This window comes from Amblyomma americanum, chromosome 1 (assembly GCF_052857255.1).
Source record: "Amblyomma americanum isolate KBUSLIRL-KWMA chromosome 1, ASM5285725v1, whole genome shotgun sequence".
Lineage (NCBI taxonomy): Eukaryota > Metazoa > Arthropoda > Arachnida > Ixodida > Ixodidae > Amblyomma > Amblyomma americanum.
Genome location: NC_135497.1, coordinates 207,822,154 through 207,894,242, shown reverse-complemented (window position 1 = coordinate 207,894,242; position 72,089 = coordinate 207,822,154). Strand labels below are relative to the sequence as shown.

At 46.6% G+C, this 72,089-nt stretch overlaps 2 pseudogenes; both read left to right on the top strand.

Moving 5' to 3' along the window:
- Positions 1–23,753: 23,753 nt before the first annotated feature.
- On the top strand, positions 23,754–23,909 carry LOC144116811 (U2 spliceosomal RNA; annotated as a pseudogene).
- A 16,354-nt stretch (positions 23,910–40,263) lies between these two features.
- LOC144115581 (uncharacterized) lies at positions 40,264–56,428 on the top strand (annotated as a pseudogene).
- The last annotated feature ends 15,661 nt before the right edge of the window (positions 56,429–72,089 follow it).

Here is a 72,089-nt window from a genome sequence, read left to right as displayed (position 1 = left end):
ATCCCAAGCAGCACGCCAATGCAACACCGCATCCGGATAGATCCAACAGTGAGCACGAACGCCGACTGCTAACAGTAGAGTGCTAGTAGTAGACGCTGGTAGCATAGTTTCCGGGTCGTGTGTATTTATAGTCTTTTTTGTGTTAGTTTGTTAATTAGTTGTGTGTGCTAGTGTGCGTGCCACGTAGGGAGCATTAAATGTGCGTCTGTGTGGGTACACCTGTTGCCTAGTCAATTCTTTCGGTCCGAGTGTTCTCCGGGGAAATCCGTGACACATATCGAGTATGCGAAACGGTCTATTGCAGGGTTACTAATTAATTTTGACTACCTGAGCTCTTCTGCACTGGTATAACCCAGTAACATTGCCATTTTTATGTGCTGCTTTCCCCGAAATGCAGCAGCCATGGCCGGAACTTGATCCTTCATCATTGGGCTCAGCAGCCATATGGCACTGATAAAGATATTGAGATGAATACTGTGGATGTAGTCATGGAAAAACTGTACGATGTAAAGAAAAAAGGTTGAACAATAATGTCATCTATGGAACAATGAGTTGATAATTGATAGACATCAATGTCTTTTGTATCCATTTGTAATCCTTTGTGACGAAAGCTCTTACTATGAGTAACCTGGCTCTCTGCCACCTATTTTAATGTACCCAGAGTACGGCTTTTGTTTCTGAAGTGAGCTGCAGTATAACGCAAGACACAGTCTGTTGTTAGATAAGGGCGTTGAAACACTCATTTATGAATAAATTTTTTGCAAAACAGTAAGGTTGCACCTCATACCTTCATGTCTTTATTTCATTACCCTTTTTTTACAGTTCATAGAGTTCTTGAGTATTTACTGGTTATGCTTTGTTAAACTGTTGTTTCCTTCACTATTCTTGTTTGTGCATTTATTTTTGGGTGTAAGTTTCTTTATGCACTGCTATATCCATATTTGTTGTGTTCTTTTCTTCTGCTGTAATCTTATTTTTGAGGTGCATTGTAGTTGTTCAATCTTGATTATATAAAAAGCATCTGCTGCTCTCCTTACACAGTGTTCTATTTGTAGTTTTTAATGGAGTGTCCCATTGCTGTTACAGACTGTGGAATCCTTATCAGTACATCTTAAGGAATGTGTGTATGACTGGTACACCATAATTGCAATAAACAAAGATGTACCTTGCGCTAACGTCACTCAAGCGCAGAAAGGCAAAACACAGTGCAAAGGCTTTAATAACTACACGGCATGATTACTGCAGTGTCACTGGACACATGTGAAAATGTCACAGTGCAAGTGATCACATTCGTTGAGGATGTAATGCTGTAGAGAAACACCAGTATGTTGAATATTCAAGTTCTTTTTTTCATACTGAGCAATGCCTGTTCTGATGCTTTTTTAAAGAAATAATGCTAAAAGGCACACATTTTGTTCTGTTTAACTTAACGTTTTGCAAACTTTCCATAAATGTCCGACAGTTTTGACACATAGGTAGTGCTGACATCAGGCAATGCAGTCGTGCTTCATTAACATGTACACCTTAGTTCCCAAGCCAAGCGATCCATAAAGGAAGCCATCTGTGAAAATAGAGCCTATTGGGGTTCATGTAATCTCGTCGCATTAATTGTGGACAGCCATGAGAACAAAATGTGAACTTTTGTAGCCATATTTTCATTTTGTACGTTGCCATTAAGAGAGAGAAACAACTTGAATGGAACACTAGCCAATGAACGCCAAGAGAAGTCCATCGCCCCTAGCCGTCGGCCGAAATCCCTTGGGACACAGCAGCAGCAAAGACTTGACCAATGATGTCCTGCTGGAAGTTAGGGTCTGGGCTACAGAGCAAAGCCTCCCAAGGGTTCTAGAGTGCGCGAGCTATCGTACTTAGCCAGACATGTCCATACTATGTTGACCAAAGTTGCTGCATACCTAGTTTGTAATGCCTCTGCTCAGTCTTTACATCTGCCTTCATGAAAGGCAGGGTGCATGTTTCTGGGCAGCGGAGCGATTTTAACCTTGTCCTTGATTTGTCACGGTATGTCTCTTGAGTGCACATGCTGCTGCTTAAGCTCGTAGCCCAATCTGTTTAAAATTTTCCTCTCCGTTTTAGATCCGAGTAGCCTTTCATGCTGCACTGTAACGGCAGCCTCAGTCAGCTCCACGAGAGTGTTCGAGACCTCTAGCTTCACGTCTGTCAGTAGACATGTTCGGGGGGAGTCCGAGTGCCACCTTGATGCTTTTCCTGATAACTTCTAGCTTGTTCCGTTCCACTGCGTTGAGATTGAAGTAGGCTGCCACATACACTATCTAACTGAATACGAAGGCTTGTGCAAGTCTCAAGAGATTCGCCTCCTTCATCCCAGCGTGTCTGTTTGCTATTCATCTGATAAGATGACGTGTTTGATTTGCGCTGGCTTCTAACCTACCAAGCGTTTCGTGTTTCTTCCTGTTTGCCTGAATTCTAAGCCCGAGGACGCGGATACTGACGACCGCGCGGATCTCTCCGCCGTTGAAATACAAGCGGATGTCTGCCTCACGCTTTTGGTGAAGACGTCATTTTCCGAGGGGCATGAGGAACAATGCTTCCGATTTTTCGGCTGAACATTTAACTTCTTTGGGTTTCAGGTACTCTTCAATGATGTCAATTGCACTTTGTAGAGAGCTTTCAATTTGCCCGTCGCCTCTCTTGTTTGTCCATAATGTTAAGTCATCCGCGTAAATGGTGTGGTTTAGATTTCCAATTTCCGCCAACAGGTCGGGGAGTCTCATCACAATGTTGAAGAGGGTTGGTGATAACACCGAACCCTGTGGCGCCCCCTGTCAGCCACTCTAATGTCCTCGATGGACTCTTCCCCTAGCTTGAGAGCGGCTTTCCTGTTTGTAAGAAAGTCCTTGATGTAGTTGTACACTCTCCTCCCGACATTAAGTGAGTTCAGATTCTCCAAGATCGACACGTGCCTCACGTTGCCGAATGCCTTTGCCACATCCAACACCACGACCACTCGAGTTTCGGGTTTGCTTGTCTATAATTTGGTCCTTGAGCTGCAGCATCACGTCACATGCTGAGAGCTTTGGTTTGAAAACGATCAACGTGTTCGGGTACAGCCCATTGTCCTCTGTATACTTATTTAGCCGTGTCTGAATGACGTGCTCCTTAAGCTTACCTATGCAGGAGGTGAGCGATATCGGTCCGAGGTTCTCGAAGCCCAGTTTCTTCTCTGACTTGGGAATTAAATAAGGTTTCTGAGTTTCCACTCCTGCGGTATCGTCCCCTTTTCCCAGCAGTCCTGCATGTATGTTGAGAGGTTGGCGATAGACCTGTCGTCTAAATTACGCAACATTCTGTTCCTCACTCTATCAGGCCCTGCTGCTGACTTATACCCTTGTCACACGGGCACCGCAAAGGCCTTTGAGAGTCAGGTCCTTACATCCAAAGGCATAAGGAGTGCAGCTACTCGGCACAAATGTTGCGCCTTTGCTGCTAAGAGCCTTGGAGGCGAAGGCGCGGCCTTCGAGAACCTGTGATCGCAGTGCCATCCAATGTGAAAAAGTAAAATAAATTAAAAAAGAACATAGATGCAGCCAAAAATGTTGGAAAACATCTTCAAGAAATACGAAAGGTGTGTGTGGCTTTGCTTTTCGTACGGGTGTTTATATTTTATGCCCAGATTTCAAGACAGTGAAAGTGTTGCAGCAACACCGAGTGCCCCTGGTGGCCAAGGCAAAACACAAAACCTGCTGCTGCTGATGAGAGTAGCTGTTGCAGTTCTTTTAAGGAATCAATAAGAATAAAAAAATTGTCTGAGCTCAACGAATGAACAGAATACCCCACTTTAATTTTTAAACATTCACTTAAACCGTCTTGAGCACAGCAGCGGGTGCTAAGTCTGAACGGCTGTTACACCTATGGGCTGCACCGTGTAGCTGCGTCACTGCTCCTTTAAGCTTTCGCTCCTTTGGTGAAAAAAGGTTCCTTTGCTGGAAAGGCCTTCGAGGAATGCCGTGTGACAGGGGTATTAGCCCAATATCTGTTTCTGTGCATAGGGAAGGCAGTGAAGCGGTCATTAGTCAAAAGCTGGGAAGTTTCAAGTGTGTTATTGTGGTTGCCATTACTTTTAAAATATTTACATACAGTTCGAAGTGCTCCTGAAGTAGGCTTTGATGTAACAAAGCAGCACAGAGTACAATAACTCATTGAACATGGCAAATGATGGGGCCTTTCAGCCAGGCACCATGACACTGGAAAGCACTAAACCGCAGAACAGCCATCATGCTAGCTTTTTTACTCCTTTGCGGTGGTGTTCAGCAATTAAACACAAGAATGGAAGTACTTGGTAGGGGAAGTCGATATTGTGTTCTCAGTGCTATTAATTTTAATGTGGCAAGATTCCCAAGAGGCTGTGCGCATTTTCACCCTGTCCACCGTCTGGGCAATGAGTTTCCATTAACAAGGTTAAAATGAATGCAAAAAGTTGGGTTTTTAAAAAATTGCTCATAACTTGAGCCGTGCATGTTAAAGAATATTGTATTGATTGGGCACAACTGTACACCAGTGTAGACATAATGTAATATGGCCTGCAGCAAATTTCTGTTGTCTGTGTATGCCACAACGATTTGCTTCAGGCCAGCTTGATTGAAGGTGTTCAAAAAGCATGCCAGTTTTCATCCTCTAACATGCTTTATCAGAATGAGTTTTGAACATTATTTCAAGATTCAGTGACATACGACTTTATCCTGGATGCTCAAAAAACAGATGTTGTACTCAAAATGCAGTTTCAATACAACACATTTAGAAATTCCCCTGCATACTCGCTAGCTATCAAGGAATAAACACAGCATACCTCCTCTTCTTCCTGCGTGTGGAGTGTTGAAAAACTTGGCTGTGAGGAGCAGTGGCTAGCCAAGAACATCAGGCTTTTGTAGTGAGCCCACTTTGGCTGGTATATCTCGTCCGGGCTTGCGCCGGAGCGAGCCTTGATTTTGCGCCTCTCACGCATAAATTGCTTTCGCAAGTTCGCGAACCGCGCACGCACTTGGGCAACTGAAAAGTAACGTCGGAAAAGGGAGCATGGGTACAGCGTGGCAGTCAAATAAAGTTGGTGGCTGCTGTTTGACTTCTCGTGTGGACGACGCCCAGCCACATAGTTAATGCAATCGACGGTCGGGAAGTCACGACGCCACACCAATAAGATAAGCAGTGCTAAAAAAAAAGAGCAGACACCACAGTATCAGATATAGTATCCGATACTCCGCGCAACGTGGTATGTTTTCGTACGTACCGGTGAATTGGCCTCCCAGTGCCTCGCATACCTCCGCGTATGCTGCTTCTTTAAAGTCGCGGCGGTGGTAATGGGGATCTTTAACGTCCCATACCAGGCGACGAGCCGCCGCGGTGGCTGAGTGGTTATGGCGCTCGGCTGCCGGCCCGAAAGATGCGGGTTCGATCCCGGCCGCGGCGGTCGAATTTCGATGGAGGCGAAGTTCTAGAGGCCCGTGTGCTGTGCGATGTCAGTGCACGTAAAAGAACCCCAGGTGGTTGAAATTTCCGGAGACCTTCACTACGGCGTCCCTCATAGCCTGAGTCGCTATGGGACGTTAAACCCCCATAAACCATAACCATACCAGGCGACGCTCTTCGATTAGGGAGATCAGCTCCGTCTCCATTTCCAAAGAAAATGTTGCTGAAGTCATTCTGGTGCGAGGTGTCGATTGAAACGACCAGCGCACGCTTAAAAACCTGACCAAAGGAGGGTTAAAGCGATGTTAGAACGACGTCAATTCGGCAGTCATAATAATTTGAACGTTTTGTGAGCGCCGAAATGTATCCGAAATTTATTCTCCGCAGGCTGGATATGGAAGCAGGGCCTTGTTTCGGCAATGTTTTTGCTCGGCGACCGATCTCGCGACGACACGGTCGGCAGACTGGTTTTGTCGGCGTCGTGGGCGTCAAAGCTTGTCACACTACGAAGACATCCGGTCGTCGGCCGCGTTGGTCTCATTGTTGGCCTAGTGTGACAGCTCGGTCTGCCACAGGCAAGGTCTGCCGACCGGGCTGGCCGATCTTTGGTGTCTCTGTCGGGTCGGCGTCGGCGGCGTGTCGGGCTAGTACGTGTGACAGGGCCTTTAGCGCAACTTGGAAGCCCAACGAAGCAAATATGCCTCAGTCTCAATTAATGCAATTACGAACTTCATTAACATATCTTTATACATGGAGAAATATAATTGTACTTACATCTTTCACCAGCGCCACACACGGCACATCTAGAACTCAACTAAAAATAGTAACCAAGCTTCGCTTCGAAGCCACAAGCACTACACAACGGTGCCAGTGCGAATGATCATCCAGACCTTAAAACGCACGCTGCAGAATACGATACACCTTATATACGGAAAGTTTCTAGCAAATACTGAGGCAAGAGGGAGGCCAACACGCGACGGATCGTGCAAGTATTCTGCCGCGGCATAATCACCTACACGCTGCCTTACCTCCACCTCCTGGCCACGGAACGGAACCAGGTTGATCACATGACACGCAGCGCATACAAAACTGCTCTGCCTAAACCCATTACTACATCCATAGCCAAATTCCTCAAACTACGCGTACACAATACTTTAGACGAGCGAACTGATGCCTACTTAATCGGCCAATACTGCAGGTTCTCCCAAACGCCTGCTGAGACGCCACAAAACCTAAAGAATCGCACTACCTCCAAATTCGCAGTGCCGCCTGACATCTATCAATCGCTGTTCAACCCCCCACTTCCTAAACTTACACGCTCAGAGCATGATCATGCTCGCAGGTAGGAGAGAGCAAAAACCGTCCACAAACATTGCCGCTCCCCAGCAGCATTGGCGTACGTAAATTGCGCGGAATACAACAATCAGGAAGCATATGCAACAGCAGTCGCAAAACGAAAACGGGCAACCCTGCACGAGTCTCATCGTACACCATGTCCAGCGCCCAGTCGAGGCGGAGGAGGCGGGAATAGTCTCAGCCATTGCGCAAACCAAAGCCGATTGTATCATATCAGATGCCAAATCAGCCTTGCGAAATTTTGCAGCAAGGCAGATTCATGTACTTGCCCACCGTATTATGCACAATTCCCCTCCCCCAACCCATCAAATCACCCTCCTCCGGGATCCCGCGCACATCAACCATATCGGGGAACACAACCCTCCATGACTACGCCGGAGCACTCGTCAACTAAGTCGAGCGAGGCTCCCCCCCCCCCCCCCCCGTCCCGTTCGGAGTTACAAAGAATTACAAAGAATATATGTTCACCTACCACGAAATCGCTCTTCACTATACCGGTAATCACGCCTAGTCCACCCTCGCCATCATCATAATCTTAATCACACCGAGCAGGTTCCTTGACGTCAATTGCAAACCGAAACACTTCCTACGCACTACCTCAACTTATTAATTCACCTCAGCGAGGGACCACCAAATTGCCGCTTACGCGGCTACCCTAAAGTGGGCATTCATCATCATCATCGTCATCATCATCATCATCATCATCATCATCATCAGCTTTACTACACCCACTGCAGGGCAAAGGCCTCTCCCATGTCTCTCCAATTAACCCTATCTTTTGCCAGCTGCATCCACCCTTTGCCTGCAAACTTCTTAATCTCATCCGCCCACCTAACGTTCTGCCGCCCCCTTCTCCGCTTACTTTCTCTTGGAATCCACTCCGTTACCCTTAAGGACCAGCGGTTATCTTGCCTTCGCATTACATGCCCTGCCCAAGCCCATTTCTTTCTCTTGATTTCAACTAGGATGTCATTAACCCGTGTTTGTTCCCTCACCCACTCTCCCCGCTTCCGATCTCTTAACGTTACACCTATCATTTTTCTTTCCATGGCTCGCTGCGTTGTCCTTAACTTAAGCTGAACTCTTTTCGTTAGCCTCCACGTTTCTGCCCCGTAGGTGAGTACCGGTAAGATTATGCTGTTGTACACTTTCCTCTTGAGGGAAATTGGTAAACTGCCACTCATGATCTGCGAGAGTTTGCCATATGCGCTCCACCCCATTCTTATCCTTCTAGTTATCTCCCTCTCATGATCCGGATCAGCTGTCACTACCTGCCCTAAGTAGACGTATTCAGTCACAATTTCTAGGCTCTCGCTGCCAATTGTGAACTGTTGTTCCCTTGCTAGGCTGTTGAACATTACCTTGGTTTTCTGCACGTTAATTTTTAGACCCATCGATCTGCTCTGCCTGTCTAACTCATTGATCATGATTTGCAGTTCACCTCCTGAGTGACTCAGCAAGGCAATGTCATCAGCAAATCGCAGATTATTTAGGTATTCTCCATTTATTCTTATTCCCAAATGTTCCCAATTCAGGCCTCGAAATACCTCCTGTAAACGTGCGGTGAACAGCATTGGCGAGATCGTGTCTCCTTGCCTGACGCCCTTCCATATTGGAATTTTATTGCTGACTTCATGGAGGACTATAGTAGCTGTGCAGTTGCTATATATATCTTCCAGTATTTTGACATAAGGCTCTTCTACCCCCTGATTACGCAATGCCTGTATGACTGCTGAGGTTTCCACTGAGTCGAATACTTTCTCGTAATCAATGAAAGTTATATATAGAGGTTGGTTATAATCTGCGCATTTCTCTATCCCCTGATTGATAGTGTGAATATGATCTATTGTGGAATATCCTTTACGAAAGCCTGCCTGATCATTTGGTTGATTAAAGTCTAACGTTGCCCTGACTCTATTAGCGATTACCTTAGTAAATACTTTGTAGGCAACGGATAGTAAGCTGATCGGCCTGTAATTTTTCAAGTCCTTGGCGTCTCCCTTCTTATGAATTAGGATAATGTTTGCATTCTTCCAAGCTTCTGGTACAGTCGAGGTCATAAGGCATTGCGTATGCAGGGTGGCTAGTTTTTCTAGCACGATGTCCCCTCCATCCTTCAACAGATCTGCTGTTACCTGATCCTCCCCAGCTGCTTTTCCCCTTTTCATTGCTTCTAAGGCTTTCTTTACTTGATCTTTCGTTACTGGCGGGATGACGCATTGCTGTGCACTGCTGTCTTTCTCATTAACGCTCTGATTACATTGGCTACTGTACAGGTCTGTGTAGAACTCTTCGGCTACGTTAACTATCTTATCCATATTGCTAATGACATTGCCCTGCTTGTCTCTTAATGCATACATCTGGTTTTTACCTATGCCTAGTTTCCTCTGCACTGTTTTTAGGCTACCTTCAATCTTTATAGCATGCTCGATTCTCTCCATATTAAACTTCCTTATGTCGGCTACCTTGTGCTTATTTATTAGCTTTGATAGCTCCGTCAGTTCTATTCTATCGATAGGGTTAGATGCCCTCATGTTTTGGCGCTTCTTAATCAGATCTTTCGTCACCTGAGATAGCTTCCCGGTATCCTTTCGAACTGTCCAACCGCCTACTTCTACTGCGCACTCCATAATTATTGATGTCAGATTATCGTGCATTGAATGAACATCAAGATCATCTTCCTCAGTTAAAGCCGAATATCTGTTTTGCAGCGTTATCCTAAACTCCTGTGCTTTCCCTCTTACGGCTAACTCGTTAATGGTCTTCTTCTTCGCTAGCTTCTTCCGTTCCCTCTTCAAGTCTAAGCTAATTCTAGACCTTACCATTCTGTGGTCGCTACAACGCACCTTTCCGAGGACGGCCACATCCTGAATGATGTCAGGTTTAGGGCATAGTATGAAGTCGATTTCATTTTTAATCTCACCATTGGGGCTCTTCCAGGTCCACTTCCTGTTTTCTCGTTTGCGGAAGAAGGTATTCATGATCCGTAAATTATTTCTATCCGCGAATTCGACTAATAACTCTCCCCTGCTATTTCTAGAGCCTGTGCCATAATGCCCAAGTGGGCATTATTCACATCTATCTAACCTGCGCAAACAAACCCACGCCACCATATGCGGGACACGAACTTCCGGAGCGGCGTGAGGCCGCGCTCCTGAGCCGGATGCCGGATGCTCAACTCCGGCTGGTGCGCTAGGCCACCAAGGTCGCCGAAGCCTAAGGGCTCACGGCGATCTATGCGACCGCGAGGGGCCACCTAACTTCCATGTATAGTACACCCTCATCTAAACCTTCCTTTGGGGTCAGTAAAAGTTCCTACCATCACCACCAATACCCACAACGTGCATAAACGAAAACTGTACTTAATAGCCTTCACACCCCAATATTTGTCAATTAACATGTTTCGAACGTTCTGGTCGAGCTACGCGGCCGATACGGTCAGGTTGGTCTCTTCAGTACTTCTGGACTTGTGTCGCACGGATATTAATGCGAAAGTATTGCATGACTCATTCGGCAACGAAACCTGGCGGCGTTGATCAGCAGCAGAGGTCCGAAAATCTCTAGTGACGTCACCATGGTCTCGCATACCGTCAGCCGTATAGACCTCCTTCACCCCGCGACGTCACGAAGATGCGGCGGCGCTGATGTCAGCAGCGACTTCCGCATGGTATAGCAAAACAGGTTCCGCCTGCCCGTGCCTACCGCAGCTGCTGCAGCTACCGGCGGCTGCATCATGCCTGCTGCGGAAGCAGCATGTATTGACCAGCTGCGTCACTGTTGGATCCGCGTATAGTAGCATAAAAGGAAATTTAAATTAGCGCCTCTAGGTTTCTCGTAGATAAATACCGCATTATGAACCTGGACAGGGAATGGGCCGCGGTAGCAAAGCGCGAAGTCTGGGAGTCGATCGGCACTGCCACTCAATGTACTTAATAGCATGCAAGTTACTGCATTCATTCATCTGGACATCAGAACAGTACGCTTATAACTTGCAAGGGAAAAAAAAGCACATATGTAGCAAGCAGCGCACGTATTACCTTGAGCCGCCTTGCACGGAGCACCGGCAGGTTCACTCGCCCCCAAGGAATGCGCTCTTTTGTTAACAGCACAGCATGTTTTAATGGCGCGTTTTATGGCATTTAATATTTACTTGAAACTGTTTCTTAATATGACCGACGTAATTATTTGATTCGAGTAGAAAGAAGTCTGGTAAGTTGTGTCAATCTTGCGCGGTCACGTTGGCGTGCTTATAACAGCGTACCTTAAGTGTGCTAAAAGCCGCATGCTTTTTCATTGCATCATGCATGTGTCATGTTTCATGAGGTTGTACATGATAGCGAAGCTTGTTTGGAAAGAAGCAGCCGCAGGCGTGCTACTAACAGACACGTGGCGAGTTTGAGAGGGGACGCGGCAATGAAAAGTGTTTTCGTTATTTATGCATGCGATATGTAACAAAATTGGTGCAGATATGAAATTGTTACGCTAGTTTCAGTAATGCCTTTTATTTTTAGCTATACCTGGTGCAGTTCTTGGGTAATTATAATTAACACCCTCGTCAAGTCACCCCAAGGTACTAAATAATTAAGTAGAAAGTGCGCATTTTCTTATGCCATCATGTTCACAAAGCCCTGCTCTGTATGGAGACGCGATAAGTTAGTTTTTTGGATGATCAGTACTTATGCATGCATAGTTACATGAAAATGTTTCTTACAAAAATAACTAACCTAATACTGTGCGTGTAGTAAAAAAATCTAGAGATTTATTAGACTCCTTAAATCTTAGGAATCGTTTGCGACGAATAGAATCATTCTATTTTCATGCGTTACGAAATTACGAAGGCGTGAGTGATGCCAGTCGCAGAAAATGTGAAAGGTCAGTAAACGAACCTTAAAGTTTATTCCCTCGTTTATATGGCCTCTTCGCTTTCGCTTTGGTCAAAGAAATGCGGCACTGAAATCAACGAAAACCTCAAAGAAATTACCTCATAATTTTCGACGGCCGCACATATAAATAGCGTAATTTATAAATTTCTACTGACTACTGTGCTATAATTTTTCGTCACGAAACAGAAGACCCCAGGGATAGGAAAGAAAATTTCAGAAATAAAACATTCTCACCAAATCTACCAGTTTAACAAGGGAAGAAGTCGGTCTGCCTGGTGCGTGATTCTGCGGCTAAAAACAGCGCTTAAGCGAGCAGAGGAGATCGGGGACACGACGCTGTCCCCACTTTTCGCACAGCGCGACACGTACATATGTCAGCAGACGCTGGGCGCACGTCTGCTCCGCCGAAACAACGCCAGCACTTCCCCTAAACTACTGTCCCGAAGTAAAATCATTCCGTCAAGTGCAGTGTGCCAAAAAGTTATTTTATTTAATGCCTAGCTTGGAAATCAACGGCAGAAAAGCTTTCTGTTTACTACTAACCATATATATAGTACACAGTGGCGAACTATTTTTCTGAATACGCCGCAAGTGGCCAGCGCGTGTACTTCGATAAATCACTGTGTTGAAAGCATCAACCATTGCTGGGGTTCGCAGAAACTGAAAACGTGCTTACAAGCCTTGAAAACCCGCGCTCAACACCTCTTTGCTACGCCACTCCCTGGCCTTTTGCCTACCGCGAGCCCGCTAGCGACTGCAGCGCCACCTCGTTTGTTTTCAAACATTCAGGAGGTCTATACCATAAGTAGTGACGTCATCAGCAAAGAAAAAGAAAATTTCTTCTGTGCGCACGGAGATTTGAACCAAGGACCTCATGAATGAGAGGCAAGCTCGCCACCAAGAGGCCGTAAAACCGCATTTCTTCTTCGGGAATAAAGATGAACCTAGTGTGCGTTTCCTTACAGCCATATTTGAATGAGTGAGTAGGTGTGTAATTAGGAATATTTGATGAATCTCGCAACAGAGCTCACGATGAGATAATGCTGTCGCATTAAAGCATGTAAGTATATTCTTAAGTGCCCTCCGTAATTTTGCTTGCCCCCCCCCCCCCACACACACACACGCACGCGCACGCACGCACGCACGGAGGCAGACACATACACACTTAGAGATACACAGACGGACACACCCACCTGCACCGCAGTGGTGGCCAAGTGGTTGAGCGTCCGCCTCGCATGTGGGAGGTGCGGGGTTCGATCCCCAGTGCCACTGGGTACCCACCGGTGATACAATAGGTACAAGCTTTCCCTTGGTCCGGTGCTCGGCTTATTAGGGTGAAATGCTTGGGAAATGGGTCTTTGACCCCACCTTGAGAAGTCGAAAATACCTCCATAATCATCACACCCACCTGCCTTCACTCAACATGAAATAATCCTAATCCCTACTCGGTTCGTCGCTTGCCGTGTGGAAGTGCGCGCAGATATTTCCAAACGGGTCGCACCATATGACGCATGGGACACGGATTCAGCGACGACAAGTGATTTCAGCGAACGACGCTTTCCGGTGTAAAAAAAAAAAAGAAAACACTCAATAGGAAAACGTCCAGGCACGAAACGACACAGGCCACTGAACAACCTAACACTACCAAGTTGCATCGTTCCCTAGCAGCGGCTAAATTTTTCCTAGACCACTGTGCTGACGCCACCAGGCCTTGTCTACCTACGTGGCAAATGGTGAAACGCGTCGTCATTCTCCGTCATTCGTCGACCTTGCGCCGGGCCGCCGGTGCGGCATTGGTAAGAGACGACGTTACGCATGTGGCTCCATGGGTGTGTTTGTGCCACGAATAGCGTGACGTCTTCTCGTATAGCCTACGTCACTGGCAGCAGTAACCTACAGAAGAGGACCAAATGAAATGAAAAGGCAATGTATCACTAGGAAATGGCTCTATGATTGTTGTTAGTATTATTGCGATGTCGATGATATAGAGTGTTGAAATCTGTGGTGCAATGTGCTTAAGGGTATTTCAAAAAATGGAGTAGATTGAAGTAATTAGTCCACTGCACTCACCTAGCTTAGCCTTACGGTTGCAAAGCACAGCTACACAGTTATTTCAGAACCTTTTCAGTTAAAAACATTCCTCCTTGTTTTGTCGCGCGTCTGGGTCCTTTTTTTCTTTTCGCAATGCGATAACCTAGCTCCATTAACAGGGGTCGGCACTTTGCGCCTCGTTATGAAATGGGAATACTCTCTCAGTATTACAAAAAAAGGAAAATCAAAGCAGCACAACAAATGGTACTAAACAGAGCACTGGGAACACCGCCTTAAAAACAACACCAAAATCGAGTAGTGGTGAAATCTGCTCATACTGTCATGTCCAGATGCTCTCCGCCCAATACACACAAAAATCTATTGAAAACTACATAATACTCAGTTCAGCATCGGAGCCAACACGCACATGCCATCCAGAATATGCACAGAGTTTACTGTATATACAGTTACTACTGCACGACTTAATGTGGCTCCAATTTTTCTAACGCTCCCAAAGGGTAATTAAATATATGTACTCCATGCTTCTGCAGAGCAACCGTTGTTCGTGCAGCAAGAAGTTTTCCGACCAAGAGCAGTCTTTTTATCATACCCGGAAATTCTGGACAAGCCCATTTTCTTATGGGAAATCGTTTATGAACGCAATTTTTTCATATGGCGTGAGATTTAACTCTAACGATCAATATATCCGCAGATAATTCCTCGGCAGGCCTCAATATTTTTTGCAATTGACGTTTTTACTATCGTCAAAAACTTTCCCTGTTGGTTGTCTATGGCACTCTTAACCACAGGATGCAAGCAATGGACAACCCTTAGACGACAGATGTTGCTACGTATCGGAAGGATGGACCATTACCTTCAATATTTTCATAACAGTACCTTACAATTTTCCAATATTCAAAACTGATGTCCAAGAATCCTGGGCTTGATGTGTTGTGCGTGGGAAAGCAACCAGTTATGTGACTGTGCCTCTGTTATTGGATCTTTTTTTCTTACCAGGAGAACTTTGAGTGCGCGAAACATATGCCCACTTAAGTCGGCGCATCCCTATCTAGTCAGCCCATCACCCCTTAAATGGCTTCCTTCGTGCTTGTTAAAGAATGTGAGGTATCAATAAGTGTCCTTCCATTGTTCCATTGCATCCTGTTCGGATGAAATGAAGACATGTAGCACGCTGCTCGGACGCTCTATGCTCGTGTTTTCTTGGAAAGAACGTTTACCTTAAGCCTTGAGTATTCTGTTCGCCTGGATGATGGCGGTTTCTGTATGTTTACAGCTAAAATTTGCACGGAACATTGGGCAGAATTAGCAAGGATTAAACTTTTTTTCTCATCTTCCTATATGTTAAAACGCAGACTCAGAAGAGTCTATACCGACCTTTTCTTTATCGGGAGAAATATTTCTATATTCCTTCATAACTGGTTACGGAAATTGGAATCATACATAGGCTACCCTCTCATTTATACGCTCTTCCCTTCCATGGGGTGATTCACTCCCTATGTTAATTATACTGTTTTTGTCTTTCCTGTTGCTGTGTGTGAGGGAGAACTACGCGAAAAGACGGGAATTCGTTTTGTTAGTTAAGTCAGCTGCTAGCCGCCGCTTAGAACCCGACTCAAAACGAGCCAGAACGTGCTGCACGCGGTGCCCTGCTGATTAAACACCATCGGTGGTGGTTTTCTCTTCTACTTTCTCGAGCTTTTGTGCTTATATAAATCTGGGGGAGTTTTAACGCAAAGTTACCTCTGGAATAATATCTAGGTTCGCTTCTCATTAAAGCGGACATGGGGAGTATACTACCCGACCGCGGATGCGTTTGACGGCTGTATAAAATTCGCCGCCTCGGAAGTAAAAAAAGAAAAATAAATTATTCAAAGCAAACTACGAGGACGGGCAGACTGCCGACGCGGTCGCCAGATTTGTGCAAGTGGCGGCTCATGACATGCTGAAGGTACCTGGCAGGCAGCTGGCATACGCAAACCTTTTCTGGATGGCACATCAAGCATCCAGCTCGCCACTCATCGGCGTGTTACTTACCGGGACAAAAGCACTTCCTTTCTTTCTCGGCTTTTGATGGCCTAAAGAATGATAGCGTTTGTACAGGACGGCACCATTCTTTGCCACAGCGGGAAACATCTCCCAGTCCTCGTTTGAAAACGCCGCCAAACTGAGGCGGCTGTGATTGTGTGCTGTGCTGCTGTACGCTGTGTGTGCTGCTTATGGCTCTGTCTGCTCAAGGATTCTTCGCTCAAGCCATCCAGCCGTGGGTGCATTGGCCGGGTGAAAGCGGCTGCATCCAGTACTGGGATGATGAATGTTCTTTGCAAATCTCCGCTTAAAGGGACTATGGAATAAATTAATTGAGATTACGTAAAGCAGACGAGAGATAGGCATGCGATCACTCGTTACCCCAGCGTAATAATTTTTGAGCTAGCATCAATAACAGCGAAGATATAGACGAATAAAAATTACGCTCCTCCTCTCCCCCCTCAACTCGTACACGAGGAGCACCAGAAAAAAAAAAGAAAACAGCTCTGGGACTGGGTCCCGCCCATGAATACGTCATCCGCTGACGTTTATTTTGCAACTTCCGGTTGTCGCTCCTAGCCGCCCAGCAGCAGCGTCGGCGGCGTGGCGGCATCTCTCCGGTCTCTTCGCCTTCCTGGATTGCGGCGCTCGTCGGGTTTTTTTGCTTGTCATCTGTGGTAATTAGCAGTAATAAACCCGGGCCTCGAGGTGTGAGTGCTCACTTTTGCGGCCGTGATGGGCATCGAGCCCAATGCGTGCGCACGAAGAGCCGTGCGAGTGGCTCCGGAACTCCCTACAGAAGGAGGCGGAAGAAGAAAACTGAAACCATATGCGCGAAGGCAATGCCCTGGCTCGCGCGTGCCCGAGAGGGTCGCGCGGCGGCACGAGCAGACGATTTTCACGGCTACCGGAAATGTGCCTGTGACGTCGTGGTTGCCGTGGCTCCAGCGAATGAGAGCGTTTGGTGGCCTGGCGACGTCATGGGTAGTGTGATGTCTTTGTTTCACGATTTTAATTCCAAAACCGGTCACTACGAGCACACCAATCGGCCCGCGAATTTTGAAAAACACGGTTTTTAAAAGTTCATAATAAATTGCCGGCTCAGTTCTGAAGACTCATACTTGGTGTGAATGCTTCTTAGCATCATTTCTAAGGATTGAAAGCATTTAAAAGTGACTTTTTATTCGTTGCATAGTCCCTTTAAAATACTGACAAACCCGAGTGCATCCTGCCTGTTGCCCTGCTCCAATATTCTTCGTGGCTTGATGTTCCCTCAGCACCGCAACTTCTGGCGAAGGATAATTTGGGGACACGTTAAAGTTGGCCTGCATCGACAGATTACCGCGTACTAATGACATAATCCGCACTTTCAGTAAAACCTGAGCTTTTAAAAGCTAGAAAAATGTGAAAAAAAATGTTGACATTGCCATCCCCGGCCGTTTTCGGAAGCAAACTACTACGGCGAGAAGGCAATTTTTTTTTTTCGCGCGAATCCATGAGGCTGGGCTACCCAGCGATTCACTTCCAAACGGTATTCACGGATTCCTCTTTCAGTCTTGACATGAGTTCGAACCGAGTGGCGGAAAAAAATAAGTGTCATACTTTTAAATCCTAATTTGTCAGAAATATATGCTCATTTTGTTGCCGAACAGGCGTCGACCTAGCCAGAAAGATCTATAGAATGTATTTTTACTGATACAAATTTCGATGGAATTATCCTCGGTGTCCTTTTAACACGAAAAATGCTTGTTCTCAGACCAGAGAGGGGGTAGGGGGGGGGGGGGCATCCTCACGAGGGCGAGCCCTCATGAGGGCGTCCTCATCCTCACCCCATGAGGATTTCACTCGGTGAGGTGAGGGTGAGGGCGGATGAAAGCTTGAAAATTCGTGAGGACGAGGGTGGGGGAGGGAAGACATATTGACGTGAGGGCGAGGGAGAGAAGACATGATGAGGTGAGGGCGAGGAGGGAAGATATTATGAGGTGAGGGTGCGGGAGGGCAAGCTGCACTGCCTGAGGTTGGGCGAGGGTGGTGACCTGAACAATACTCCGGACTAACGTTTTTTGTCTATGCAGCCTGTTATGAATTTCCATTTTAAAGCGATAGTTCTTGGGGTGAAGGTTGCCGGGGAAGATGTATTTTCTGCGGTCTGGAGGTACACGAGGCTAACATAAAAGGCGGGGAGCCGCACGCCTTCTTCGTCGCAGTGATGTATACTTCACCGCTGACAATGCTATGCCGAAAAAAGCGCTCTTGTGTGAAGTCTTAGATGAAACACCCTGGACAGTGATTTTAAAAGGGGCCAGGCCGTGCGGGTGGTCGCCGGTCCAACGAGTACCCTGGTACCGCAGTAAACATTTTCATTATCAGCCCCGAGTCTGTCAGATGACCGGAGTGTATAGTAAAACATGTGGAAATTGTACCTAGTAAGGCTGTTGAATTCGCATGTTCTAAGCCTTATTTTATAGAACGAAGCCATATTTCAGTTCGGTGAAGTTTCAAACAACTGGCTGCCGCGCAAAAAATGCTTCTACGATATTTCACTGTCAAATCAGGGCCTGTTGGCGGCGTTGGTGTGGACATTTTTCATTCACACCGTGAGTTGTTCAGTACAGTCGTATCTTCTATTTTCTATTTTCGCTGAAATTGCGATATAGGAAAGTGGTGCCGCAGTGTGGTGGGCTAAGCAAACCACTGTAATCTTACCATTGAAATAAAGCAGTAGCTTAACCATCTTGGTCTTAATCATCGCTCGCTCCGCCTTACATTGTACGATGTGCGAAACAAAAAAAAAGTTGTACTGCTCTCGAAGTAACAGAAACATCTCTTGGTTTATTTCTGTCCCTGGTAAGGCCTGTGACCACGTAATCGCACGCCTGATTTTATGAACCAAATTTCTTGCAGGCATGGTACGGAATTGACACTCAGCGTTCGGGTAAGGCGTAGACGTGCAAGCAAAAAAATCGCTGGCGGTTTACCTTGAAGTTAACCACAAATTATCATGCCCTAGCATCATTGTTCATGGTTTTGCATCGTTTACCTTGATTTTCTATGCGTTTTTTTTTACCGGAACTGGCTTTGGTTGATATATCATACGATGTAAGTTTGCGTGACACTGCATCATTTTAGATTTGTACTGCGGTAGTATTGGTCATTCTCTACATTCACAGATACCTGGGAATCCTGACTTCGCTCCTGGCGCAGATGTGCAGCGGTTAAGATACGCTCCACTGCTCTGCGATGGCAGGTGCTGCCATCGGTGGGGCTTGTGAGACCCATGTTGCTCGTGATGAAAATCTCGCGACTAATCATTATTAGAACTGCCACGGTGAGCAGTTTTCTCACAATCTGGTAGGCAGCTTGTGATGACGTCACAACGTCGTCTGGCCAAGGTGGCCCACGTGCTAGAAGCAGGCTTCGAACAGACAGACAACCGCTTTTCGACGGAGCGGAAGTGCTAGGGCACTAACATGGCAACCACAGGAATCGTTCACTCCAGACTTGGGGAGTTAGTGATTACCATTATTCATCCCAAACGCTGCATTCCAACGACCCGTTTGACTTTGAAGTGGCTTGAATAATGTTTTATTTTAAGCGACAGCATAAGAGCCTCACTGCAGCGAAAAGCCGTCATCGCACTGCGGAAACACTAAATAAATGAACTTTATAGAGGGGGTAGCGGGATCCGAACCCGCGGCGGAGCTAAAAAAGCAGTTCCGCTGGCCGCTGCTTCAGACTACTACGCCATCGCCACAGCTTTTTTTTAAAGCATGGTATTTATTATACTGAAAATATATTCTATTTGCATTAAATGAATAATTTACAAACCTTTAAGGAAACGTCAAAAAACACATCGCAAAAAGACAGAGCAACAGAGCACTAGACGCGAGGTAAGGCTGAGCACATCGCCAGGAAGGAGTGCTACACCGGTTAATACAACCTTTGACCGTAAAGTTCCGAGACTAAGTCTATTAAAAAATGCGTTTAACATTAAAATCATTTGTGCGGCCCTGCTACGAAATAGTCTCCCTTGCAGTCTATACACAGCTTCCAACGCTTCTTGAGGTCTTGGAAACAGTTGGAAAACACTTCTTTTGGCAGGGTTGTCAGCTCCTTTGTCGTGGCGTCTTGAGTGGCCTCCACGCTCCCCATCCAGCGACCTTTTAGGGCTCTATTCACACGAGGAAACAGGAAAAAATCGCATGGAGAGAAGTCAGGCGAGAATGACGGATGGGGAAGTACAGTAATGCTGTGCTTCGCGAGAAATTTTGTCACGCTGGGAGCAGTGTGCAGCCTTGCGTTATCGTGGAGAAGGCTCCATTGTCCAGATGCCCATAAGTCAGGGCGACGGCATCGCAGTGCATCGCGCATGTCTGGAACATGCGGATATGAAACCCCTAATACACCGTCTGCCCTTGTGGGACGAACTCGTGGTGTATGAGACCTTTGGCATCGAAAAAAAAAACTATAAACATCGTCTTTGTTTTGGTCTTCTGTCGCCGCACCTTTCTCGACGCCGGAGAGCTTGTGGACCGCCATTCGGCGCTCTGCCTATTTGCTTGAGGATCGTATTGAAAACTCCATGTTTCGTCTTCAGCAATGCTCAAATGCAGCATCCTTCTCTGCCTCGGAGAGCAAATCAGAGCTCACTGATGCCCGCATGTCCTTCTCGTCCTGTGTCAGGAAGTGCGGCACAAGTCTGGCATTCAGCTTTCGTTTCCCCAAGTTCTCACGCAAAATTTGGTGGCTTGTTGTCTTACTAATGCCGAGAGCATCTGAGAGCATGCGGACTGTAGTGGTGCTGTCTTGCTGTAGGATTTCTCGGATCCCAGCCACGTTATTTTCATTCCGTGAGTTTGAAGGGCGCCCTTGCCTTGTGTCGTCTTCCACCGACGTTCTCCCCGAAACGAACCTCTTGTGCCACTCGAAAACTCGCGCCCGTGATAATGTCTGGCCGTAAGCGTAACGAAGGAGCTCATACGTAAGTGTGGCTGTATTGCCAAGCTTCACGCAGAATTTTATTTTTACACGCTGTTCGAGGTGGACGTCCATCTCTCCACATTCACTCACAGTAGAATGCGCAGACTAGTGACAACGTACTTTTCTACATGTAGTGCCATCTAACGGCTGCCACATCAGATAACATAGATAGCTCAGGTTAGTCGGAAAAGATGGCGCTACACATACGTACCAACTTTTGTTTTGGGGAATCATTTCTAGAGAAGAAAATAAATCAGTCTCGAAACTTCACGGACAAATGTTGTAGTCGGTCGGTTCATACACTTCCCTCAGATGAACAATCAGTTGGGAGGCGGAGGAGGAGAAAATTTTATTCTACTCTGTGATTTTGGGGCGTCATCAGAGATTTTATTTCCTTGGTTGTATCCCCAGGAGTCTTCTCTGTCGAGCTCGTTCACTTTTAATCAATGGTCAGTTGCCCTTAGTCCAGGGTTCCGCTGGTCACTGCAGCCCGTTGAGCTCGCTGTGCCAGACCTTGTTTCTTCTTCACAGCAGTCGCTGGACAGCAGTCTCTCCCATCGCCGCGCACTAGGGTTTTGTATTTGGGAAGGAATCTTAATCAGTCAAGAGAAATCTTAACATCCTGCCTGTACGAACTGCCAACCTCTCGATCTGTTCTTGCAATGTCGTCGTCTTCGTAACGTACCCGCGTTCACGCGTGTTAAATTGGCAGTCACGCACCATATAGCTGTAGTATGAAAGCGAGGTCTTCATCACCTTCCATCTGTGCGCATGAACGCGTCATCAGACGAGTATGCAGCAAACGCACGGAATGGCGGGAGTTTAGAAGCAGTGAAATTCAGAATACCCAGGCTATCGGGAATAAAGTTCATTCATTCATTCATTCATTCATTCATTCATTCATTCATTCATTCCTGCAAACTTTCCTTTTTCTGAGCATATTCTGTACTTTGCACTTATTGTAATTGTCGTGGTAAACGCTACTGCATTTTTTTCTAAGTATTCTTGGCATACATTAGTTTCTTACGCATACACAACAACGAGCTGACTCATTTTAGTAGTGCATATAGATAACAATGTAATGTTATAAGTGCAGGGCACATGTATGAATGCAGTGCGTGCAGTAAGTAATGGCACAGTGATATTTTGGGTCTCAGCTCGTAACTGTCTCGGTTTTGTCTCATGTACACACCAACAGTATAATCATCTAGCCTCTCGTAAAATAGTGCCTTGAGGGCTTGTCATATGTTTATTACTCAGCAATATCGCCAGAAGTTGCCGGCTACAAAAAAATACCTAGAGTTTTAAAACGACTGTTGTGAGGTTGAGGGTTAGGGAGCGCCGACGATGTGAGGGTGAGGGCGAGGGAGGGCCAGCAAATTTTCAACGTGAGAGTGAGAGAGAGTGGATAACTTTTCAAAATAAGGGCGACGGTGAGGGAGGGCCATGCATTCAAAAGTGAGGGAGAGGAAGGAAAAGTAAAAATGACGGCAGTTGCCCACCTCCGTCTTAGACCGAAGCCTAAGACCGAAGAGGAGCCATCAGTAGGTGAGAAACGAAGACAGCAGTTCGGCAGCATACAACATGCAATACTATGTGTCGTATCATACACTAAAAAGATGTCAAGACTGGTTGTTGTACCGAAATATTCGTGTAGAGAAGGTTGAAACATAAGAAAATACCAGGACCCTTGTAATGACCCTCCCAGAGAATTAAAAAGACATAAAAATAGACAGAAAGCCTGCGATCTTATACGCCATTTAGAAGGTGTGTGGGCTTTGCTGGTCTCTACACGTCTATTTACTATTTTTTTCTACTTGTGACATTTCTTTTCTCCTCCTTTCAAAGAAAAAAAAACGGTGCAGGATGCCGCGTTCTTCATTCTTGTTTTGCATTTAACTGCGCAAATCAATAAAAAATTGTGAAAGTAATTGTCAAATAAAAGAATGTATGGTTCTAGCTGTAGCCTAAAGTAGAACATGCGATGAAATCGGTCACCTCCCTCATCGGGAAGTGTGTGCGTTTTCTACCGATGGCATATACTGCGCTGTCTGCCAGCCGCGTTATAGTTGGGCCGAGCAAATCCTGGCTCCAGTGGCTTCGAAAAATGAAAAAGGAGGGGATGATCGAGAGACAGTGGGAGGAGTGGCCCCAATAAAGCGGTGGTCTAGAAATCGTGAGGTTGGCTGTGACAGTTCCAGCTTAACCGCCACGCCTTTTACATCTCATAAGCCATATCACCTAAAGAATTAAAAAAAAGAACAAACCATTGCGTACGCTTCGAGCACTTTAGCTAAATAAACTTGTTGATAGACATGGTTTTTTTTAGTTTGTTTATATCAGCGCACCTATTTCTTCTTGCACTGCAAGCATTTCAGGGCACGTAGGCCAACAAAGGCGGCACTAATAAGAGTAAGAAAGAAACCAGCCTTTCATCTTAGCAGAAATTTTTGGCACAGAACTCGACGAAAACGCAACTTGGGGAGAAAAAATTACAGGACTGCACTGAAGTCCCCTTATGAGCGGAAATGCGAAAGCCTTTTCACGTCCACTTTGTCCCTCCATTTTTCATATTTTTATTGTTTTATTATGTTTGCTTTCGTATTATATTTTTAATTTCGTTTATTTATTTTTATTTTCTTTTTATGCTATATATGTTTCCTATTTTATATTCTTGTTTTTATTTATTCCATTTTTGCTTTTTATCCCATTAAATATATGTTGCTTATGAACTGTTGCTGAATCGACTTGTACATTTTTGTTTCATTTACCACACAACTTATGATTGACAGTTCGTGCGGTCAACTTCCGTCTACAACTTCCGTCCACGCCACTCAAGAAAGGTTTACGCCTTTAAAATTCCGCAGAGACACTTTAGACTGCTGACGTGTGTACCATATCTGCTTGCACGCGCATTTATCTTTGCTTCCGAGCACACATGTGCCGATGTTCCCTTTCCTGATAACACTACCCTCTCGCCCAACGTGGCTTTATATACGATGCAATAAACTACTACTCGCATTCAGAGCGATTGTCCGGACCCGTAGAGTATCTGTTACGGGTCCAAGTTGGACTTAATTTTTGGAAATGTGGCGGAGAGTTTGAAGGATGCTTCATTCCCGCCACCGGTTGGCCCGGTATTGCACTACCTCCGGGATCGGCCTTGTCTTTAGCGCGTCTTTACTATCCTGTCTGTCTATCCCATCTTTCAACTCCTTCTATCTGCACGTGGTAGCGATTGTGGCTCGGCTTGAGCCAGTGAGCAGGCCTGTGCACTTTCCTTTCTTCCTGGCAGCAACAGACAGACAGACTACTGGCATTCGTTCCGTCGTCACGAACTGGCGTCCACCACTCTGCCAGTCACCATGACTGATACATGGTGTCAGAAGTAGGATTAGCCTTGAAGCATCGCACCGCAGTGAGCACTACGGATAACCGGAGATGATGGAAGGAACTCAATTTAATCTTTTCAGGCAGCGATTTGAACTGTTCTTGAAAGCAACGGAATGCACTGAAAAACCACGAACAGAGGCCGCAAAGATAGCGTACTTCCTGAGAGTGGCAGGCCAGGACGCCATCGAAGTTTTCAACAACTTCGTGTTCTCCGCAGGGGAGAACAAGGAGGACTTCCGCGCCGTCGTCGCCAAGTTTGAAGCATACTGCGTCGAGCAACCGAATGAAGTGCATGAGAGGTACGTGTTCCGCACCCGAGTACATTCAGAAGCAGAGCCCTTCGAGAGTTTCTTACGGGATCTAAAAAAACCAAGCTCAGTGCTGTAACTTTCGCGGTCTCACAGAAGGCATGGTTCGAGACCAGATAGTGTTTGGCACGAACCCGACAAAGCTGAGTGAAAAGCTGCTGAGGGAGACGTTAACGCTCGAAAAAGCAATTACAACGTGCAAGGCAGCCGAGACTGCAGCTCGCCAGAACGTATTGTGGTAAAAAAAAAAAAAATGACGCCCAAGTTGAGGTTGTCACTTCAAGCCGAGAAACAGTACGCCCACCTCGGCAATGATACGTGTGTTCCCGGTGTGTAAGGTCACATGAACCTCGACGGTGCCCAGCGTTCGGCAAATTTTGTCGTATTTGCAATCAACCAAACCACTTCGCCGTATGTCGCAGATCAAGAACTCGAGTCGCCGACGTTCTAGACGTCTCGATCGGCGCCGTCGGCACAGACCGCGATTGGCTCGTCAAAAGAACGATCGGCAAAATAGCGGTGTCGACGAAGGTAGACACAGGATCTCAAGCGAACCTAATTTCTCTCTCAATGTACCGAAAGGTGAACGTTGGTCCCCTTAAATCCAGCATGGCAACTCTGCGCTCATACAACGGTGCCATCATTAAGCATTGCGGCTTCGTCTCGGTACCTGTCCTCATCGGCAACTGAAAGATCCGCACCGACTTCTTCGTGGTAATAAAGGATTACCAGGCTATCCTGGGGCTGGATGCGAGCGAACGCCTTGGGCTGCTACTTCATCGAGAGGTTGGCACCGTGGCAAGCGGGGACGTCTTCGAAGAATTTTCTCAGCTCTTTCTAGCAACTCGACGCATCAACCGCGAGTACGAAATAGATCTGCAAGAAGACGCTTTCCCAACTGTACAGCCGGCGCGAAGGGTTCCGTTGACACTGCAACAACCACTTCGGGACGAGATGACGCGTGTGGAGCGAGAGCACATCATTCAAAAAGTCAGCGAGCCAACGGATTGGGCAAGTCCCCTCATTATTGTTCGGAACAAAGATGGCGAACCACGGGTTTGCATGGACCCGAGAGGATAAATGCATATCTAAAGAGGGAGCATTATCAAATGCCCCGCCGAGAAGACATCGAGGATGAATTTACAGGCGCGAAGTTTTTCTCTCGTCTCGACGCCAACGCCGGCTTCTATCAGGTTCCGCTAGATCAGCCTTCATCAAAAGTATGCACGTTTGCAACACCCTTCGGTCGCTACCGCTTTCTTCATCTGCCGTTCGGCATTGCATCGGCTGGCGAAGTATTTCAGAAGGCGTTAAACGAGATCTTTGATGGCCTGCCAGGCGCACGCGTGTACGTACAGTCTAGCGCGATTTGAAGGTTATCGCGCGAGCGTCGACCAGCCTAGCCCTCCATGCACCTAGTGGCCGATTTTGGAACAGGAAAAATCATGATTTCGCACTGTTCTCTTCCTCGTTCGCTGTTCCATGCAACAAGCTTCACCCCCGCGACGAAATCGCCACCCTTTCTCTCTATTCTAAGCTTTCCATTGGTTGCGATGAAGTGTGGACTTGGTTACCTCGTATCTTCGCGGGCGATAACAAAATTGGTGGGAAAGATCTGGTAAAGCCAGTGCTTGGCGCTTCTTGATTTGAACGACTTTGAAGTTGCAAAAATATAAAAACGCAACATCGCCTCGTCATATTGTCTTTGTCCACCAATAACATTCCGCGAAACATTTTTTCATGAGGGTATATAACTGCTGCAATGATCGATGCGATCCCAGACCACTTGTCGCAAGGAAAATGCCACGACGACTTACGTTAGAGGAGCGCCACGACATTGTTTCATTGGGAAAGTTCATGTCCCAGCGAGAGATATCCCGGAAAGTGAACCGTCCTCAGAAGACAGTCAACCGCATTCTTCGGGTGTTTCACCGGGAAAAATCGCTTGGAAGATGCCCCGCATCAAAGAAGGCCCAGAAGAACAACTTCGGAGGAAGACGCGCTGATAATAGCTGCCGCCGTCTACGATACATTCACGACAGCCAAGAAAAACAAAGAACTTGGCCTTCGGCTAAGTCTTTCGTCTATCCGAAAGAGACTTAACGCTGCGGGTCTTAAAAGTCGCGTGGCTGCGAGAAAGCCGCTTTTGGCCAGCGAACATCGCAGGAAGCGTTTGGAATTTGCACATCGGCACGAAGCATGGAGCGTTGAGGACTGGCAACAGGTCATATTTAGTGACGAATTGACATTCTCTACCTGCTGGAACCAGCGACTTCGTGTTTGGAGTGTCGACGGCTGCCGGTGAGATTTACTTTTCTTGCATATCATTTCACAAGAACAGCGGTTTTGGGCCCACTCTTAAGTTTTATCAGCGAAGTCATCATCACCACCCATATTACGCCCACAGAAGGGTGAAGGCCTCTCCCGTGTTCGTCCAGTTAACTCTGTCCTGTGCCAGCTGCAGCCACCGTATCCCCGCAAACTTCTTGACATCATCCTTCAGGGACGTGAAGTTTATTCGAGCAAACATAGATTGAGTAGCCGCACAAGCATCACCAAGCGCGGTTATTTATTCTCGGCTCTCTTCAATCAACTTCTTTTGCGAGTGCTCCCTGAACGACTGTTTCTCTCTTCAACTAAAGTTAGCTGTGATTTTCTTTTGCAGAGCTCACTGCATCGTCTTTGATTTAAGTTGCAGCGCAGCAGTAGTGTGGTAACCACGTAGGAGAAAGACAGGCGTTACCATGGGAGGAGACCAACAGGTCTTTACAGGAGGAGTATGTGACCAGAGTTAGTTATGAGGGGGGGGAGAGTATACGGCTAGAGCAGAGGAATATGGCACGCTTCGTGTGTGGCGGCTGCTGTGAAATCCACCGCCCGAGGAGAGGCATTAAGACCGGCATACCGTAGCGGAGTTTCAGTCGAAGTGCGAGTAAGTGTGCAGAACTAAAATCGGTGGTCTCTAGCTAGAAAATATGCACGTCGCTCTGAAATTCTTTACCTCAGTGTATAACGAGCTGAAAATACCTGAGCAGCTAGCGCTCAGTCTAACATTATATTGTGGTAACTGCCCTGTGCGTAATTCTGGTTATTAAATTCGATGCATCAATTTTATTGCAGCTATGAAGGTGAAAACGTCCGCGATGTCGGAGCAAGCGGGGGTGTCTCGGTCAACGTCTGGGGTGAAATAACCTACGCCGGTCTGGGTCCCTTCTTCCGCATCCCAGGGAGGCTCACGGCCGAAGTCTACAACGAGATCATCGACACTGTCCTCCTTCCTTTCGCCGTGAACGGACCTTTCCCTGATGGATGTTTTTATTTCCAACACGACGGCTGCCCTGTTCACACACATCATCAGTGCAAGAAAATCTCACCAAGTCTGGAATTGCGCAGCTCCTCTGACCACCAAAAAGCGCCGATCTGAACATAATCGAAAATGTTTGGGGTTTAACGAAGGCACGGCTGGCTCGCTCCAACTTGACGAACATTGACGCAGACACTCTGTGGGCAGCCGTTGAGGGGGAGTGGAGTGTCCTCCGACAGGACCCAGAACTTTCAGAATCTTTGTTCGCTTCTATCCCGAAAAGGATAAAAGACGTGAAAGAATGGGCGCCGCGTTGAAGTATTAGGACCGAGGTCAAAGCGCTAAGTCTTTGATAATGCATAAGATGCATTAGTCTCTTTTGAAAGCCAATAAATAACGATTTAAATGAATTTGAGTGTAATCAACATTAATGGGTAAGCATCGATGACACAGCCATTTTCAGTGGTAGTTCATTGCTTAGCCGTCTCCCTATACGATGCCACTGATATCGAAAGTGAAGTGATTCTGTACACAACCATCACTGAAATTCGCAGCACCATTTAGAGGCCATAGTAGCCCGAACACATATCGGAACGGTTAGCGTTTATCGACATTTAAACGCCTTAGTGACTCTATCGTTCCTCGTCTGTCTCTTATTTGCGACCCGCAGCTCCGGCTTGGCTGCCGCACACATTCTAATTTCGACCGCGTTGTCTGATCTCGGCCTCAGGGGCCAGCTTGCACATGTGAATCCTTTCCTCGGTGATGATTTCGCTCTGCTTCGCACGTGTGTAACTACAGAGCTTTGAAGGAAACAGTATAATTAAGACTATTTTTCTTATTTATGCACAAAATCTATCCATATTTAGCGCAGTTATGCAAATTTTTATGCTGCGTCCTTTCAGCTTCCGGTCGCTCCTTGCGACAGTGATAATAAGATGGATCGGGCTGTAGTCAGAAACTCAAGAAAATCGTGATGCGCTCGACGACGTGATGCGCTCGTGAGTTCTCGACGACCGCACATAAAATATCTTCATTTTTAAAATGTTTAGGGCATGTCTGGCTAGAATACTTCGTCATAGTGCAATTGGCGACGCGAAAGCTATGAAAAATAATAGATACCGTGCATTTTTACCCAAACTGGCGCTTTTACTTGCCGCGTGCTTCCATGTTTATCTTCTTTGGAGCCTTCGAAAAGAAAAGAAAAAAGTGATAGCCCAGGAGGGAGTGACAGCTGCTGAAGGAACAGCAAAAAGAATGAGGGAAGCTGGCCTGATACCTCCCTCGCCTCGGCAGAGAATTCTGGGCCATGGCGCTGTTCATGTTCTCGGCCGACGCTCGCGCGATAACCTTCAAATCGCGCTCGACTGTACATATGTGGACGACGTGCTAATTTGTGGAACTGGTAAGGCAGAGCATGACCGGCGGCTTCGTAGCGCGCTGAAAGCAGCGCAGTCAGCAGGCTTGACGTCCAATGCGCAAACATCCCAGTTCGGTGTGCAAGAGATAGAATTTCTGGGCGATATCATCAGCGACAAAGTAATCAGCCCAAATCCGGCCTTGGTCACCAGTATAGTGCCAAGGCCCGCTAACAAGCTTGCAGTTCAGACGTTGCTGGGCGTGGTTAATTACTTCAGCAAATATTTGCCATCGTCAGATTCCGGAAAACGGCTGCGGTGCGATCTCTCATCAAGCAGGACGCCATATTTGACTGGACACATCATCATGAAGAATGGAGAGGCATATGCAGATCACTAAGCCAGAAACCACTACTTAGAGTTTTTGATCCATGCAAGCAAACAAAAGTGACGTCAGATGCCTCCCAGAGCGGTATTGGGTCCGCTCTCCTGCAGAGTTACGAGGACGGCTGTAGGCCAGTGGTTTACGCGTCTAGAGCTCTGACAGATACCGAGCAACGGTATTCTCCGATAGAAAGAGGCTCTTTCTCTTGTATTTGACTGTGAGAAGTTCTCCCACTTCATTTCATTTCATTTCATTTATTTACCCTCAGGGACGTTAGGCGTTACAGAGGGGAGTGGGAATAACATATACGTACAAAAACAAAAACAGCAGCTAAAAAATTTGAATATAGTTACAGCACACACTGATTTAAGATTAGTAACAGCACTAGCAAAAGGCAGCATTACACAAAACAAACCACAAAAGAAAGTTGCTGCTACAGGAGGCCGCGTCGTATCCATACCTCAAGGTTGTACTGCAGCATATTACGAAAGGAAAACCTGTCACAGGCCAGCTTAAACCCGTGCCTTCTGATCTTTCGGTAATTAACGGAATATTACTGAAAAGGACCAAGGTTGTGGTTCCCGCAAGCATGCGGCCAGAAATTCTAAAACGAGTGCATGGGGGTCATCTCGGTACAACCAAATGCAAATCAAGAGCAAGACAGCTGGTATACTGGCCACGCCTCGACTGCGATAATGAAACTGATCCAAAAATAGGCAGTTTGTAGACACCATGCATACAGCCAGCCGTCAGAACCACTACTGATGCGTCCAACCTCGACTCGTGCATGGTTCCATAATTGGAGTCGATATATTCCAGTACGCAGGGAGATACTAGACAGTAGACGGATTTAGCTGTGCGTACGCAAGCGCTTGCGCTGCGCTGTCCGCTCCGAAGTATAGACAAGCGTCAGGCTATACTGCCTAGAATATACTGGTTAGTGTGCCGAGCGCCAGCGCTGCGCAATGGGAGCAAGTGGCACCGTTTGCAATGAAAGCCCACCGATGGCGGCAGAGGGCGCTGCTTGTCGGGAGGGTGCTGCCGCAGCAGACGACGCGGTTTTCTCGCTTCGGAAGGCAGCGACCTGGTCTTGTGCGTGCGCGATTAACCTGCATGTGCACGAAATTTTGTTGACTGAGGTGCAGTGTATGTTGTCCTGTGTGGCTCCTTGCAGATGAAAGTCGACGCATCCGCTCCTCCGAGCAGTTCTGTGGTGATTTCGTCGGTTTTGTGCGTGCGTGTATCCGTTCTGCGTGCTTTCACCGTGTAGTCAAATCATGCACTGAGCTCTCGATTGTTTTTTTCCCGTGTCCACCACTAAACGAGCTACATGTGACTGCACAAAAAAGATGTCAAAGCCAAAGCGACAGTGCAAAGAGAAGACTTGCTTTGTGCCAATGTGTAAAAGCGGTTACCGCTCGAACAAGGAACGTGTTTCCATGTTTACTGCACCATCTGATGCTACGCGGCTTGCAGAATGAGAAAGAAACATCAAAATAGAGGACAGAAGGCTGACGCCAGCTGCTGTGGTTTGCGAGAAACATTTTGAGAGCAGTTGTATCGAGCGCACATTCAGTGTCAGCGTAAATGGTGTTACCAGCGAGCTTCCCCGCGATAAACCGCGCCTGAAACCCGACGCCGTGCCTTCGATATTCACGCATTACCCAGAACACATTCTGCCTAAAGTGTCAGCTAAAAGAAAAACTAGAAATCTGTGCCAGCAAGAGCCTCCAGCAAAGCGTCACCGGCGTGCTGCGTCGGAAGCCTCCGAGTTGTGCTCGGGCATTGATAATGCTGAATCGGTGAGCATGGAAGCATCTGACACCAACAGCGGAGCTGCAGTAACTGAAAAGTGCACCACCCCACGCTGTGTTTCTGCAGAAGGAAGCGCTGGCGAAGCGCAAAATGCTGGTGACGAACGACCACGAACAACCAACGATCGTCTCCATCCATTCACCAATGTCGCTATTCCAGTGATATGGATGAAAGTGCCATCCGTGACAGTCGATTCATTAGCGTACGCCTATTGCGAGGCTGAAAAAAATAACTTCGCTAACGTCTTCATTGAAAAGATGGTAGCATTTGCAAAGCCATTACTTGATAGACAATAAGTGGTAGCCACGGTTTACCTCAGGGGAAGGGAAAAGTCAAAACACATCGTCACTACTTGCGAAGAGGCCGAAACTTTGATCAAGGAAGTTGCCTTGACAAATCTTTGTGATGGATGCGGCATAAAGCCGGCCTTAGGAAAGCACACCTCCTACAAAGGCATGATTTTTTCTGAGAAGTGTTCATTATCTGTGAGGTCTGAAGGTGAATCCTGCGCTTTCTGCAAGTACCAAAGGATTCTGGCTCAAAACCAAGCGTGCAGAAAAAAAGAAAAGCACAAGTGAAATTGCCAGAAAATCTGATGAAAAGAAACAGTGCAGGAACATTTCTCGAAGCCTGTCAAGAACCAAGAAAAGATTGGCAAATGCAAGGATACAGGTGGCTCACATGAAAGAGCGAAATGAGGCTCTTAGTGAAGAGACATTTAACAGCAAAATTAAATCTCTTCCCTCAAAGCAGCAGCTGGTTGTAAAGAGTTGTTTCCTTGCTGCAAGGCGAAAATCACACAAGGGAATGCGATACGATGATGAGTGGATTTTAGAATGTATGCTGGTGAGGATGCGAAGCTCGAAGTTGTATGAACATCTCCGCAGACAGTCTATTATGGTTCTGCCAGGGCGAACTTGCCTGAAAAAGTACCTACAGCGCTTCAAGGGTGGCTTTGGCCTCAGTAAAAAGGTCTTCGATGCCCTAAATGAAAAAACAAAGACCATGGATGCTTACAGTCGTCACGGTGGCCTCGTCATTGACGAAATAAAGCTTTCGGAGCACCTAAATGTGAAATCAGCTGGTGAGTATAGCTGCAATGAATTCTTGGACCGTTCTGTGTATACGGTAAAAGCTCTTTGATTCAAACCCCGCAATGCGAAAATCCGCATAATTCGAACTGCCGGCGCGGTCCCGGCCAACGCTATGCAAGTCTATGGCGTTGCACGCTCGCTGTTTCGGAAGCTACGGGTCTCGCACTGGTTAATTCGAACGGGCTCCCAAAGGAGGTTGTGTACATACAGGTATCGGTTCGGCAAGCGGTCGTCCAAATAGCCCCCCTCAAAGCTGAATTCTGTGCTGCAGAATCACTCGCGCACCTCTGACTTGCGCTGATCGGCAGGCGTGATGGCGGACGGACGGCCTCATCTACAAGAGCGGACACACTGATAGTTTCGATTTTGCTTTTCTTAAAAGTACGCCCAACCGCACTAGTCAGCCAGCCAAACCCAGCTACGCGCCGTTTATAGCATTGGTTGGCTGTTTCGCTAATCTTCCCTATCCACATTTTTTTCTTGCCGCTTCGGAGCTGCTGAGCAATACCGTATTCATCGCCCGTGAATCTTCGGCGCTTGCGGCGTGCAATGCACTAGCGGCAGAGCTCCACCGCTAAAAATAGTGATTGTTGCGCCGTTCTCATCTAAAATAACAAGCAACTACTGCCAAGTCTTTCACCAAATAAATTTACCGCGATGCAAGCGGTTCTTGTCAGTTTTTTTTTTCGGGGTCATTCGATAGTTCGAACTTAATTTCAGACTATGCGAACATTTTTTCCTGTCCATTGAAGCACGAATCAGCGAACTTTTACAGTATGAGAAAAATACGATGTTCTGCTAAGCACTACAATATTGCTCGAGCCGTGCAGTGCTCTGGTAATATTCGATCGTCAAGTCTTTTAGCACGTATTTCTTTTTATGCTGGTTTAGCACCTTTGCCGTATTCTGATCTGTGTTGAGAGATGTCTGCGCATAAAACAAGGTGTTTTTCCTGTGCTTTTTTTTACAATTCAGGTGATATTGAAGGCTTTGTTGACCTTGGAGGTCATACACCTGCTGACCAGAAGAATGTGCTGGCAGACCATGGGATGATTGTGCTGTTTCAGCCATTTACTGGTAAACTTTTTTTTCTCTTGGTTACAGTTCGCAACTTTATACGTGAAACGCACGTACATTTGTGAGAGATTACCTTTCCGCAGGAAAATGGACGCAAATCCTTGGTGGTTTTGGCTCAAAGGGCAATGTGAAGGCCCCAACACTGGCGAAAATCATTTTGGAAACCACAGTCCTTGCGGAAAAGGCTGGTCTGTTCGTGGATTGCATAACATGCGACGGCGCCAGCTGGAATAGGAGCATGTGGCGGCTGTTTGGAATACAGGGTAAGGCTGTAATTTCACGCAAAATGCAAGATTGTTTTGAGTGTGCATGGTGCTAGTGCAGATTTCATGTTTCTAATGTTTAAATATTGTGATGAAGAAACTGATCGCAAGTTGTTTTTTTTTTCAAAGGTTCTCCAAGCCACCTTCGGAGCAGCACCAAACACCCAGTGGATCCTAAAAGGCAGCTCTATTTTTTGTCAGATTTTCCACACCTTTTGAAGAATGTGAGAAATGGATTTGTTGGAAAAGGATACCTGACACCAGCTGGGCAGGTTCACATTGGTATTGTACTAGCAGCCTTCGAAGCGGATCGAGAAAATGTTACACTGAAAGTTATACCAAGCCTGACAAATGCACACCTTAAGCCAAACTGCTTTGAAAAAATGAAAGTGGACATCGCATTTCAGCTCTTCAGCGACCAGGTCATCAAAGGACTTTTCATTTATAGAGAACACATTGAAGCCTCACATAGGACCGTGCAGCCGACAGTAGATTTCGTAAAAGAAATGAATCGCCTGATTCGTGTTATGACATCGCGAACAAGCGAGAAGGCACTCAAGCCTGACAGTCCAATGTGCAATTTCTGAAAAGCTTCCTAGAGTATCCTCAGGAATGGGAGCAAACTGCAAAACCAGCTGGTGGTGGTTTTCTTACAGAAAGCACGTCTGCTGGGCTAAGGGTTACCATCAAGAGTACACTTGGCTTGTTGTCCTACCTGACGTCGACTGTGGGTTTCAAGTATCTTTTAATATCCAGATTAAGCCAGGATAAGCTTGAAAACCTTTTTGGTATAATTAGACAGTCGTCTGGCTGTAACGACCATCCGACAGTGTCACAGTTTCTGATGACTGTGAATTTACTCGCATTCTACAACGTGGCAAAGCCACCTAGAGGAGTGAACTGCACCCCAAACGTAATCAAAGCACTGCTGAGCCCAAAGGAGGTGTGTGAAACTACGAGTAAGTTCCTTTCAGACAAAATAGATGACCTTCTTGACCACGGAAACGTCAGTGAAGCTGAAGATGTAGTTCAAGCTGTCGTGTCTAGCAGTGACCATGCATCGTGCATAGAGAAGAAGAGCCACAGTGCTTTGATCTACTACACTACAGGCTACGTGGCAAGAAAGATCATTGCTAAGAACTGTTGTCCACAGTGTGCAGGCTGCCTATGTGTAAGCAAAGCTGAAGCAAGTGCCGACGCCGCTTCGTACTTTACTAGCCATTTTGACAATGGGGGCCTAGTGTACCCCAGCCAGAGCTTGTCAACTGCTGTAAAGGCCGTGGAAGATGCCTTTACTGTGTTTTTTAGTAAAAACCAGCTCCATGAAATGAGTTTAGTTGAATTTTCGAGTCAGCTACAGGCACTGTCTTTTCCTCAACTTGGCTGCTCAGAGCATGAAAAGGCAGTTTTATCTACCGTTGTAAAGTTTTATGTTCTCTTAAAGGGACACTGAGGAGAAATTGAAATTGGCTTGTATCGATAGAATAGCAGCTCCTGATCACAAAAACGCCACTCTTACTGAAAACAAAGCTCTTGTAATGTAGAAAATAGCAAGAACCGAAATACAGGTGTCGCCGCCACAGGCCAATCTCGCAAGTAAAAGCGTGATGACTTCCTAGGACAAAAGGCGCCACCTTGGAGGAATTTTCCTTACTTCATGGAAGCCACTAATCTCTGATGCTAGTAAAGGAAGGTTTGCGCACCGCACCGCTAGCCGTCAGAAATCACAGAGTCTGCGTTTACGTCACGTTTCACGTCACTCCGTTCTTAGACGTCATAAGAGTTGCCGTGGCATCATAAGAGTTCCCTGAGTTTGAATCAGAGCGGCGGGAAAAACTTTTTCAACTTCGAATCCAAATTTCTTTGAAATAACTGCATCTTTCGCGCCCGGTCAAGCGGCAACAAAGTCATGAAATGACGAACTATCAGATTTTGCTAACAAAAAAAAATTGATAGAGTTCTCCTCAGTGTCCCTTTAAGGTTTCGTTTTTTTGTCAAAGGCCTCAACAAAGAGAGGGAAGCGCAAAGGCAGCGGCATAAGTTTCTAAAACTGCGTCGCTGCCAATAAATGCTTCTCACGTGCACATATGGGCCCTGCTTGCTGTACTTCTGTGACATGTCCGCGATTGGTATTGCACGCGAATAAAAACGAGTGTTGCACGACTGTGTTTCCTGCGTTATTCACATTGCATGTGTTTACTCGTTCGCAAATGTAGTACGTACACAGCGAGAACAGCTAAATATAATCCAATAAAATTAACCGAAGCGTTTCGCCTACTTTATTAGAGAAAATGTTACCGAAAAAGTACTTCCTATATATATAAAAGATATCTATGTACAGCACAAGTTTCGTGTTTCGAAACACGAAGTTGTGCTGAATTTCACAGCAGCTTTCGCGCAAGCGACAAGTGCTAAATGTGCAGCTCCTCGACAGAGACTCAAAACAAACCCTGAAACCTATAGTCAGCTGCCTCCATGACAGCTTTGCTCGATTACAGCTGAACGAAAGCAAAAATGCACTAGTCCTCTTGCCGATGTTGCGAGAGCGTTGCGGCTCGGCGGCACCCTCCCGACTTGCAGCGCTCCATGCGGCGGCCGTCGGCATTCATCGCTCGCGGTGCCACCAGGAAGGCCACGGTCGGCGGCGCTGGCGTCAGCAGTGACTTTCGTTGTGTAGGCAAAAAGTGGGACCTTCCGCATTGGGTGCGCCACGCTTGCGTGTTTTTGGGCACAATTCACGGCGTGCCGACAAATTGTGGTACGGTTGGTTGAGCCGCAATGCAGAAGAAAGAAAGCGGCATAAGTTTCCACGAGTTTATTGCAGTCAGATAGGCGCGAAAGCGACGGGCAGGGGCCGAGGAGCAAGACAAGTTCGGCGACGGATCGGCTTCGCGGATAATTATTACAGCCGAGCTCGTGGGTTATTACGCCGAGCTCATTTCACCCCTTGGGTTATTACATTGCGTTTCTGCATTCAAATCTAATAAGTTGGTTCGTGTCTCTGACTTCGCATCGTTGTTCTTCGGTCGCGTGAACTGTGAAAAAATCAAGTAACGCATGCAACTCGCTCTCATTCTGGCGTGCTCTCAGCATAAGTTTAGGCGCGACATTCTGTGTGCTTGGGATCGTAAGTTGAACTCGGGGGGCCTTTTTCAGGTGCTTATCACCCGGACAACGTCCCGAGCATCACTTCGCTCAAAAGTAAAGACAAAAATTAAGCTGCCGCCAGTCGCCTTAATTCGGCGTCCACACCGTGCCGCGCTGGAAGAAGCACCGGACTCGGGCAGTAGCACGCACGACGGTTTTTTCTCTGTATTCATTTTCGCGAATTTCAACAAGTGTGTCGTTTCAACGCCAGTCGAACGACGCTATAGGGTCTCGACAATGTCGCGCAGTGTTATTTCCCAACTTAATTGAATTTTCACATTGTAGGTCGATAAGAACCTGGCAAACACAGAAAATTCCGCGCCAAAAGCCACCCAATCAAGCAGAATGCGCACACATGAATAAATTCTAAAATAAGAAGCAAAATTTTGTAGCTTAGCAGAGTGAGCGTAAATTTCGTTTGGAGCTCGAGGAAAACGTTTATGAATGCGCTCGTGGAGCTCTCGGATCACATTTGCCTTATTCAAAGCAGCTATATTGTTCATTAATTTCCAAGTTCTCCGGAGGGAAGCGGCTATGTGAAAATAGGAAGCACATTACAAGGTTCGTCGTGTAAGAAAGCTGATTCGCGTCGTGCATCACGTCGTCCTATCTTGCACTAGCGATCGGATATGCTTTATCGGCCCATAAGTTGATAACTTGTAGCAACATAGCATAACAACATAGCTTAAGTCGAGAACTGTAGACGATTAGTTCCTCCCCATACCTCGCGCCTTCCTACGACACAGATTGACACAGCGCAACGGAACGAGGACGAGAAGAAACACGATACACAGGACGGGCGCTGACTCTCGACTTGCAGGTGGTGACAGCTACCAGGTTGACCAGGGCTATGTCAGAATCGTGCATAGGTCGTTGACAGAAAAAAAAAAGAGCCCAATGTAGGAGAAATACGTTCTAAGATGATTCTGGTGTGGACTAATTGGTGCATACTATCAGCGCCCACCCTGTGTTTCGTGTTTCTTCTTCTCGTCCTCGTTTCGTTGCTCTGTGTCAATCTGTGTCGTAGAAAGTATCCATCAACTAGCCCACACCAGAATCAGCGCGTTCATCTGCCGTAGCACTGCGCTGTTACTTGCCGCCAACTAGGAGCGGAGAAGCACCCGATGCAGCGCTCCGCCTACTAAGTCCGTCTGGCGAATAGGCTGAAAAAGTACAGAACTACTCTCCGAGCATCAACAAAAATGTTTCTAACCACAAGCGACGCGCACGCTTTGAAATATTCGCATACACCTGTTGGTTTCGATGGCAGCGTAGCTTGGCGCAGTGTAGGCGCGCTGCTTTTTGCCTACACCCCGCGTCGCTGCCGACCGCAGCGCCACCTTTGGACCTCCTTCACCCCGCGACGTCACGAAGATGCGGTGGCGCTGATGTTAGCAGCGACTTTCGCATGGTAGGCAAAACAGGTTCCGCTTGCCCGTGCCTACCGCAGCTGCCGCAGCTACCGGCGGCTGCTTCAAGCCTGTGCACTGCAGAAGCAGCATGTATTGACCAGCTGCGTCACTGCTGGATCCGCGTAGTAGCATAAAAAATATTAAATTAGCCTCGATAGGTTTCTCGCGCATAAATGCCGCATTCGGAAACTGGCTAACAGGCATTGGCTGTCTGGCGCGAAGTCTGGGAGTCGATAGGCACTGCCACTCAATGCACTTAATAGCATGCAAGTTACTGCGTTCATTCACCTGAACTTCAGGATAGTAGGCTGATAATTGCCCAAGGAAAAAAAAGACATATGCAGCTGCACACGTACCTACTTATCACCTTGAGCCGGAGTGCACGGGGCGCCGACAGGTTCACTCGCCCCCAAGGAATGCGTTTTTTTGTTAATAGCACACCATGTTTTAATGGCGCGTTTTATGACATTTAATAATTACTTGAAACTGTTTCTTGATATGACGACTTCATTCGAGTAGAGAGAAGTCTGGTAAGTTGTGTCAATCTTGCGCGGTCGCGTTGGTGTGCTTAGAATAGCGTACCTTAAGTGTGCTAAACGCCATATGCTTTTTCATTGCATCATGCATGTGTCATGTTTCATGAGGTAGTACATGATCACGAAACTTGTTTGGAAAGAAGCAGCCGCAGGCGTGCTACTAACAGACACGTGGCGAGATTGAGAGGGGACGCGGCAATGAAAAGTGTTTTCGTTATTCATGCATGCGATATGTGACTAAACTTGGTGCAAATATGAAATTCCTACGCTAGTTTCAGTAATTCCTTTTATTTTTAGCTATACCTGGTGCAGTTCTGGGTAATTGTAATTAACACCGTCGTCAAGTCCCCCCAAGGTCTCTAATAATTGAGTAGATAGTGCGCAGTTTTTTTATGCCAGCATGTACATAAAGCCCTGTTCTGTACGATGACACGATTAGTTCTTTTTCTATATGACAGTACTTATGCATGCATTGTTACATGAAAGCGTTTCTTACAAGAAATAACTAACACAGTACTGCACGTGTAGGGAAAAAATCGAGAGATTTATTACGCTCCTCAACGTCTCAGGAATAGTTTGCGACAAATGGAATCACTTTATTTTCATGCGAATTACGAAGGTGAGTGATCCAGTCGCAAATGTGAGAGGTCACAAATCGAACCTTAAAGCTTATTCCCTCGTTTATGGCATCTTCGCTTTCGCTTTGGTCAAAGAAATGCGGCACTGAAATCAAAGAAATTCCCTCACAATTTTTGACGACCACACTTCTAAAAAGCGTAATTTATAAATTTGTACTCAATATTTTGCTATAATTTTTCGTCACGAAACTAGACTTGAGGGCTAGGAAAGAAAATAATTCTAGAAATCAAAAATTTTCACCAAATCGACCAGCTTAACAAGAGGACAAGTCGGCCTGGCTGGTGCGTAGTCATGCAGCTAAAAACAGCGCTAAGCGAGACAGGAGATCAGGGACACGACGCTGTCCGCACTTTTCGCACAGCGCGACACGTACGTATGTCAGCAGACGATGAGCGCATGTCTGCTCCGACGAAACAAGGCCAGCGCTTCCCCTCACTATTGTCCTAGTGCAGAGTGCAAAACTAGTGCAGAGTGTCAAAACTAGTTTTATTCAATGCCTAGCGCATAAATAAACGGCAGGAACGTTGCTTTCTAGATGTTTACTACTAACCATATATACAATACAGTGGAAAACTATTTCTCTTTATAGGCCGCACGTGGCCAACGCGAGCTCGTGTACTTCAACAAATTACTAAGTTGGAAGCATCGACCATTGCTATGATTCGCAGAAACTGGAAACGCGCCTACAAGCCTTGAAAACCCGCGCTCAACACTTATCCGCGACGCCACTCCCCGACCTTTTGCCTACCACGAGCTCGCTAGCGACTGCAGCGCCACCTCGTTTGTTTACAAACATGCAGGAGGTCTATAGTTTTAGCTGGGCGTACGCTAACGGTGGGTAACAGCGACTGTACGGATCTACCTTACAAGTTCAAAAAATGCGCTAGCGTGTTATGCCGCGCCGTCTAGTGCAAATAAATGAAAATAATTTTGCTTAGTTCAGTCGATTGGAGCCGTGCCAAGGCGCGGCCGTAGCCGACGACCTGGAAGTTTCGTTGTACCGCCGATACTCAGTGACGCAGTGAGCACGTTTAATTTGAGCGATTCGAGTTCGACGTGATTTACGCACTCAGGATGCCTTCTAGCATCCTGTATAACCATCATGTCGCGTCGATGTTGACGTGGGAGGAAATCGACGACCTCATGTTATCAAGAAAAGACCGATGGCTTCTAAAAGGCGATTATTCATTAGAAGACATTGAGTACGACATGAGGCGCCGGAGGGAGCAAGTATCGTTCGCAGCACGGGCTCTTAGATATTGATAGAATCGACAGCATGCTGTTCAAGCAGCAGTTTAGATTCGAGAAGGAGGACGTAGACGATTTAGTGAGGGCATTGTCCATGCCGGAACGAATTGTAAGTGCACAGCGAGTGGTCGTGCCAGGCCGCGATTCGCTGTGTCTTGCGCTTCGACGCCTGGCATATCCGAACAGGTGGTGCGACCTACAGCCGATATTCGGGCTGCATCCGTCCGTTATGTCTAGCGTGACGTCACAAGTAATCAGTCATATCGCAAAGACTTTTCGACATTTGCTGACCGACTGCAATAATCGCCTGTGGCTGACAACTACCTGCCTCCAGGAATTCGCAGACGTAAGTCACCGTTTTTTTTGCCTGTTTGTACTGCACTATTCGTAAATATCATGTGCATTTCCAGGGCCCGAATTACGGAACTCGCTCTAAAGTTGTAGAGCGTTACGTCAAAAGGACGACATCATGACGACAAGGCGAGACGTCAACGCGTGACGGAACGCGGAATCAACCAATGGCTAGTAGGGTGCCGCCCCGGAAGCGCTTATTTGAACGACAAGAAGCCTATTTGCACGGCAAGGGGCCGTATGCTAACTTTTTTATAAGAACACGCAGCAAATAAAATAAATATTGTTTTATTCTTTCAAACAAACGCATTTCACTTTCACTGACAGGAAGAAAAACAAGAAAAACATTCACTTTTGCAATTAACTGCTTTCGTGGGTAACTTTTGTTGCCATGAGGGCGCGCTGACAGATGTAAACAGTGAACATGGCGGCCTTCAAGAAAACAGCTGATCCCACGGCTAGTTCCTGCTTTCTTACGCGTCGTCTGAAATCGCGGTTCTGTTTGGTTGTCCGAAATGCACGGATAACACTTATCGAAGCCAGTGAAGGCCACGGGCCTCCAGAAAGGAACCTGCAAGAAACGTCGGTACCGAAAATCGACGAAGACAACTTGAGGTAAGCCTGTGTTATTGGTTTAAAGATGCCATATACCAAGTATGTGACTGGGGTTCTGTTTCTTTTGCTTTAGGAAACACAAGACGACCACGGAGCACGGGTTGTTGGGTAAAATAAACCTTTTTGGCCTCATAAACGTCTGACGCACAAATGATTCAGTTAGGAAGGAGCAAGAACCAAGCAAGGCGTTTGGGCGCACGCTAACAACCTTGCTTGTTTTAGTTCGTTCTTGGCTGTGCTACAAGTTGCTGCAGCGCAGTACACGCATATGTTCCTGTGAAAACATATTAGCCCGAACCCAGAGCAAATGTTTCTCCCTGTTGTTCTCTGCTTTCGAAAAACGAAACAAACTATTGCCTGTTTTCCCCGCTGTGTTCGCTGCTGCATTGCTCCGCGCGGGAATTCTAGTCTCGCAATGGCGCCAGCTCGAAGAATGTCGAGCGAGCAAGAGCTTATCTTAATAGAGTTTATGGAGAGCCATCCGCTCTTGGCTCGGGCTTCTGCCGATCTAACAAGCTCATACACAGATGTTGAAAAGCGCGAGCTGTGGAACCAGCTCGCGTCGATACTTAACAACGAGGGGCCGGCCGTCAAGACCACCGACGGTTGACGACACCTTTGGCATGTGCTTTGCTGCAGGAAAAGGGCAGAATTGGCGCGCCTAAACCAAGAGGGCAGGTGAGTCCTTCAACGTCATTCTATGGAATGCCACTTGAACACGCCTTGCCGCATCCTATCGTAGGCACACCGGAGGAGGCCTGCTTGGTGGCCGAGGGGGCCGTATTATCACCCTTGTAGGCACGGCCAGTGCCACGGGCGTCGGGCCGTCGTTCTTCGATGGTGAGACAACTAAGGTTGGTGTACACTGCAGTAGTATTAGTTGTGGCGATGGCTTATTAAAATAATAATAAAAAGGAAGGATAAGATTTTTGCCAGCCCCGGCATCTGCCATCGGTACTGAAGCACCTGAGCTGGGGAGCGGAAATAAAGAATAGCAGACAGAATGGAGAAATGAAATGAAAGAGGTGAGGGAACAGGGAGAGGATAGGGAGAGAGGTAATATACACAAACTATTTACAATAAGAAAAGTGTACAGGTTGCGTGTGGGATTAGTTCATGATGAGGCAATAAAAACAAGCTCACAGTACTATGTTGACTACAACTGGAGTGGGGCGTCCAGTTGTTTGTAAACCATGATGACGTAATGGGCAATTCAATGTTAAGGCACTCGTGTACGAGTTTATGGCGCTATGGCTTCTTGCAACAGGAGAGCCAGCAGCCGGTCACCAACGGTCCCCAGCAACCCGTTGCCAACGGTCCCCAGCACCACGCCGCCAGTGACCCCGTGAGCACGCCGCCAGTCGCCCCCCATCAGCACGTCACCAGTCTGCCCAGCAGGGTGTCAGTTGGAAGCACAGCAGGGACGAGCGGCTACGTGCGTAACCCCATGTAGGTGAACCCTTTAAAAATATTATGTCTGTGACTTGTGCCTTACAAGCACTGTTTACTTCATCTGTGATTTAGTTTAGTCTCGGAGGAGGTGCAGGAATGCATAAGCTAGTGGTTGCGCAATATTGATTGCTTCTCTTTTGCTAGTCCTCTTTTTGTTTCATGGTTTGCCACTACCAACCAGCTTCACCTTTTACCCTGTTACAGCAGAGGAGATGAACGGGGAGCCTCAGGAAGTTGTCGACAAGACACACGAGCCCCACAGTCGGTGAGTTGTCTTGCCATTATTCAAGCTCCATACTACCCTTTCTGGGAGCTGCTTGAAAGTAATAGCATTATCCGTTCTGACAGCATTTACAGAAGTAGCCAAATAAGTGCAGTGATTCTGCACTATCCACAAAACTCTCTCTTTGGCTTTGCCACTCTGTGCAGAATGTTTATTTCTCTTGCAGTGAGGCTGCGATATCTCCTAGTAGTCTAGCAAATGTGCACATGAAATATGCTACAACAATGCTGCCCGAGATTTCTGTCCTGTATATTTATGTCAAGTCCTCTAATACATTGTACTAAATGCTTTGCTTATTCCACTACATGCAGCAATGCGTGATGAGCACATTTTCTCTCCTGACAGCTACACCGATGCCCTCGCCGCAGCCCCCACCTCAGCCCCCACTGAAGCCCACACCAGCGCCCCGACTGCAGCCCTCATCACGTGCCACGCCTAGCCTTCTTGGCAAGCGACGGCGAGACGATGAGGCCGATGAGGTCCTGCGCCAGACGCTATATGAATCACGGCGTTTGGCGGACCTTACCGAGGCCCGGAACCGCCAGGACGCTGCGTTTCAGCAGAGCATGCTGGAGGTGTGTATTCACTGCGCACACTGCACTTTTCACAGTAGAAACTGTCACCTTAAACATAAATATCAGTGCTCTCTCTTGAGCACCTCTACTTCTGTTTTGACGCCTCTTGTTGGGCGTGGTTGGGACAGCTGAGTTTATGAAAGTGACACGAGTCTTCTACACCCATACTTTGTCCAAAATATCTCAGCACCTGACCTTTTACACAAAACTTAAGCGAGACCTCAACATTGATTGACAGTAATAATTTGTAATTGGGGCTGTTTTACATGCAGGGCATGCGGGATGTGGCAGCTGCTGTGCGGGCTTCAAATGGGCAGCAAGAGCTGCTCATCCAGAACGTCAGCATACTGACGCTGATCTTGCAAAAGCAGCTTGACCCACGTGCACCGCATTGAATTGTTCATTTTTATTTTCGTGTTTCTATATTTATGAAAGAAGAGCTTCATATGTTTATATTTATTCAAGAACATTTTTTACTTCTCTGCCAGGTGCAGACTCATTGAAATATTTTTAGTTTGCATTTTAAAATTTGTTTTATGTGTTTATTTTTACTTACATTGTTTGCTTCTCAGCCAGTTGCAGAGATGTACCATTTTTTGTTTGTGTTTTTGAAGTGCTGGTTTATGCTTGTTTTTATTTACATTGTTTGCTTCTCTGTCAGGTTTCTGTTTTTCTATTATTCAAGATCATCTCTGCCATGTGCCATGGCATCATTATTTTATTTCTTGTAAGCTCTGCAGGCCCGGATGCTTCACACTATTTATTTTCATCCAATTATGTAATTTAAGCTCTGCCAGGTGTGGAAGCCTCCTATACTCTTTTATTTTCCATTCCTTTCAAATGTTTACCTGCAGCTGTGGCAGGTGCACAAGGTGTCATTTCTAGTGCTTGTTTTCTTTCATTGCAATATGTGGGCAAGTGCAACATGTGGGGCAAAGTTGTTCTAAAGTGACTGTAGTTATGATGGGCATCATAATATGGGGATACTGGATAAATTTTGAACACTTTGTTTTTGTGCCTATTAAGTTTTTTTGCATGTTCCTGAGTCGTTTTTTTTTTCGCATTACTTTTCCTGATTTTCCGTACAGTGTCCATTGTGTGCATTGTAACATGTTCTATCCTCAATAGACACGAGAAAAAATGAGGCTTGCCAGCATTCGTCCAAAGTCACTTCTGAACTAGTGTTGAATGCAGGCAAAAAAAATTTGGGGGACGCTTGAGCTCCGCCTTTAAAGGTATGATGCAACAATGTTAATGGCTCTCGTTTGTGGGTCTCTTTACAACTTCAAACGCAGCCATGTTGGCATCATCGTCTGTGATACTCATGTGTCTTGTACACGTAACATGGTTTTTTAGTCCAGTAAAACCTACGAAGAGGAATGTCTTGTGTAGCACTTGCTGTGCATTCCACCAGTTATGAAATGTGTTTCAGCAAAGTGCAAACCAGGGCTGCATCGGGCCTACAAGTATGCACAACATGCCAAACCTGTGATTACTAGCATTCAAGCTGGCAGTCAAGATGAAGCTTTTTTTTAAGGGCAAACAGCGCGTAAGACTTAGACGGAAAGCAAAGAAAACATAGGACGAGTGCTCATCCTGATTTTCCTCTGCTTTCCGGCTATGTCTTTCGCACTGTTCGCCTTAAAAATGTACAGCCAACTCGCCCGTTTGGACACAGTGTAAGATACAACTGTTCTAGTGCAATCTCTGCGCAGCACTCGACAAGGCATATGCAAATCACTGTTGATGCTGCATGCTTTTGTTTCCCTGCTGTGTGTTACAGTTGGGAAACTAGTATGAACAGTTGTGGCGAAAAAAATTATTGTGACCAATGAATAAACGTGGTGGAAAAACAAACGCTTTACTGGTGCCTAGCAGTCACCACACCACACTTTTTCCTCGTGCACATTCAACAAACACATAGTGACCACAAGCAACTGTTTGCCTAAATGGGCACGTCGACGTAAGCAACGGCGAAAGACGGTGTACAAGGATGCATTTCACTTGTTGGACGAGCTGTTTCGGCGTGTATTTCGACTTGAGAAGGAGAAAGTGCAGTAGCTGTGCGGCAAGCTTGCTGATGTACTGAAAGGCATACTGGTGACCACTGCCGGTGGAGCAGCAGTTGGTGTGCGCACTTCATATCTTGCCACTGGAGGCTTTCAAGCACATGTAAGAAAAAGTAATTTACAAATGCTGGAATGTGGCTACCAGTGGCCAAGGGCATCATATCACACAGGGGCTCACGCACTAACACAGGGCAATGTCACTGCCCGTAGCAAGAGTGGCTGCGACAACTCGCCACGCCAGCACAGCGAGTCATTGCAGCCACAGCTGCCAGATGGTCTAGGGCTTACCGCCGGTGGTGCTGCTGTTGCCACTGCTGCTGCTGTCGCCGCACCATCTGCAGGTGTGCTTGCCTCTGCGGACGGGTTGTGCCAAAGAGGCCAATGATACGGTCTCGCATGGCTCTACCACGCAGGTAGGTCATGCGGGATCCTGTCCCCGCCAAGTACCCGGCAAGCAGAGGTGGTCCATTGTTGTCAGGGTCATCAGTAGTGTCGTCTTCGTCTGCAGCCAGGGCTTCTTCAAGACAGATGTTGTGCAACGCAGCACACGCTGCAATGTTGACCACCGCCCGCTCAGGCTCGTAGTGGAGTGTCCGGTACCTTTGAAGGCACCGGAAGCGGCTTTTGCGAACACCAATGAAGCGTTCCACAACACATCGCATTGAGGCGTGTGCTGCGTTGTACTGCCCTTCTGCAGTGTTTGCACCAGGATGCCCTGACACTGGTGTGAGCAGCCACGGCTCCAGTGGATATCCACTGTCTCCTGCACGACCAAAATTTGCAGTGAAGTGTGTTGTTGCCTATGTAATAAATGATTCATATCAAGCAGCTCAAAGCCAGTATGCTGAACCAGAATTCATAGGCATGCAGAAGATTCATGACTAAGGGGTACCTCTGTAAGCACAGCCTTCTAGGTTAATGATGTACTGTGATATCCTACAAGACAATAACAATGTGCACACCTCTTCTGCCTTGGTGTTTTACGCTTGAAATGCGATTCACTTTATAACAATGTTTCTTGTGCCTCTGCACCAGCAGTAACAGTAAATACAAAAAAAAATAAATAAATACGATACATCGTACTGTTGCATGTCATCCATGTTATAACCCGCCTCATTTAGGTATGAGCCACTGCTGTAGCTTAATACGTGCTGTCGAAGTGGCCCGATGATCAATAGGCTGCTTACCCAGAAGAAACTCTCCATCCTCCAGCATCCCGTGCTCCACCTTCCGACGCAGCCGCGAGTAGCGCCATGAAAAGGCACCGTGACAAGACCCCGGGCAGCGAGGGTCGACCGCAAGGATCTTCATGTCTGCGTCGCAGATCTGCGAGAAACACAGGCAGACAATCTTGGACGTGAACTTCCACTGTCGAGGTCGCGGCTTTCGAACCCATGCGGTCAGAAAACCAGTCTACTCACGATCATGGTGTTCATCGCGTAGTATCCTTTGCGGCTCCAGAATGCTGCCCGGTTTGCAGGGTCTCCCCGCGGCGCTTTGATGGCAATCAGCGTGCCGTCGATGCAGCCGACGACGCCGGGGATGGTGCCGCGGGGAAGGAAGGTCGCCTTCGCTGCCGCTTTTTCCTCGGGGTGCGCCGGGAAACGCACCCATCCCTTCTGTGCGCCGACTTTGCAGATGGCCTCAGCCACACGCCGCACGCACTTGCTCACCGTCGGTTGTGCGAGGCCGACGGTCTGCTCGTTGCCGACGCACACTTGAAAGCCCCCAGAGGCAAAAAAAAACGGAGAGCGCACAGCACCTGCCGCCGCACCGACAAAGCGCTCGTCCGTACGCCTCGCAGTTCGTCTGCAAGTTCGCCGCACAACCACTCCACTTTCTCCTTATCAAGTCGAAATAACCGACGGAACAGCTCGTCCGGCAAGTCATACGCGTCCTCGTAAACAGTCCTTCGTCGTTGCTGGCGCCGACGTTGCCGCCTCCGCCACCAATAAACAGCAGACGCCGCCGCCGCCGCCGCCATTTTCCCTCTAAAACTCTGTAGACCGACTCTTCGCGGTCGCAAAAAACAGTCTAAAACCGCGGGCATAATTAGGTCTTCAACGTCATACGTTTTTTCTTGTCCGTGACGCCATTGCAGCTTCCCGTGACGCAACTTTTCAAAATGGCGCCGGCGACCAATAGGAGCGGGCATTTTAGAGCGCTCTCAATTGTAGAGCGGTCGGAGCGAGTTCCGTAATCCGGGCCCAGGAAACCGTTACGCAATATATATAAGAAAATGAAGTTGAAGCAGTCTACGCGTTATACGCTGAACTCAATTATGGCTTTATTTTTTGGGGGGGCGTTAATTTTTTAATTTTCTTTTAATGAGGGAAGTGCCTAAAGGGGGCAGTGAAATTAGCCGCGCATTTTAACAGGCAGTGCATGAAATTATCCTTGTTACCTCTGTGGCGAGCACTAATCAGAGGTCATTTCTAGAGATACCATAAAGCTGTGTTCAAGGTCTCACCAGACAAACTCAGCATTCCAGCACAAAGACAGCAACTGCCCAGTATTGATTAAGTTAGACTGTAACTTTGTTTTGCTTTCGGCTGCGACAGACATAACAGGGTAGGTCAGCCATTTTAAGTAAGCCTTTAACTTTTAATCCACACTTCGTATTGAAAGTTGTGCAGCAGTAGTGTTGTGTATGCGCACTGTTTATTTTTATTTTATTTTATTCAATACTGCAAGCCGCCATTTGGTAGTCAAGGCAGGAGTGGAACAAACATACATCGTTGATATAATGCAATGCAACAAAGCAAGAACACACAAAATAAAAAGCGAGCACAGAAGCAATAACAAACACTCTGCGCTTCTTAAGAATGCAAAAATGCAAAAGTAAGAGCATGAACAAACACACTGCGTCTATAACAGCGACACGACAGCAGATAAGAAGGAATCTTGGTTTGTCAAGCTGACCACGTCACGCGGAAGCCCGTTCCATTCTGATATTGTTTTTGGAAAGAAAGAAAACTGGTAAGCGTTAGTTCGGCATCGTGGAACTACTACTGTCGAGCTGTTTGCCGCGTGTTGGGCGGGAAGTATTATATTCCATGTAAGAGCCAAAATTAATGTTTGTTAAATTATTAATAATGCCATGCAGCAGTTTTAAACGGTGTAACTTGCGGCGGGATTCAAGCGTCTGGAGTTCAGATTGCCTTAGTAGATTAGTGACAGACACTTGCCTACCATATGCGTTGTAGATAAATCTTAGTGCTTTTTTTTTTTAACGCCTTCGATGTGATTTATATCTACTTGGGTGTGCGGATCCCAAAGAACGTCTGCATATTCCAGCATTGGGCGTACGAATGCAGTGTAGGCTGTTAATTTTGTTTTAGTTGTGCAGTGCTTTAGGCGATTTCTTAACAGCCAAAGCGTTTTGGACGCCTTTGAAACCAAATTCCCGATATGCGAGCTCCAGCTTAAGTTACTGCTAAATGCAACCCCCAGGTACTTGTATTCATTTACATGAGAAATAGCTGTCCCGTTAATTTTATATGTGTAATTATGAACCTGCTTTTTGCGTGTAATTGTCATTTTTGCACACTTTGAGGTGTTTAAGGACATTTCCCAGGACAGACACCACTTACAAACCTCTGATAGGTAGTCGTTTAGTATACTATGATCCTGAGCTTTATGAATAGGTAGGTATACAACGCAGTCTGCGAAAAAACAGCATCGCACTGGGGAATCGAAGCTTAAGTCATTTAAATAAATAAGGAACAGAAGTGGACCAAGCACAGAGCCTTGGGGGACTCCCGAAAGAACTGCAGCTGGCGGAGAATTAGAACCAGAGATCTGGACGTACTGATGCCGTTCAGAAAGGTAGGAGTCAAGCCACTGAACAAGACGCTGATTTTGCAGCAGATGTCGGAGTTGTCGATCAAAGACCTTTGCGAAATCTATAAATATTGTGTCTATTTGCCCACCGTTATCCAGGCATGCCAAGAATTCATTAGTTGTGTTACAGTGGACAGGCCACGCCGAAACCCATGTTGGCTACTAGAAAAGAAATTGCTACTTTCTAAAAAAGAACTCAAGTGCTTGAAAATGAAATGCTCCATAATCTTACCCGAAGTACATAATAGTGAAACTGGCCTGTAGTTACTTACACACAGTTTATCGCCGGATTTGTGAATGGGGATGACCTTCGCAACCTTCCAGTCAGTTGGAACTTCGGAATTTAAAAGGCTTTCATTATAAATTACCACAAGGTATTTAGCACACCATTCTGCATAGCGGAAGAGAAACGTATTCGGGATGGCATCAGGTCCGGGTGACTTTCTTGCGTTTAAATTAAGCAGGGCAGCAACAACTCCTTCGACAGATAATATTAAGTCTGGCAAAATAAGGCACGGAGACTGAAATTCAGGGGTGTGCGTACTATCCATTGTAAACACTGAAGAAAAATAATCATTGAAAGTAGATGCAATGCAATAAGGATCATTAATTTCCCTGTGATTAGAACGAATTTTACTAACTGGATCCTTCTTCTGTGTTAAGTGTGTCCAAAATTTAGCGGGGTCTGTAGTGAGAAACTTATGCATTTTAACATTAAAAAAGTTATACTTAGATTGTTTTATTTTCATGCGCAGCTCTAAGCGAAGGGACTGCAGAGAAACGTGACCTGTTTTAAATCGTGTGGATCCTAGGCGCTTGATGCGACGTTTAAGCTGGATCACTTCACGCGTAATCCATGGACTAGTGCGATACATTTTTCTATATTTCTTCGGCACGTATCTTGCGATACATTCATGTACAATAGTCTTGAAGTGCACCCATAGGTCATTGACATTCATGAGACCAGCCGCATGTTTATCGATGAATTGATCGTAGTCTTGTTCCAATAAATCTAAAATACTTTCGTCTAGGGCATTGTTAAAGTCAAGAAACGGTTTTCTTAACTCAAGGGCAGGCGGCCGCAACATGTTACTTTTGAAGAGCACTGCTTCGTGGTCAGAAATACCTGGTATGATATCAATAGAGAGACCGAGTCTCTCAATGGCATCGCTAATAAACACAAGATCAAGAACCGAGCTTGCACCTGATGCAATACGAGTCGGCCCCTGCACGACCTGCTTTAAATTGAATGCAAAGGCAATGTCAAGCAAAAGATTGGCATGCTGACATGAAGTTATTCCCGCCAGAAGCTCCCAATTAATTCTTGGCAAGTTAAAGTCACCACACATCATTATATGAGTATAATGTCTACGATGTTCTTCCATAAAATCGTGCAGTCGTTCAAGAACCGAAATGTCAGCATCGGGGGGCCTGTACACAGAACCAATAAAAATGTTCAGATGACAAAACCGAAGCAAAATCCAAACCATTTCGATGCCTGTGCTATGAGGAATAACTGTGTAATCTAATTCTTTTTTTATCGCTATAGCTACGCCCCCTCCCCTTGTGCTGCGATCATGCCATACTATCTCGTGGGTGTTGGGTACTACTTCTGTATCTGGAATTGCTTCGTTCAGGCATGTTTCCGTTATGATTGTGACGTCTGGGTCATGTGTGATAAGGAGAGCATCTAGGTCATCGCGTTTATTCCATATGCTTCTGGCATTGATATTCAACAAAGAAAAAGAAAGAGGGCCTGCAGTGGGGTGGATATCTAGTCGTTGGCTGGGTAATCCCGCAGTCTGCGCATGTCCGCCATATTTGCGAGAGACCCGACAGGCTGGTCATTCACCACTTACGGCCACCCTCTCCTCACGAGTTTCGTCCCATCTGAACAGCTCTCCGTTTATCTTCATCTTGTCGAAAAACAGCCCGACCTTTGCACCGTTTGCTTTCTGCTGTTGGGCGCTGACCCAGAGCTTCTTGCGTATCGACTGAACCCTTGGCGAAAAGTCTTCAGAGATGCTATATTCTGTGTTTTTCAGTTTGCTGCAGTTTTGAAGAATCCTACCCTTGTCCCTTCCGTCCAACAACTTAAATATTATTGGGCGGCATTTGTTTTCAGCGGGCCGTCCAATTCTGTGGATTCGCTCGATGGACGCATTAGGCACCTGCAGTATGTTACTCAGAATTTTTTTTTGACACAAACGCTTCTAGGTCCTGGTGTTGTTCTTCATTTTTTTTCCTGCACGCCATACACAATTAGATTGTTTCTCCTACTCCTGTTTTCTAAGTCATCAACTTTCCGGAGCAAAGTTTCTACAGTGTTTTGCAGTTCATCGACTCTCTGCGAATAATCAGTGACAGTTGAGGTGAGTCCGTCCAGTTTTCTTTCGATAGATGCCACCCTGTCATTTGCTTCACCTAGTTGTTGACTTACAGACTGTGTGGTTTGTTTCAGTTCACTCAGTTCATCAATAATTTTTTAAGCATAGTTTCAGTAGTATTAGGGCCAGGATTAGGTTCCACATCACCACAAGAACGGAGCAAGTCTACGAAACAATGGTAAGTTGCTAGAAGCACTCCGCTCACGAGCCGTGGGCACGGCAGAAGCAAAAGACAGACATCGTCACTGTGGTAAGCGTGAAGAGGACGGTTGTCCCTTACATGAATAAAAAACAAGAAGGGCCTTGTGAGACGCATAATCCCTGAGCTTCCGCCGTGCCCACTGACTGCACAGCACGGGGGATCCATATATATAGGCATCGGAGCTGATGACGTAGACGGTGGCGGCTCGCGATAATCAGGAAGCTGAAGTTTCCAAGTGCGCAGGTCCAGATTTTCTGTTCCGCGGGTGTTGTCTATTGACTGGCTGGTCCAGGGTACGTGTTGCTCGGCCGCTTCGACAGGAAAACCGAAGCATGTTTCACCTGATGAACGCTTTGCAGCGATGATGTGCACGGCCTGAATGAAAAACAAGAAGAGGCTTGTGAGACGCATAATCCCTGAGCTTCCGCCGTGCCCACTGTGGGTCAGCGAGGTACTACTGAAATGACTGCCTGCATGAGCCTAGGAAGTTTTTATGAGCACACACCTATGTAAACCATGTAACCCATTGCAGATAATTCTTGTGCAAACCTAGCTTTGAGCTGACTTCTGTTCATAATCTAAGGACAATGTAAACAAAACGTGCATGAGTGCTTTCATTGGTAATGCTGGCAGAGAGAAAACTTGTGAGGAAATCATATATTTAGAAATAGACATCAGGAAAGTTATACTAAGCAGGTAGACAGCGTCATGGCACTGTTTATCTCTCCTGTGTTCTGTACGTGTGCTCTGTTTTAGAACGATGCACCAATCGACCGACTAGTCAATCTTCTTAAAAAAAACATGCAGTAACCAATGGTAGCACATACATAATAAGACAGTGATTACTCATCAGCATCCACCCAAGTGCAGCTATATGTGTGCAAAGGAAAGCTGTACAGCTTCCACAGGAACTTCGTCGTCAAAGAAAAATGCATCCTGGTCCCGGGTTTGAACCCAGAACCACAGCTTCAGAGCAGTCGCTGTGCCAACTGAGCGTAACAGGAATGCTATCCTATCACCTTGTGGATTCCCCTAAACATTGGACCATCACTGTTGCATACAATGCGGTATAAGCATTCATGCACGTCTACCCATAGATAGGTCTGCCAAGGGAGTATAGCTGGCCACAGCTTATAACAGTGGATGATAGAGTTGTGGAAGAAGTGCCATAATGCACTGAAGAACGCCAAGGTTACCCAAAGTGAATATAAGCTCGACCTCTGGCCCATTTATGGGTGTTTTCATACTTTGTTTTGGTAAATAGATGCCTCAAGCTGTTTTCTCTCTTCTGCTAATGTGTGTTTCCACACACATTGCCAGCATTACTGACATTTCGTGCTAGAAGTGTGCTGCAAAATTGACTTCACATCTAGTAATTTAATAAACGGATGTCATAGTCACAGAGGTAGTCAGTGGACCGCACGTAATTATGACTTGACTGCAGATTTAAAGAGTGTTTCCTTCAATGAACAGTGATGTTGTTCTACTTCCTTACACTGTTTTCCTCTTCCAGGCCGTGAAAAGCAAAGGTGCTCCCTTGCCGAATTGCTGGGCCTTCATTGATGGAACAGCTCGGCCTATATGCCGACCTAAGTGGAACCAGCGAGCATATTTTTCGGACCATAAGAGGGTACATTGCGTGAAATACCAATCACTGATGTGCCCCAATGGCATTGTGTGCCAGTTGGACGGGGAAGACGGCATGATGCAGGTTGGTTCCTTTGTCAGCATGAAAGGAGCAGGTTACATTGGTCAGCTTTAGGGTCAACATTAAACAGTAATGTGGGGTTTTTTGTGATGGGCACACTGTGGTGATGTGCATCACAGCAGTATAGCTGTAGTGTCTTCAGATGTGTAGCTGCATGCATAACATATGAAAGGAAGGCACCAGTGTACACCTTAATTTGCTGTCAATGTAGCTTTCAATATGTACTGACGACTTGACATAACATTTTATTTAACATTTTAGCCCCCAGAGTTCACGAGAAGGTATGTGAAAGCAAAAATACATTGAAGGCTACCTAAAAGACCTGCTATGTAATCAATAATTTGAGACTTTCTTTTTGCCTTAAACAAATAATACACAAGCATTGCACCTGCTATCTCCATTTTTTTTTACAAATTAAAAATTCCAGATTTGCACTTCATTGTTATCTCTGACAGACTTTTGTATTGGCACTTTATAGCCTAGTTTGTCCTCAAACCTGTCACTGCTGAAAATTAAGGCTGTTTTCTTGCGTTTGTGGACCAATCCTCGAATTGCACAGTACTTGTGCCTGTGCATTGTGAGCTGTTCCAAGACTGTGCTCCATCAAGATGGCTGGCCATGCACACTTGATCCTCATCTGCACGGCTGCCCAGCAGCACAATGCATTGTGCTGTATTTTTTCTTACAAGATGTGGGCATGCGTTTCTGTTTCGGTTTGAAAAATACAGGGTACTAAGCCGCTAATGGCTGTTCTGTATCATCACAGACTTCCACTCTGGTTGTTAATTTATACCTGCATCACTTGGGCACATCTAAAATGTTGTTTAGTTGAGGACCTCATATTCTTTATTGTAACTGAGCTCAGAAGCTGCGGCGCAAGTACATGGAAAACTCTATGGCCATCAAAGGTTCCATTATCTCATATTAAGCTATTGTGGCACCACTGTTGCCGTGAATAGGTTAAAATGAAATGCATATTTACTGCAGTACTATGATTTGTTCCTAAACTAAATTTCGTGTTTTGGACTAACTGTAATAGCAGTGCGACACTTTTAAACAAGCACGTGCTGGGCGTATTTGTCCGACTGCAAAAATTGTATTTGCTGCAGCATTTTGCAGGCTGGCATACCTTCTTTATGAAAAATAAGTTCTGTATTTTAAAGCCGACCAGTTTTTCAGGATTCTATTGTTGAGATTTTATTCCACTACATGTAGCTTCCAGCATCCCAGAGTGCACACTGGTGCAGCTGAAACAGTTTGAAGTGTTCATAGAGTTCAGCACTTGTTTTTTGGCTTGAAAGATTATTGACTCGATGCCATTGCAGCTGCCCATCTAGTAGCACTCCTTTCGTCGTTAAGTCATTGTTCTGTTGGTTCGAAGGCTGTCAAAGTGCCCATGTGACGGGCATAAGTTTATCAAATATACATAGTATCCGCCAAATACCCAGCACATGTTATATCGTCACTAGTTTCATGAATGCACATGAATTTATGAGTGCGGCAACCAGAAATAAATATGTAGCAGCATTGTCCTATGATATACATATGCAGCTTTGTGTTCTTCTTAGTTTACCTCAAGGCACCAACTTGTTTAGCATAGCAGTTTTCTCTTTTTCTGTATGGTTCCAATTTCAGTGCATGTACTGTGGGAGGCCCATCTACTGGGCAATGCCAGTACACATTAAAGAACCCCAGGTGGTCGAAATTTCCGGAGCCTTTCACTATGGCATCCCTCATAGCCTGAGTCGTTTTGGGACATTAAAGCCCCTAAACCATAGCAGTTTTCGTTAGCTCACATTCCGTTTTATCATTGCTTGTTTTTAAGAGAATATTCAGTTAGATCCCTCATGTGTCCTTAGGTTCCTCGAAGGAGATATTATAAATTTGAAAACTTTTAGCCTTTACTACCCTAAGCAGGCATTCATCACCCTGTGTATTGTTCATGAGAGCCTCAGCCAATCATGTGCCATCAAACCCAACGAAATTTTCCTGACGTGATGAAGTACACAGTCAGGTATTTATCATGGTGACGTGCAACAGCTCTCGTGAAGCGAAGTTTATGGAATGTAAAAAAAATATTGAATGGATTTTGCTCTTTTTCTGGTTCAGTGCATTTCATTTATGTACCCCTGTGATTCATGATATCTTGCTGTTGCAATCGCTTGTGCAGGAATCCTTCGAGACAGCAACTTGTACAGTAAATTGGAGAGGCTGGTGGGGGGCTGAAACTACGTGATATACGGCGACCCAGCATACCCGCTGCAACCACTTCTGATGAAACCGTATGGCGGCAACTTTCTGACCCCTCAGCAGCTTGCGTTCAACAGTGGTATGAGCCGTGTATGACAAGCTGTAGAGTGGGGATTTGGTAAAGTTGTAGCAGAGTTTGCATTTTTGGACTTTAAAAAAACCAAAACCTCCTTCGACAAGTTGCTGAGATGTACAAGGCAGGAACTATTCTGTCCAACTGTCATACATGCCTATACGACAGCCAGGTGGCATATTATTTTGCACTGAGCCCCCTTCTTTGCACGAGTATCTAAATCATCATCGCACCTACTGAAAGACGATTCCATGCCATTGTCGGCTCAAGAAACTATCGAATTAACAAGGATGGTAGCCTCATGGTTACAGTGTCAACACTACTATCTGCCAACCGCCTGCTTGCAGTCACTACATTGGCTGGAGTAGTTGTGGAGGCCCGTGTACTTTACTCATACATAGCTAATTATGGAACAATACAAGATGTGCCAATCACGTACTGAAACGAAGACCTACAAGACTACCTACGCGACCAAGGCGTCATCTCAGCAAGGCGGCTCACCGCTCAAGTTCCTGAAAATGGTGGCAAGGTCAGAGAGGTACGTTATAGAACATTTATCTTGGAACCCCGTCTTTGACTCCTGGGATATTACAATTCTTCCCGGATGACTGGTGAGATCCCCACAGAATGGAAGCTGGCAAAAATTGTGCCTATTTTGAAACCTTGTAAGCAGCCAACAAGCTGCGCATCCTTCCGGCCCATCGCTCTACTGAGCTGCGTAGGTAAGCTAATGGAGCGAATGATCTGCAAACGCATCACCTGGTTTCTTGACAGCCACAATGAGTACCCCCAAGAAATGAATCGGTTCCATCGAAACAGGTCTGCGACTGATAATTGCCCTCGTCTCATCAATGGAAGGTTGCCTTCATGCTGGGTACATACCGACAGCAGTTTTCCGTGACAGCCCTGCATTTGCTGAGGAGCGTGCATACTATGAGCAGTGCCTGGAAAAGCTCCCCCCAGTGCCTTTAACAATGGACAGTGTTTCAGGTCCCTTAACATGCCCTAGGCAACTGAGACATGCAATGAACTTTTCGTTTGCATACTTAAAGGAAGTTGGACATCTCGACAAGCTCCAATTCTATATAGCATGTTGCTCTCATGCATTTTTCTTGCAGAGCTTTGTTAGGCCATTTATCAAACTGTGCGCCTCATCATTTCATATGTTACATCATTTCTCGCTGATGCCCCTTAGTAGGAATTTAATGGCCACATTTCGTTCCCCCCCTTTTTTTTCTTTCACTAATTTAACTTTTCTTGCACTCCTCTCCCCCTGTCTTTACCTTCCAAATTCCCTTCCCCACGCAGAGCAGCATGCCAGCGATTTTTACACCTCTGCTAAATTCTCTGCCTTTTCATTAGAGGGTTTCTCTCTCTCTCTCATGCCACTCTGCGAAGAACCAGAACATGCAGCTGAGCTTGTGTACATAGAGGATGTTTATTTTTTTTAATTCCATGCAAATGAACACTTTCAGTCATTTTTTGTAAAAAAAATACATTCATTCTATTTTATTTATTTTGCTGAGCACTTTTTCCACAATGCTCAACACTGCTTGCTGCTGAGCTGCAGCTGTGCGATGCTCTTCGGCCTTCCTTTCTTGTTTATGCTGCTTCTCCCTGGCATCCAGCCTTCTTGCCTTGGCACGCTCATCAGCCAAGAGATTGAGCTCTTGCTGCTTTAGGTTAAGTTCCGCCAGCGTCTTTTCTTTTTCCCAAGCAAGTTTTTGTTCTTCGAGGGCCAGACGTCGGGATTCTAAAAGGAAATCTTTTTCTTTCATTGCTTGTTCAGGTCGCAGCCTCTTTTCCAAAAATTCATAATCGGCGGATTGCTCCTACCGTTTTTTCCCTGTGGAGAAAAGCAGTTTATTACAAATGCAATGTCAAAAATATGTTGTGAAAGTAGTGTAGTTGTAATACGCTGTTTTACTGGATGCAAATAAAACAAGCCATAAAAACTTAAGGCGCATTCAAAGCTGGTCATCTGTGTTACTCGACAGCACATATCACTGACTAACTCACCCCGTACAGCTGGACACTGTGCAGGAGCTGTTGCTTCAGCCTGGCCTGTATATTTATGGGCAGGGCTGGTAGAGAAGCCAGGCAGCTGCACCGTCTCAGTCTGATCATCCAGATTCTGAATTGCAACGTCTTCAGTGTCACTGTCATTCAAGTTGCAATTCAGAATCTGGTTGAACGTCTGGGACGTGCTTTCGCTTTGATCGTCACCTGCAAAAAAACATAAGAAAGATGAGGTACAGCTGCAGCCGCTGTCCACTGATTGCTATACCATATTCCACTTATTGCCACTAGTTTCAGCCCACCTGTTGAGGTAGCGTTATGATCCATAGCGCAGTAACAAAACGGGACAAACACAAGCGCTAACCTGTGTTAAAGCTTGTGTTTGTCCCCTGTTTTGTTACTGCGCTATGGATCATAACACATACCCACTAGCCCGAACCATCACCTTGTTATGTTGAGGTAGGCTGAAATTGTTGTCCATTGTGAGTTAGAAAGTACAGTGATGGTTGCTGAGTAAGTGAACAGTCATATTGTGTCATATAACCTTCCAAGTGCTCTGCAGAAACATCCAAACAAAAAGTGCGTGAAAAGCTAGAAAAACTCGTAACAGAAAAATTTAGGTGCCCCAATGTGTCATGCATGCCTATTTTATGCATTCATTCATACTGTCAGCTTTTTCTTGAAATTGAAATTTAGAATTCTCATACTTGTATCAGAAAATCTCAGCAGACAAAGATAGAATGCAATTGAGGCAGCGAAACTGGCACTCCCCAGGTCATGTTAGGAGTGGACTTGAAGAAGGAAGCTGAGGGGTCCATTTCTGTCCGGAAAACTGTCATTTCGAGAAATCGCAAGCTGCATATGCGACTTGGACACAATATTTTTAAGGCGTTCACTTATGACTCTGAAGGTGCATTTATTAGCTCCTGTCAAGTAAGGTTGAGTTCTGTTTATGGCTAAAGGAAGTTGCACGTGGTCGGTTCTTTGAGCGTCACGCTTGACGCACGCTGCGTCGGCGTTTTTTGCGATGCCCTGTCGACAAGTTGAACATAGGGTACTGACGTAGCAGATGCTGAATGAAATGAAAGACTGACTTAAAGGCAAAATCATCGTCAGTGGTAACTGCATGCGGTATACCCACCGGAGCTCCCGTCGAAGTGTGCCGCGGCGTGTGTGTCACGGGTCTGCGCGGGAGAACTCTGCACTGTTAGGGCGCAGTTCGCCTCGCGAGGTGTTGCGGCAGGGGCAGGATATGCCTTACAGCGAGCCCGGAGCTTCACTCCGTGCTCCCTTGCGAGATCGAGCACCTCCTGCAGCAAGACCTCGCGCGCTCTATACTGCTCCTCTGTTCCCGACCTGAAAATCAATCACAGATACATGTAAACAATATTCAGCATACCCAGTGCAACATGCTTTGGAAGCAAATTCACTTGTTCAGGCTTGCTCTGTCGTTGGCCGCGTAGTGCCCCAGCAGAAGCTCCGTTCGGTCACGAACGGCGCGAACAGTAAACGACCTTCCTGCAATATCTTGCATTTTTGATGCAATATTTGCCCATTGCATTGAGTCTTGAAAGGGGTTTTCGTTCCGCACATAGGCGAGAAGTTCGAGGTCTAAATTCTATGGGGGTTATTCTTGTAATAACTCTCAAAGGGGCTAGAAGCAGTAGTCGCTCTCTAGCACCAGCGTGCCAGCCCTAGCAGTCAGAGCTGTGACCCCCAACCCGCGGTGCGGTAAGTCGCAACCACGGCGGGTTCGGGCCAGAGGGGACAAACACGAGTATGCTACTCGGATGAGCGTTTATTGCTCCCGAGCAATACAAGCAGCAGCAAGCAACAAAACAACCGCCGCAACGAGGGAGTGTTCCGCTCGCGTACGGGGGTGAAATGCACAAAAAGGGTGGAGCGCACACAAAACGGTGGGGGAGAAAGGTTCCGCTCACCTCGCGTGGCTCCTCGCTCGCGGCCCGCGGCGGTCAGTTCACACACGGTGGCCGGGCGATAATGGCAGCGGTCTTCGTGGCAGATCTGCGTCCGCGCGTGTGCGCGCCTCCCGCCAGAATACCCACGGGCCCCAGGAGAACCGCGCGACCGCGCCTTCTCCAAAGATATGCAGAGGAGATTATTCCGTGAAAGAGGGGAAAGAGGGAAAGTCTCCGCGGCGGTGTCGCTGCGGGGGCGCGAAAGGAAGCGGGGGCGGCGTGAGTGCCCTCCCTCGCAAACCTCCCGAATAGCGCGCGCATAACATCGCGTGATAATTACGCGCGGCCCTTACCATGGGACAGGGGATTCGCGTGTATCCCCACAATTCATACCAAAACGCACACGATTCTTGTTAGGCATGGTGCTCCTTGTCACGCGGCAACGTTTGAAAACCCTCTGCCCTTTGCGAGCAATTCAAAGCTCCGCATCTTTATGCCGAGGAAACTTCTGAATTGATAATGGCAGTAATGAGTGTATTAAAATTCTCTGCTTTTTTCAAAGAGTAAATAAATTGAACTCAACTACATAATCGCACAAAATTGGAGAATTACTTCGCCCGGTGTCGTTGCTATGACAAGTGTACACTGTACATAGTTTGGCTTAACAGCTAGAAAATCGTCTATTTATCTGAAAAACAGGGCGTTGTCGCTTATACCGCTACGTGTGGGCAAGAGTAGGCGAAATAAAAGCGAACCGCTACCATTTGAGTGAGCTATTGCGTCGGAGAATCCAGCGGCGACGTGTATTTATTCCGAAGCGGGCGAGCAGGGCACCGCCATCTTGTCGAAGTTAGCGTACGCAAGCCACGCAAGCGCCGCAACGCAAAGTCCGCTGGCTAGCGTACGCACGCAAGACTCAGGGCTTGCGCTTGCGTTCTGCGCATGCGCAGTACCGTCACCGCAAACTCCTTGGGTACGCTAAGCCGTTGCGTACGCACAGCTAAAACTACTACTTGTGTGCGTACGACGCAACGTCACTTTCCAGAAGTCCAGTCGCTGGACGTTATCACGGTTGCTTCGGTAATCGAAAAGCTAGGTGCAATCTTTGCAAGATACGGCATTCCCATCGAGGTATGCACGCATAACGGGCCTCAGTTTTCTAGTCCCGAATTTGCACAGTTCTCGAAAGCGAACGGCTTCCGTCACGTCGAGTCCGCAGTTTTCAAGGTCAAATGGCCTGGCAGAAAGAGCAGTGCAAATTGTTAAACGAATTTTATAGAAAACTTCTGAGGCTAACGAGGACTTCTTGCTTACAGGGCAAGCCCCCTGGAGGACGGTCGGTCTCCTGGAGAGCTTCTTCAGGGACGCCGCCTGCGGACGCCACTGCCTGACCTTCGCGAAGAGCCAATTGGGGAGGTGAGGAAGCACAAACAGACAAGCATCAATCGCTCATCCCTCCCGCGCCTGAACAAGGATGACGTGGTACGCGTAAAGAAGGGCTCATGGTCACGCAAGGCCAGGGGGCTAGCACCAGCAAGGCCGAGGTCCTATTATGTACTACAGACGGCAGACGATAAGCTGCTACGGTGAAACCGCCAACTCTTGCTGAGAAGGAAAGAGTACTTCCACCGCAAAGCATCGGAGGATGAATCCAGTGACAACTCTGATGATGATGCAAGCACATCGGCTAATCCTAATTTGTCGTCTACAAACGTGCCACTGCCTGCGATAGCATCGAGGCCACCGTCGAAAATCCTCAGAAGATCGAAGAGGGAAGTTAGACCTCCGGAACGCTTGGGCTACACGGGAAACTTTGAACAAGTCAGCAAGTGACCGCGAAAAAGTTTTTCAATGGTACTTTTCATTGAGGAGGGGATGCATCATATCTGCTTGTGCGCGCATTTATGTTTGCTTCTAGTACACATGTGCTGACGTTCCGTTTCCTGATAACACTACCCTCTCGCCCAACATGTATTTTAATACGATGCAATAAACGGCTACTGGCATTCGTTCCTTCGACACGAACTGCATCCATCACTATCAGTCACCATAACTGATACAACGTGTTGGAATGCATTACTGTCTCCAGGTGCAATGCTTACACGCAATGTTTGTACATGCATTAGTTATTTTCTACGAGTTTGTGTGTTTGCGTATTGGTTGCGTAGCAGACGGCAAACGTTCGAACCCTCTCGTTGCAGGGCGATGAGGTTGGCCGAGTTGTGTCGTTGGGACACCCGCACGCACGCGCGCGTATGACGCCACCTGGAACGCGGTACGATGAACGTTTGCATCACAATTTTGACACGAAAGCCTGGGAAGGCGTACAGTTGTAGGTGCATATGTCGTCGGTTCGAGTCCCTGTCGCAAACTAGCCTCCAACTTCATTAGCACGTGTATATACAACAACAAATCGTATGGTACCACCATAGCCTCCTTTATACTTTCTGTGCCTGTCTAACTCCGCGCTCCGCGGCCGTCGTCGCCGCTCCTCCTCCTTTGAGAAGTTACGCCGCTGGCTGCCGAGAGATGGCGACAGCGACGTTGGGGCACCCACAGCCTGCCCACAGCAGCCCGGATAGCCGCGTGCCACGTGCTGTTGCTCTGTCGTCGTTACGTGGGCTTTTTTGCAGTGTGCAAGGTCTTATTTCCATTTTTCTGTGCCTTCCGATGCCGCAGGAATACAGCATTGCACCAAGTGGTGAGTGCCAGCTTTGATTTATCCTTCCGGCTATCGCTGCGTAGTGTTCAGCTGCATTAAGGCTTGTGAAAAATAGTGGCGGCACAAAAAACTGCGTTTATCACGCGTCAGTACTGCAATAGTAATTCGGGATGTGCACGTGTTTTTTTTTTTTGGACTGCAAATGCTCCTTTTTGTATTATTTTTAATAAAAATTCCACTACCACCAATGCTAATTGCTTCTCTGCCTAGCTCGTCTGCGTAGTATGTTGGATGTGCTCCTGCGCATTTTTTTTTACAACATACGCTAATTGTGAAATTTTGTGAAAAAATAGAAACAGAAGATTTACCTATTGTTATGGTGGCTACTTTAAAGTGAGCTTAACCGAACGATGGAAAGCTATATTAGTTTAAAATGTTGTCAACTCAATCATTGTGTCCCTCTCTTGCATCGGAATCCGCCAAACTCGTATTCAGCCGCATTGAGGCCTGTGAAAAATAACGACAGCACCATAAACTGTTTATTACGCGCCAGTAAGGCAATAATATTAAATGTGCGCTAGTATTCTTTGGTCTGCGGTGCTAATTTCTTCCCTGGTTAGCTCGTCTGTGTGGTATGCTACATGTGCTCCAGGGCAGTATTTTTTTTTTTGCAATGTATCGGCTAATTGTGAAATTCTTTGATAAAATAAAAACACAAGCTTTACCTATTATGACCATTGCTTTGGAGTGAGCGAAACCGAAAGATGCAACGCGTATGTTTGTTTTCCTTGTTTTTCAAGTTAGAAAAAAAATTGTTTGCAGGACGCGATGAATCAATTAATGTAACAGCTGATACCGAAATTGTTCTTCTTACAGCTCCCAATGGCATACTGCTGCGTACCATTGTGCCGGTCGGACAGTAAAAAGAAGGAGCCCGGCGTTTCTTTTCATGAGATCCCCGTCGAAGCTGCACAGCGTGAGCAATGGCTGAAAGCAATACGAAGAGATGACTGGGTACCTAACTGCACTTCCAACTATTCAAGGGTATGCAGCAAACATTTCAAAATCTCTGACTTCGCAGAGGGCAAACGGCGCCGTCTGAAAAAGGGAGTTGTACCATCAGTGTTCAGTGACTACCCGTCGTACTTGCAACCTCGAGTATTGAAGGAGAGGCACAGTGTAAGCGGAAGAAAAAGAGCAGCTTTTCAGCCCCACCATAGCCAAGATGAGCCAGCGAAAAAACTCATGAAGCATGACGAAAGCACGAACGTGGAAATGCCGGCGTCTGATGCTGACAGTGAGGTCTCTGAAGCCGCTCCAACTACAAGTGTCAACTATTTTGAAGTGACGCAACACCAATCAAGAGCCACTTGTACAAAGCATGAAGAAGAACTTGTCCGCGCCGACAAAACAACGCAAGCTGACATCAGATCTTCCTACTGGCTGGCAGTGGAAAGAATCAAGTGGAAGAGGAAGGAGAGAGACTTAAAAAAGCAAATAGAGAGGCTTCGCACCACGGTAGATAAATATAAAATGGAGCTGAAAAGGCTTAAAGAAGACAGTAATTTTGGAGATATAAGATATATCCGGGAACAAGCGGAAGAAAAAAACATTGCTGCAGTTTTCCTGCTCAACCAAGTTGTCAATTTCAAGCGAAAAATGCCAACATGGTCTGAAGATGTAGTGCGACACTGCATTGTACTTAGGCATCTTTCTACAAAGGCCTATGAGCACGTCCGAAAGGAAAAATTGTTGAAGCTTCCAAGTAGGAACACACTACAAAACTTCATTGGAAGTACCTCTGGAGAGACAGGTTTTAGTCGCTTGGTACAAGGCCGGCTGAAAGCAGAGCTTGACAAGCTTGAATCGGCGCAGTCCAGAGTATGTTCTCTCATCGTCGACGAGATGCGAATAAAGCCAAGGTTGCAGTACAACAAGCAGCAAGATAGCTTCGTAGGCCATGTGGACATGGGTGTGGCCACCGATCTTGACAGTGCGCCGGTACTGGCAAATTCCTTGCTTTGTTTTGTAATTAACGGCCTGTCTACTTCATACAGAATACCAGCATCGTACTTTTTTACGAAAGGACTGAATGGCGCACAGCTGTCCAAATTGATGCGATATGTTCTCATTAAGGTTGAAGAGGCAGGCTTCAAGGTGGTGCGCCTTGTGAGCGACAACCATAAAGTAAACGTGAGTGCCATGAAGGACCTCTGCGGCGGATTCGTCACGTACAGGATACAGCATCCGTGTAATCCTGATCGGCTGCTTTTTTTAAGCTTTGATTATTGCCACGTCTTGAAAAACATCCGCTCTCAGTTCCTTGCACGCGACCTTGGAAAGAAAGGCGAGGTTTCGTCATCTCACTTGAAGAAACTCTACGAGATGCAGAAAGATTGGATTGTAAAACCTGTGAGGAGCCTAACCAGAAAACATGTTTTTCCGAACAATATTGAAAAAATGAACGTCAAACGAGCTGTCGAAGTTTTTTCTCCAGGCGTTACATCTGCTCTGGAGTTTTTGAAAGAGCACGCAGGACAAAGCTGCCATTCATCATTTGCCTATGCGGGACCCACAATACTCTTTATGAAGAACATCCATCGGTGGTTCCTACTGCACGACACCAGCAACAAGTACCAACATATCGAGCAAAATTTCCCTGACGTCAGGCACTTTGACGACAAAAATGATTCTAGGCTGGAATGGCTGGAAGTTACATTTCCGCTATATATCGACCAACTGAAGAAAGATGCAACTTATCCTCGTGCCTTTTTCACAGCCGAAACGTACGAGGCCCTTCTGCTCACAACATACTCGACTGCTTGCTGCATTCGCTATCTGTTAGCTGAGGAGAAGTTCTGTTTTGTACTAACGCGGAAATTCAGCAGTGACCCGATTGAAGCGCTGTTTGGAACCCTGAGGCGGTCACTGGGATGCAACGACCAACTTGACGTGCGGTCAGTACTCTCAGGACTAGAAAAAGTCTTGAAGACGGGAATTGCCGCGACATCTTAAAACAGCAACGTGCTATATCATGAGAGTCACCACAGCACTGGACTTAGGACTGCAGGGCTATGTGCACTTGGGAGGATCGATGAGCTTCCAAAGGCTGCTTTGGAAATCTTGGGACGCTTAGACATGCAGCATGTCCCTGCTTCTCTACCTACATTGCAGCTGTCGGCCACGTTCTATGTAGGTGGCTACATTGCTCGTGTGATAAGTGAACATATGGAATGTGAGCAGTGCTGTTTACTCACAACCAAGCCACCTACTGGTAACCCACTCGAGCAGTTCACGCGAGAACAGGACCGTGGTGGGCTGCTTTACCCATCTGACGAATTACTCTATGTCTTAGACACGCTGCGGCTGTTTGTGGAGACAAGCTTAAAAGAAAACCCACGACTTGAAAATCCACTGAAGAACCTGACAGATGCAGCTGTTCCAGCCATCTGTAAATCAAGGCTGCTGAAGTGCCCTTTCAGTGACAGCAGTCACCGTGAACATTTTTCTCTACTTGTGGCAACTAGATTCATCAGACCGCTGCTGGTGAACTACGCCTGTTCGATAACAGACAAGAATGATTTGTATAAGCCGCTGTTTCGGCAGAAGCCACTCTCACGAAAAGTAATGAAGCTGTAAAAGTAGCTACTCTTGTAGCACAGCGGCTGTTGTGAAATGTGTAAATAAATGTTGGTGCCTTTCTTCTTAAGTTTTGTTTTAGCGCAGCGTAGACTAGCATTGTAACTGTACTATAACCACTTACGCTAGCGGAGCAGTCATGTAGTTTTTCGAGCCATGCCCACGTATCTTGAAACTGCCTCACATAACATGTCATAGCGTTGGTGTTACTGGCTAACAACTAACGTGATCACTTGTTATGCTTAGAGGATGTCTGCTTTACGAGTAAATATAACGAGTTTGTACGATTCATGCTTAGTAGCAGTTATCCCGCGAGCGAATAACAGCGCTCCCATCCTCGCGCCGGCATTCGCACCAGTGCGCCTCGACACCTACGTCAGTGGCGCCCTCAGCAGCGGGAGCGGCAGCGCCGCGCAACTTTACCCGACGGCGCCGCTGTATGGTTCGCGCGGCGCGTTGACAGGCACAGAAAGTATAAAGGAGGCTATGGTACCACCCGGAACAGTGGCTGCGTTCCAATACTCTAGACGTCTAACAAGACGTCTAGTGTGACGTCTAGGAAGCAGTCTACATGTCCATGTATTGGAACTTGTCTACTGCTCACGCCGCCTCGCGGCATAATAATGTAACTAAAGCTTATGAAAAGTTGTACTACTATTTTTCACAAACTGAGCAATAACGATAATTAAAAACGTGTTTTCAACAAGTTTACACATTTCTTCTGCAATGACTTTGCGCGTAAACCGGACTGTTGGATGTGCCTATCGGTCAGTCTACTTGTAGCAGACGGGGCCGCTCTCAGAAGACGACGCTAAAGAGATATGCGATTATTCTTTTATTATTGATGCTAAACTGTACATGCTCCTCGAACGTGCTCGTCCAGACGGTCCTGTAAACATAAGAAAGAATACGAAAGACTGTAATCAATATGCGCGAAATGCGATACGGCTAATATACACTGCAACAGGGAAACACATACGTGACATTAAACCTGCTGTCTGCCGTACGTGGCACTCGGAGACAGCGAGAGACCTAAATACAGCAGCGATCTTTAATCCTGCAAAGACAAATCAATTCGCAACATGCCGGTGTATTTGTTCTCAGAGTGTAGAGATAAAAAGGAATGCACGCGAATGAGTTGATGTAACTAATACAGCAACAGAAGAACACATTTGTTAACCGTCACGCCAGCCGTCTTAACGCCCGTCGAGGAAACCAACGACAGCGACGAGTATTCTCTAAAATCAAGGTGCTAATTAAGATCCGGCATCTGCCGGATCACGTAAACAGACCTGCTGCTGTAGCAAAGCTCTCAACTGCACGATTTTCTCCTGCGTGATTCACTGTGCTAGGAATCGCACGTCCACGAAGATTAATTAGCCACTAGATTGCGTACCAAATAACATAATGGAATGACTCACATTTTTCCTTTCCTATACTCCGTGTACAGTCCGACGCCCGCAAGAGCACGACTCGCTCATCCGCGTACATCAGCTCCGCCATCTTTAGACAGCAAGTTAGCCTGCATCGATGTGGACTTCGGCGAAGCAGTCTTATGAGACTGCTTCGCCGAGAAATGGAACGCGTCCCAAGATGGCGGCTGTCCGGCTAGACGTCTAAGTAGCCGTCTACTTGGGACTATTGGAACGCAGGCAGTATATATAGACCTCCTTCGCCCCGCGACGTCACGAAGGTGCGGTGGCGCTGATGTCAGCAGCGACTTTCGCATGGTAGGCAAAACAGGTTATGCCTGCCCGTGCCTGCCGCAGGTGCCGGCGGCTGCATCATGCCTGCGCACTGCAGAAGCAGCATGTACTGACCGGCTGCGTCACTGCTGGATCCGCGTAGTAGCATAAAAGAAAATTTAAATTAGCCTCGATAGGTTTCTCGCAGATAAATACCGCATTATGAACCTGGATAGGGAATGGGCCGCGGTAGCAAAGCGCGAAGTCTGGGAGTCGATCGGCACTGCCACTCAGTGTACTTAATAGCATGCAAGTTACTGCATTCATTCATCTGAACATCAGAACAGTACGCTTATAACTTGCAAGGAAAAAAAAGCACATATGTAGCAAGCAGCGCACGTATTGCCTTGAGCCGCCTTGCAACGGAGCACCGGCAGGTTCACTCGCCCCCAAGGAATGCGTTCTTTTGTTAACACCACAGCATGTTTTAATGGCACTTGTTATGCATTTAATATTTACTTGCAACTGTTTATTAATATGACCGACGTAATTATTTGATTCGAGTAGATAGAAGTCTGGTAAGTTGTGTCAATCTTGCGCGGTCACGTTGGCGTGCATAGAATAGCGTACCTTAAGTGTGCTAAAAGTCACGTGCTTTTTCATTGCGACATACATGTGTCATAAGCTGTTTCATGAGGTAGTACATGATCGAGCACCTTGTCTGGAAAGAAGCAGCCGCAGCCGGGCTACTTAAAGACACGTAGCGAGATCGAGAGGGGACGCGGCGAATAAAAGTGTTTTCGTGTGATTTGTAACTAAATTTCGTGCAAATATGAAATTGCTACGCTAGTTTAGGTAATGCGTTTTATTTTTAGCTATACCTGGTGCCATTCTTGGGTGAGTATAATTAACACCCTCGTCAAGTCACCCCAAGGCCTTAAATATTATAATAGAAAGGGCGCAATTTTTTTTATGCAGGCATGTTCACAAAGCCCCGTTCTGTATGATGACGCTGTTAGTTCTTTTTTAGATGATCAGTACTTCTGCATGCATAGTTATATGAAAACGTTTCTTACAACAAAAAACTAACATAGTACTGCATGTGTAGAGAAAAAACGAGAAATTTATTACACTCATCAATGTCTCAGGAATCATTTGCGACAAATAGAATCTTTCTGTTTTCATGCGTTACGAAATTAGGAAGGTGTGAGTGATGCCAATCGCAGAAAATGTGAAAGGTCCGAAAACGAGCCCTAGGTTTATTCCCTCGTGTATGGCCTCTTCGCGTTCGCTTTGGTCAAATAAATGCGGTACTGAAATCAAATAAAACCTCCAATAAATCAAAGAAATTACCTCACAATTTTTAGACGACCACACATCTAAAAAGCGTAATTTATCAATTTCTACTGAATATTTGGCTGTAATTTTTGGTCACAAAACAAAATACACCAGGGCTAGGAAAGAATTCCAGAAATCAAATTTCCACCATATCGACCAGTTTAACAAGGGCAGAAGTCGGCCTGGCTGGTGCGTGATTTTGCGGCTAAAAACAGCGCTTAAAGGGACCATGGCCGCCTATTTTCACGCATGCCCTGCTTATTGCATTTTATTCTCAACACGTTAAATTCAAATTCTCCCAAGTTTCAGTTGATTCTGTGGGGTAAATATTTTTAAAACGAGTTTTTTTCGTTTCTTCTGTGAACTGCTTGCTGGTCTGGCAATCTCTGATCTCTGACGTCACAGGGGCATGCCCGCCCCGCGTTGTCTACTGCGCGCAGTTGAGGTGCTTGCATGCACGCCATGGACGGCGGTCGCTCGAAAACTTAACTTTTCTGGCTTATGGAAATAAACTGCATTTTCCGTGTTTATTTTTCGGAAGCCTTCAGCTTAGTAAGCGAGTTGAGTGATCCTTGGGAAAGCGGACTTGCTCGTGGCGCCCGTTTTCCGATTGTTGAGGAAACAGAAATCGATTGACCCCTGCTTTATTATTTACGCTCAGAAACCTGTTATTTTTATGTTATGAGTGTGGTCTCTTTTGAGCAGTCAAGTGTTCCCGTATGTGAAAATCGGCACGTGCAGTGCATGCCTTCGCTGAAGTGCGTTGTGAAAGCCGCGGCGTTTTGTAGCTGGCTACCAGTTTCTTGTCCGCTATTCATCGGCTCGATAATTAAACTAAAATTATCAGAAGGTGGCACTAGAGTAACCTTGAAGCACGAAATGAGGAGAAAAAAGTACTGAATGAGACGACTTCCCCGCTGCATGTGTGCGTTTTAGGTCGAACATACATTACCTTCGGCTCGCAGAACCCTTTTGCAGGAACCAAGCCGCTTGCAAAATTCTACGAGACTCGAATGCTTTCACTGCCCGCACCGATGAATAGTCGCCGCCGTCTTAATGAGTGCTTGAAAATAATAGTACATCATTTAGCGTTTACTATGCGCGCGCATTGAGCCCCAGGAGTGAGACGATTACAACTGCACCGTGCTGAGGTTGTTTACATAGCTGTGCGCACACAGTACTGCTCGTTCGCGTGGCATAAAACGCAAGGTGGGCTCTCTTTATCTTAGATATTACGTAGTATTGCTCACAAATTGTAGTTTTACTCATTTACATACTTTGATAACACTGCAATAAGCGCCGCTGATGCTATATATCGCCTGCTTGGGAAACGCTTCCCGTAGAACCGGCGCTTCCCGCTTAACTGTATCTGCTTCCTCTTATGTCAACAATATTTGATTTTAAATCACTTTAACTAAATATACGTTTGTACATTACTTGAATTAATGAAAACAGCCAGATCTGTTGTCCAGAGTCAACGCCGAGGGCTGCTGCCGGCTGCCTTCCGCACATGCTGTGAAGACCGGGTCATATACCGACACTTCCCCCTTATTGTACTCGCGCCCTGCGATGTAGGCAGTCGTCGCTTTGAGGGCACTGTAGCCAAAACTACGCTCGGCAGCTATTCGCAGGCGCTAAAAATTGTGAATTCGCTCTCCGCAATCGCCGAAATCACCCACACGAATCCTGCGTATACTTGCTATAGGCCACGTCACGAAAGGGGCCGGCGGGCCACCGTCGACCGAAGTTCAAGAATGTGGCAAAAGTTCTGCGCTGATTAGTAAGAAAGTGTGAAGATATGAAATGCAGCCGCTCGTTTCGTTTTTTTTCAATACGGATAAGGTACACAAGCGCAGTTTTTCCGGCCGTCTTTTCACCGGGCGTGAAGCTTTCGCTCGGCCGCACAAGCACATGCAGGCGACGGCGGCGAGCGACGAGCGGCACCGTCGTGCGACGTTTTCTGCCCGTGTAGCTTGTCTCGCCGATAGGTTCTATGCGCAGGCACTGAATATATGTCGCCGTGGCTAGCATCAGGTCCAATAAGTTTTAAAGTTCTTAAGTTTATAGAATGTTGTATACCAACTAGTCCCCCACCACACTCTGCCAGTTCCCACTAATTTCTCTCTTTACACTACTGCGATACGGGATCGTTGGTCGTGCTGGCGTCTTCGTCGTTCTAGCGTGACAGACCAGTGCGTCAGCGACGGCATTTTCACACCGACCAGCCAACCGACCGCCGATCGCCGTCGCGTCGGCCTAGTGTGACCGGACCCTACCTATACCGAAGAATAACTGCGTTACT